Below are 72,089 nucleotides of genomic sequence, written 5' to 3' on the forward strand. Positions count from 1 at the left end.
CGTATAAAACAAACGAAAAAAACCTAGGTTCAAAAAGGGTTCATGACCAGAGCTGCTGGGCGTTAGTACATATTCAGGTATAATTTAAATGCAATATGCTTTCTTTTGCACACCGCGATTTCTGCCTTTATTTGTTCGGATAAGAATATTGAATATAATAATAATGATGATTTTTTATGTTTTGAGTTTAATATATTGCAACATTTCAAGCGATATTTCAATTAAAACCTTAAATAAAAGGAATAGGTCAAGACGATCTTTACGTAAAGCGCATGCCAGTGTACGTATTATCATGAAATATTTGAAAACGTTTTGATACACGTGCGTTAAAAAAAATATAAGTGCTCTAGCCAGATTGAGCGTAACTCACAAAATAACACATAGAAAATCTATAATAAAGTCCATCTCATTTAAAAAAAATATGCAGTTGATCTTACAGACAGTATCATCCAAAGCAAGCACACACATGCTGCTAGCGAAATTATATTTAATTACCAAGTGTCCCAGTTTCTGCCACAGTCTCGGGGATTTTACATCATGATCAACTTCCACCAGCTTGCCTGCGCACTCACAGTTTTTTCATACCTAATACAGGGGCGTTAGAAAAATGTTTGAGACATTGTTTTGGTATGACAATTTTGAGTCATAGAGTGAGATTCTGTGAAGGAGAAGAAATAAACAATCAGAAATTATATTTCCTTACAATTTGGTAGCAAAGATTTAGTTTGTGATGTAGTTATCTAAGCAGGGCTTGAAAATCGTGATATATTTTAGACAAAATGTAAACGAAAATTATTTTATATAAATATTTTTAATGAGATTAACTGGATTGAAATCACTGTAGCAACGCGTCGTTCTCCTTAAAAAGACATTGCAAGGAACAAATGTTTTTGTTTTAAAAGAAACATAAAAAACGCATATTTTTCAACAAAAAATTTCCGCAGAAAAGACAAAATATTGGGCAATAATTATGCCGATGCACGCGATTTAGGAGGAGATCATGGCTTGCTCTAAGTCTCGCCTACAAATCAGTGGCCCAACCCATTACTACTTGCCTGGCTTGGTTGCTTGAGCGAACACGCAAACAAGCGTAGTGTCTCCCTTTCGCAACACCTAGTGCGTCTAGTTTGGAAGTCCAACACCACCTGCATGTCGCGCGAGCAGACGCGCGACAGCCGCCGGCATCGTCTGCTTTTCCACTGCCGTCTTTCGTTGTATGCACTGCCCGTGAGACACGGACACGAAACCTGCGCGTCGGTTTCTGCTATTTCGCCCCCGTCTAAGAACGTTTGTACCAGACGATGCGGCCATGAAAGCAGCGTTCTAGCGTTCCATCATCCACGAGCCACGGTTCAAGACAAGCGTATGTCAGCGTCTGTTGATGTGCGGTAATAAGTGACCGAAAGGAATGAACAATATCAACAAAATAAATATACACTCCTTCCCGCTTTACTGTTCTTGTTATTTTTGACTCATGGTATCCGCGAGCAGGATGGGTGAGTATCATGACTCACAATCAAAACGCGACGTAGAAGTATTGGCTTTAGTAGGCGATGGTGCACTAGAAAACTTGAAATCTTGCATTTCGAGGCGCAATGACGGGAACATACCTAGACAAACTTGATGGGAGCCGAACGCCCGATTGTATCCAACCAAATGGCTCGCAAATTCTTACCTGTATAGGTACCTGCTCGGTATTGGAGCCATGGTCGCAATCACAACGATTGCACAATTCAAAGAGCATCGGGGCCCCTTTTACAGGAGCCAACATCTTTATTCAGCATCAACACACGCAAAGAAATAAATCAACTCAGATCGCTCAAAGGGGTTGATCTGGGATGGTAGGCCTAGGCCAGTCCCGCTACGATAACAAGCATTCGCACATCGCTTCTGAAGGCTCGTTCTTGCGGCAGTTGTTTGTTGAAAACTACGTCGGCTGAGGAGATTGTTCTCTAAACAGCTTCGAGAAATAAAAACCACTCTCGCTCATAAAATTAAAGAGTTCAACGAACTTCGCTCGTTCAGCACTCTGCAGACGCCGCCAGCCATGTTTGTTACCATTTTAAATTAAAGAGGGTAGAACCAATCTCAGAATAAATACACTTGAAATCTATAGTGACTATATCTTGAAATTTCTTTCTGAAACCAAAAGAACTGCCGATTAAAATGCTATTACCGCACAGAGATACAAGATAGATGTAAGCAGCATGGAAGCACAGAGTGGGGCTATGGTGCCTGGAGCGTCTCTTCGACTTGTGTTTTTAGCGTCCTATGCTGCACATACACCGCCAGCTTCAAAATTGATTGCGACCATAGCGTTGTAGGTCGTAAAGACGACGAACACCTACATCGCCAACTTTAAAAACAACAACAACACTAACAACACCACCATCAACCCCAACCACCACCACCACCCAAAACAACAACAAACTAACTAACAACGGGCGCCATTTCCAGTGGAGGAAGAGCCTATAACGGCTACCTCAGTAAAAGAGCCAAGTGAAACCTCGCAGGTCACGTATGTCAATTTTGTTAAATTCTGCTCCTTTTTGGCTCCGCTTCAGCTGTGTGCGTGACTTTGGCGAAAACGAAAGGGCTCGTTTTGACAAAAACCCGGCGGTGTCTATCAGTTTCTCAGCGCCGGCAAGAGAGGGAGAGGTTGTCGCGTGCACATGTCAGCACTTAGGACCAATGGGAGCGTCGCACTGGACAACTGACAAACAAAAAACAGCGCCTGTTTTATTTCTTCAAAAGAAGCGTTTTGATGATAACGCATAAAAAATACCCGCATCACAATAATATTTTACAAAATAGATTATGCTTCTGTTACATGGTATCGTGACCAGCTTTACATCATAAATAATATTGAGTCCAGGCTAAAGGGAGCTGTTCATTTAATTTTCTTTTCCTTCAGATCATTCACCCTTTTCCAGTTTCACAGAATTACAAAATCGTGTCAAGTTGCAAGACTTATCATATCCTCAGAAATTTCCGATTCCAAAACTGTTTCACAAACTACATCATCGTGAATTGCTCCACGGAGATTTTTTCCAGGCACCTCACATTTAATTCTTAGTTCGGGATCGCAATTATCAAGTTAAACGCGTCGCATGGCACTCATCTCTTCACAAACAATCATACTACAAAATTTATAGATTGGTATAAACAGCCAGCCTACATAGTCGCCGACGATTTAACAAACTTCCATGAAATAACGTACAGCGATAATAACATGTAGTTTTTTCTTGAATACTCATGTGAATCTAACTGCTATTTATAACGCCAATCGTCTTTTTTTGCATAATTTGGTTTGTGGTGATGCTTCCATTTTTGTTATTTAATATATATTATGTTTTCCCATCCTATGCAACACCCTCCTGTCACGGTTTACCATAGACGGGTCGCAAGTGAAATGAAGAGGAAACCAAGCGGCACAGAAATTAATAAATTTTATATACAAAGTACAAATACAAACAAATCACAAGCCATTGTCAGGGGAATAAATACAGAGAAAAACTATAAATATGTTTCACAATGTAGTTCAAGGACAAACAAAGAGGTGCGCCTCGGTCCCTCCCATGGAATGTCCCCTGAGAGTTCGTTGCGAGGACGAATCGCGACAAGCTGCAGCTCACCATAGTCACCTAGAAACCTAGACTATTGAAGTAAAAAGAGTTGCCGTTGCAGCTTAAGCATGGCAAGAGTCGGACAAGTCCTGGGTCATAACCATTGACCTTCTTGCGGAGCTCCTGCTCTGACAAAACCTCAGGTTTTGCTGAACTTCATCGCTTCTTTTTCTCTATATAACCCAGCTCTGTCTTTTGCGGTCCACTTCTTTCTTCTCATCATGTCATGGAGCCGCAAAACCATGACACCTTCTTTGGAGGGCCTTTAAGAGTATTTTAAAGAAGCAAATGAAGAAATACATAGGTAGCAAAGTAATTAAATAAATACACTGGTTCACTACCTTTTATACGAGACATTTAGACACTCTTTCGGTAACGGAAGCATGTGCAATTAAGGATATTGCGAATACAGTGCTCGTCGAAACAAAATGGACCGGCGGTGCGTGTGGCTTCGCTGAAGTAACTGCATATGGTCAGCTCTAGTAGCATATATAGTTACTGTAGCGTTTATGGCTACCGTATACAGTTACTATACCTAGGAAAACCATAGAGCTTTGTCATTTAGTTACTCCAGGAATAACTAAGGTAACAGAAATAACCGTATATTCACGAGGTCACACGCTCCGTTGGACCTTTCTTTTTTCGTCGAGCAGTGCGTGTTGTGTTGTCCTCACAATATTTCGTATAAAGTATAGCATCTATTTCCTCTAAAGCCTAGAAAAAACATTACCTTGATGTAGTCGCTAAAGCTACATATTTTATAGCAGCCGTACACCTTTTTACAATCTTCCAAATTTGAGTGTGGTATACATCAAAAATTCGTTGTGACATAGAAAAGGGTATAGTACTGTAAATAAACTTACTCAATTGTCACGCTTAGTCCGAAGAACGAGGATTACAATTGCAGTAAATGTTTTTACACCCTGAATGGCGTAAATTATCTAGTCTGGTTATACTCTTACCGAAATCGGTAAAGACATCATAGCCGACGTGTGATGTGCAAGATAAGTCGACCGTTCCAGGGCACTTTACTTCTCCGCTAGAGTAGCGTACTCCGTGGGGATGCTGAGTGTTATACAAGTATTTCTTTGTACGTTACACTTGTTTCTTTTCAGCCAAAGTGTTTTCTTAAGCTTGCTATTTACTTCCATGGTGCGAAACTATAACGACGAGCTTTATTTTCAAGAAATGTGGTGTAAAAATATTAAAGAACAGGTTTTTAAGCATGGATTTGGGGAAGCTCTATACCTGATTATTTTTGAGAAGCCGCGATCCCCAAAAACCGGAACTAATTCCATTTAATACGTATAACTCCGAAAGTATCGACCACCGATTTATTATCGTTTTCGGTTCACTTATTCGACCAGCCAATAGGCGTCGCTTACGGATAAATGTATGACAGAAGTATCGTTTTCGGTGATAGTGAATCAATTAAAATATAACAAAAGTAACAAACCATTTTCAAACTCTGCATCTGAAGAATTGCGAGCACAGAATGGCGCAGGGAGAAAATAAATAACATTGAAAGCTCGGTTTTATGTTGCACAGCTTTATTCAGAGAATTTCGTGCGCCTCGGAAGTATTCTATCCGCCATCGCGTGCTTCTGGAGGCAGCCGCCGAGAGCTTACTCTGAAAGTAAAACGTTGATTTAGCTTTACAAGATATATATTCCAGCTTCAAACTCGATCAGTCACCAGGTGATAGATTATAATGCCATAATTACGACAATTCCATTTTAACCTGTTTATTGATTAGATGGTCATTAGTGCAAGTAATACATTATTTGTAATTTATGCTAATGATGCTACTCTTTTTTCGGATAATAATATTGATAGGCTAGTTTCTGATGCGAACATTTTTTCAGGAAGGTTTAACAAGTAAACTGCCTTGAATTCTCTTATAATAAATGAAAGTGGTAAAACAAAAGCAATTGTGTCCAGACCAAAATAAAGCGTTTACAATGCCAACACAAAATTAATATTGAACATCTCCGTCTTCAAATTTGCAACCACCTTTAAATCTTTAGGTGTGCACCTTTCCGAACATATGTCCATGGGACCCCATATATTCAAAATATTACTTTCAAACCTGAGAATATCGTAGGTTTTTATAAACAAGCATCGTCATAGTCTGCAAACTAGTGCATATCTTGTATTTAATAACGCTTTATTCAATTCTCGTTTCTCTTTTTGTCACCTCGTTTGGGGAACCACGACGCGTAGCAATCTTAATAAATTTAATTAAGAGATAAACATGTTATAACTAATGTATTTCATAATAAAGCTATAATGAATGTAATAAAGATATATACCTAGTGCAAAATGAGTACTCAAGCATCAAGGAGAATGTAGCAAATGTAGGACTACGCTCTGCACGTGCTCATTTTCCCCGTATAAAAGATTCCAAGGAAATAACTAGAACAAGCCGTTGGCGAACGCGCATGCAAGATAAAATATGCTTTAGCCTTGTGCTTCTGAACAGTTAATTACTTATACTGAAAAGATGCCAGCACGTGCAGCGAGTGTAACTACCCTCGCAACACGTTCCTTGGGGCTTGGATACTTTATCAAAAGGTCTCAGTGGGATGTAGGTATATATGTCGTGTTACGCGTATTCTAATATTAAAACATAAAAAAATTAAAAAATCTTTTATTCTAAGCTTGCAAGAATGTACACGACATAGCTTAGAATTTAAAATTATTCATTAGCGAAAATTGGTAAATTAAACGAAAAATATATTATATTAGGAGCGCAACACCAGATCCTTAAAAGTGCCGCGTCGTCGGAACTAACCAAAAGCTTCGGATAAATCAACACACAATACCACCTGTACTGTATTGAAAAAAAGAAGTTCGTATTAATGAGATAAATATAAAATCAATACACAAAATATTCTCCTCGTAAAAAAAAAAAACCTTTATATATATATATATATATATATATTTTTTTTTTTTTTTAAGTGGGCATTTTTTTTTTTTTTTTGTCGGCTGATGTAGCTATAGCGGGATAGTGGCTTCGTCAAGTTCCAGTTTTGCGGCTTTTCTTACCGTCGTCTATCGCCTATTTGTAGTTTATGATTAAATAAAACAACACTATAAATTGAATTGTGCATTACAATAGTAATAATATCAACCTTTTACAACTAAGGACGTCGAGACAAACGAAGCTAATGCGGTTGACCACTCACGATGCTGCCGTGAACTACTCGTAAGAAAAAAATGTCTGTAGTTGGCGGTAGTCCGCTAACAAAAACTACGCGAAAAGCAACACCAACATGAGCAATAAGTTGGCTGCAATCTTATTGCTCGGTTCCTCAATGTATCTCAGCCATTGCCGTACACCAGAAATGCGGTTCGGGTGCTGCGTGAATCATCAGATCAGGCTCGTGTTCTGACTCTTTGAACTTAGCGGAAATAGCAGTCGTCTTCAACCTGTACCCCGTGCAGACATCCGGTCGGTGATATGCAGTGTCAAAACCAAAACCGTTTTATGCACTAGTTGATATTTTTATTCATTTTTATTTGGTATACATTGTTACGTGAATCGCACAGTCAGCCTAAATTCGTTTTTTTAGGCTAACGGAAGATTTAATGGGGACAGCGTTTTATAGTGGTGCAAGAATAACAGGTACATTAAGAAAATCAACAATGAATTAGCGAAAATAACGGTACTGGCAGAGTAGTATTTACGAAAGCGCTGGGCCTTATTTGTTTTAACACTACATTAGTATACTTCACAATCTCACATTATTGATGTTCTATGTAACCAGCATACCGTATTTTTGGAGTTTCAAGCAAAAATTTGGAGGGTTTTATTTAAGAGGTTATTTTTTGCACAAAATTCGACGTGCTTGCATCGATTATTTTCTGCTGCTGCATTTAGCACTGTCGCCCTTGCCATTGGGAATGCTAACCATCACACGACAAATATCGCAATGAGGTGTTTCCCCAAGAACTGTGGATATATTGAGATAACTAAAGTTCCCGACAGAGTCGTGAGCTGCCATCCCACTCCATTAAAATCTATGGGTTTCTAGTTTTCACTACTATTGAAACACTCCCTCCTCTAAGTGGCACATATAGTATGGTCTAAACTGGAAGTCTCGACAATGAAATTCAACTTGACCCAGAGGCCCTGAATGAATATTGATTAAAGGAGAGGAAAATACTCTTTTTTGAGGAATGAAGGGAAGCTGAAATGGACCCCAGCACAGCATCACTGACTCAGTTCTAAAAAAAATTAAGTGGTCCTTCATTTTTTTTTTTTTTGTCGTGACCTCAAATTTTGGGTTTTTTCGGAGAGATTGGAGCTGAAAAATATTTTACTGGCGATTGCTTTTCTGATTCTATTCTATTTATAAAAAAAAATACAGAACCTGAATTATAACTGATATTTATGAAGGTGTGCGTTACTTCTCTGCGATTATGTTCCTCACTTATATGTGCAGTTTCAAACTTCAAAAATAACAGTAAAAAACAATTCCTCAAAGGTACTGCCCAATACTGATTGCCTAGTGCGTACACCATGTCACACTGCGATGTGTTCTCGGGAATCTTGAGGCCGGAGCTATCATATTACAACTCAGAAGAGTTGAGCCTGCTTTCATTGAACACCAAACAAATGGGTATCCGAAAACCACCGTAGTCTCCTTGGAACTGGAAGGGCGAGCTAGTGTTTTATTTTGTAGTCTAACTGGGTGATGCTGGGCAAATGTCCAAGCCTGGTGGAGGGACCATCGTGACCAAAGCGATTTCCCAGAGTCATACTTCAAAACTCTCGAAAATATTTCAAATTCAAGTTACTTTGTATACAGCCCAGATGTTGAAACACAGCCCAGATGTCGACTATAGTCATAGAGAATGTGAGAACGGCAGAGCAGCTCTTACGAAAGCCCAGCCCCCAGCACGCGCTTATTGCTTTCCGACGTGCTTTTGATCCGCTTGCATGCTCGAGGCGCACGATGTGCCGAAGCATGATCGAAGGTAAGAAGCTCGGGCTGGAGGCTGCTTTCTGCCCCTCTCATTCTCTCCGTGACTATTCCATCAGATTAGAGAATTTTTCAAGTGATAGGCATTTGTTCGTGGCCTTTACTTACTCCTGCCGGGCGGGCTGGTATCTCCTGTGGGAACGCAATAGCACATTACGAGTGAAACTCAGTATAAACAGCTTTTGGTTTAGTTTTCTTTATTAATAGCTTTCTACGAAAAGATAGAATGTGATAATCTGAGTAATATTGATAAATATTCGAGACTTGGTCAAGCTAAATTTGCAATTATTCTTTTGATTTTTATCTTATTTTGGGTTCATGGCGTACCGTCGGCTAACGACTCAGTTCGTACGTTTCCTGCAGGTGATTTTTATTCAATGCGTACCCGACGAGTACATATCAATAAAAAGATATGGCTTGATGAAAGCTGTCCTTCGCGAAGCGTTCAAAAGAAGATTTTCATAAACGGAAAAAGAAATAGAGAAATGCGTACTATTCTAGAGTGGTGCAAACTAATATAAAAGGTTTTCACCCTCGATTCGTATGTTTGAACGCATAAATGGTGTCGACTTTATAAGAATACATCATTTGCGATGGTTTGACTTTTTATAGATTTAGTACTATACTAATTTGCGGCGTTTCAATGGTAAACGACAGAGCAGCTACTAAGCTCCGACTCGAACTTCCACTTTCTTGTAGCACAATGAAGCCAACACGTTATACACTGCTTGAATCTCGGACATCCGCAGGGAGGGGCATAACTACTCACAAATGTTTCAGCTTGATTTCTAGTGTGCAACAAGAAATTTAATATCCGATTACTAGTTAAGCCTATCTGAATCATTCTGCTGAAATATCAGCTCACGAATTGTTGGCTTTGCTATACGCGTTCACAAACTGCCGACAAGGCTGCTAGCATCATTGTCACCTTTCGTTTAGCGCTGGGCATTTATTGGTGAACCTATACTTACTTGTTCCGGGTTGGTTAGGCCCAGAAGGATTGGAGGGTCCTATCGATAAACAGACACACAAACACAGACACACAAAAGGTGAGATCAATGTAAATCTGGCCTTTTATTTGTTTTTTAGTAATGTCTAAGAAATTGAATCGATAATTACTGATATGATTCTAAATATTGGCTATAAATTATTATCTTGACAATAGCCACGTTTGGGGTTGTTTGTCCACCTGACATTCTGCTTATGTTTGTTACAATGACCGGAACCGATAAATATTTGACTGGATTTAGTTTCGGGTCACAAAAAGTTGCTTTATATAAGCCAGTTTTGTATCATTTGGTATTAAATTAACCACATATTGAAGTGGTACGCCGATACAAACAGTTTGCTATAGGAATTTCATGCCCGCTTTGCGTTTCTGCTTTTTTATTACGTCATTTAATATTTAATGTACACTCGCGGGTACAGCACTGAACGAAGTGTGGTTAACCCGAAGTTTGATATAAGGTAAGAATAAAGCACATTAAGTCTACTAATAAGAACAATCAATCGATCAGCAAAAATAGCAAAAACAAAATGCGCATTTTATGGAGCAGTTAAATTTAACATGGTATATTTCAATACTTTATTGATAGGGCTAAAATATTTTCATCGGAGATAAATGAAAACATCTTTGAGATTTTGTGCTATATTAACTTGTTGCCTTTCAAGGGTAACTGTAAGAGTGAAAGGCAGAGTAGCTACAATGCTCTCACTCCAACCTCCTTTCGCATTCGAGTCGCTATGTAATCAAGAGGATACAGATATATAGGGCATTTCCCCAGCTCACAATACTTAAAAAAAGGGCGCCTAAAGTAATGAACTACTTCCTTCAGTATAACGTCCTCTAACACGGTGAACGTCAGGTATAGAGGGTAAAGTGATAACGCAGAAATAATTACCTAAAATCTTCGGATTACTTCAAGGCGTATGAACTGGCAGATTTGAACTTGAAGCTGGCTCCCCTTTGTCAAAATGTACCATACCAGTTGTATAATTCAGAGTACTTAATTTTTGTTCGCGATATTCTCTGGCGAAATTAGGCTGTCTAGACTTTGTCATACCAAAACTAAGGGGCAGAGGGCGCTGAAAGCTGACTGCCTCAGCAAATATCAGTGTATGTTGCTCTTTTTCTACTACGACATGAAGATTATCTACTCTCAGTGACTCGCTAGATAAGCCCACTGCAGAGACTGACGTCGCTTCCGGGTGGAACATGCTTTACGTTCCTGTTGTGTCTAGTTTCGGTATATTGTCTCCTCACGGTTTCATTTTGAAAAAAGAGCAGTGCGAATCAGTAGATACTTGTGGCATATTTTGAAGACGGTCAACACATATTTTACTGGAATGCACCAACAAAAGTGATGAATTAAAAAGTTAGTGAAGCCTAGGTAATTCATTGTATAAATATCGCTTTACACTGGTACCCTGACATCCGCCGTGGTCGAAAACACTATGCCGGAGGAGTCACTTATTTATTTCAAGCGCTCTTTAAAAAATATATTGTTGGTCGTTGGTGACACATTTAGTATATTCTTGGATCTGGGGCATACGCAAAAAAAGTGAGGGGGTTTGCGTATTAAAGGTACAAAATATTTCAGCCCGAATTACATTGTTGATCGATATATTATACGCTTCATTACACTAAAGCCTCAACCTCCAGGGTCGTGTTAGCGTTTTGTATTCCTTCACCCTCTCAGTATGTAGTTTTGAATCTCACCTTCTAGAGCAACGGTAGTGACCAAAACATCCGAATAACATGACAACATCAACGTTTTTAAACATGGCGTCAAAATTAGCTGCTCTGCCTGATATTTGGGTCATAAATCCCCTGCATGACGGCCAATGTCATATAAGATTTTGCCTGGTGTTACACATTTTTGTTCAACGTAGCTCACCTTGCAGACCACCTCCCGATCTGCAATCTTCTCCTGTGGGAATACACAAACAAACATACGAGTGCCAACCAGTATAATATAACGATAGTGTTTTATAGCTAAAAAGTAAAAAAAAATGTGACAATCAGGTGAATATTGATAAATAATAATAAATATATCACGTTTAACTTTGCCATAAAATTTGTTATCATTCCCCAATTTGGGGTTGCGCGTCTCAATGACCTATTTTAACGTCAGCTTACTTTATTATTCCACAGATACTATTGATAAATATGTAAATTGGAATAACCAGAAACCAAAACACGCATCTACTGAAACTGGAGTCACGTACAACTTTTGAAAGAAGCCACTTTTATTATTAGATAAACATTTCCGGCATATTAAAGCTGTAGGCAATCTCAGTTCAGCTGCATCTGCACCGTGGTATAAAAATAAGACACCCGCTTTTTTTTTTCACTTGGTGGTATAAGCATTAACGTTCGAATCCTTATTACACGGATGACATGTGTGTGATTAAAGGCCAAGAGTTTGTAGAAAATACTGAAATACATAGCATTTTAAGCAGGTATTAACACTAACGACATACGTTTGATAGAATAGATAAAATTAGTTTTAAAATAAGGACATCATTCATGATGCATGGATCGAAAGCATGCCCGTAATTTGGTAAGGAAACGTCATTATCTAAACCCGTGATTTCATGTGCAAACTGAAGCAAACTACAGGTCAGGTACAATAGCGCTGCAAGGAAGCATATTATTCCAGAAAGTCGCGAACTTTCAACCGATATATTTTAACATTTAATACAAGTGGTTGAAATAATTGATCTAATTGGTGTTCATATTAAAACATTTTAGATGATTCAGTACTTCGTTAATTTCTGGGGTTTGAAGTGTAATTATATCAGTAAAACATACATCAGCAGCAAAGCTTTGACTGTAATTTACTTCTGTATTTGAGTGGCCTTAGAATACACAGGATACAGATATCCGGGGCATTTCAGCGACTCAGAATACTTAAGAACGGGCACACAAAATAATCATGAGCTTTATTCGGAATAATGGTAGACGTCAGACAGAAAGTGTAACACGTCAATGAATAAATTATTACACAAGAAATACTAATTACCTTCAACACATAAAGTGGCATATTGGAGCGGGTCTGTGTGTTTTTGAGGATTACTTTAAGCAAATCTGCAAGCTATATATTCAGAATTGCTTGAAAGAACCCTCAAGCAAACACGTCTCTGAGCTATAAATGGGTCGATCTGTGACCGACTGTGGTAACGCACCGCAGCTTAGAGCATGTAAACCGAAAGCTCCCCTTGAAGAACCCAGTGGTGCTGGGTGCAATTGCCTCAGCCTTCCCCGCCGCAATTTGGATGAGCAACTTACCGGTGTGGCGTCGTGCATCACTACTGCGTAAGGCACGTTAAAGATCCCAGACTACCAGTGGCAGTGCACCGAACAAATGTCTCATATACAGCATAAACAGTGTGCTCTCACCTTAAACGCCAACTGACTTTAGCTGTTGCCACTTTTGTGTTTACGTTTGTGGCTTTAGCCACAAACGTAAACATGAAATGTAAACATGAAATGTTTACGTTTCATGTTAACATTTCATGTTTACGTTTCATGTTTCATGTTTACGTTTACGTTTACGTTTCATGTTTCATGTAAACATGAAATGTAAACATGAAATGTTTACGTTTGTGGCTTTAGCCACAAACGTAAACATTTCATTTTGTTTGTTTGAGAGATCGAGATGCGAAACTCAGAAGGAAGAAAAAAACACAATGCCCGAAAGCAACAAATGGTAGAAATCGGCAATGAAAAAAATATATCGACAAACCAAAAGCCTTAAGATTGTAAATTGTCGAGGTTAACACGGCTGGCTTGTGGCCACGGAGTGAATATGGTGCGAAAAAAGACCTAACGCCCGGCGTACCGAACACCCGAAGGAGTTCGGTTTGCGTGCGGAGTCAGAAGCGTGACTGTTGCGCCGCTGTAAAAGGCCACGTGCCGCCAGGCTAATTTCGTGATTTGTTTGGCCTTATTAGCTCGATGGAGTCCAGATTTTAGACTAACTCGAACAACTGACCTCAACTTATAGCGAATTCTGCCAGAGTTCGAAGTGCTAGCAGGAAAGAGAAAGCCAAACTAGGAAGAGACGAGCTTCATGAATATATTTTTCGCTATAGGTTTTCAAAGGACATCGAAGATAGATTAGTTTTAATTTCGCCACTTCCGGCTTTTAATGATCTGCCTTTCGACGGAAACATATGAGATTCCAGACTAGCTATAGCATATTATGAATACGTTTTCGAGAGGTGCAACGAAACTTCACACGCTCTACCGTAACGTTCTTTGGCTCGGAAATATTTTCCTACTGCTTAAAACAAATATTTAAAAAAAAAGCACTCTAGGATGACACAATCCCGACGCCACTCCCTTGCACTGCTTACAACTGAGTTTACACTTTTGCGTTTATTGCCGTGTGACTGCCTCCCCGTGAGTTCTAAATTCAAATTTGTATCCGGTGAACCTCTTCGATGGCATAGTTATAATATAGTGGCGTCATCAAATAACTACTCAAGCCACGTGCTGTTTGTGGACACAACAAAGCAAGCATCAGTAGTATTTTAACAAAGACAGCCTGCTTAAACTTGGCGTCAAAATTCGTGCCTTGCCTGATGCTTGGTCATGAAGATCCGATACGGTGGCTAATGTTACATGCAAGTTTTTGTGTAGCGTTAGGCATTTTTTGTTGAACATAACTTACCGGGTGGACCCGGGCAGGGCGTGGAGCTTCCTGCGGGAACACAAACACGCACACACAAAATATATAATAAATATAAAACCACTTAATTTCTTGTTGTTTTCATTTATTAAATATAGAGTTTGATAATCAAAGGAATATTGTTAAATACTTGTTAGGTGAATACGTGTGTTTTTTTACAACCAATATTGTAATGATTTCCTCGCCTAGGGATGCACCACAAGTTAAGCAGGACATGCTGGCGACTTGTGGTTGCTCGCGGAACGAGGAACCGCTAGTCACAAGGAAGTCATGCTAGCGACGATAGCATTACCTCCTTATGTTGGCATATAAATCAGTAGGCTTATATTGTTGCTCCCGATATATATGAATTAAGGCATGACTCGAAATGAACGGAAATTTTAACATTCATGCAACGTGCGCTCGAACAAGATTTTTGCTACAAGACTGTTTTTATTCACCTGTATTTCCAAATGATCAAGAATTACACATTCGCTTTTTGCTAGTACTGTTTTTTTAAGGTGGTTCGAATTCCTAATGCGCGACCCGGGATTACATAAATTAAATATTACGTTTATTTTGTGCTCTCGTCAGGCCCAGGCTCGAATTCGCTTCTGTCGTGTGGAATCATTTAACGGAGACTGAATGTAGACGTATTGAAGCGGTGCAAAGGCGTTTGGTTCGCATAGTCTATGATCGATACTTCCACAGGAAACCTTACTTCGACCACCATTCTCTGCTTAAGATTTTGAATCTCAGCACTTTGGATGACCGAAGGCATTGCCGAGATGCGGCTTTTCTACAAAAGCTTATCCAGGGTGTAATTGACGTACCTGACCTTTTGGGCAGCATAAAGTTACGTGTGCCAACGAAATTCACGCGACAGTGCGACATGTTCTACCCCGACATGCGATTAAAGGAGTCACCAATCTATCGTATTCAGACATCATGCAACCTCCTTGTCCAGCACGATTTTTTTTTCATGCCGTATTTTACCTTTAACACCTGATGTGTATTTCATGTACTTTGTTACGACTGTTTTATTATGCTGACTGTTCTAATATGACTATTGTGGTTTCCATATGTTTGCATGTTTCATAGGAATCTGACTTCTGTGCACCAATGTCAAAACCATTATGGTGTTTTTGGGCACGCAATAAATAAATATAAAAAAATAAAATATCAAAATAAATATTATTAGTGCAAGGTGTTTATTTGGACGCGTAGGAATCAAAATACTAATATCGTAATATTGCACTGCTGATATGATTGGAATTATGAAGAGCGGTTAACTTAAACCTTATATCTTCTAACATTTGATTGATATGTCAACCATGAATGTGATCGGCGTTAGAAGAAAACGTACACATTTGTAGAGCTTTTGTATACTCTAACATATGTCGTTTCAGGGGAACTACTTTATCGCAATGAAAGACACGGGAGCTACGAAGCTATGACCCAAGCGTACTTTCACATTTTGAAGGATCTGGCGATTAAACAAGCCATGCTGTGCTTGAATCCAGGGCGCCCACAGCCTGTAAATTTAACATGTCGAATCAAAATACTTCTGTCTGGTGTGCACTTTTGTGTGAAGAATTAGACGTTCGATGACTGACGCAGCATCTTCGATTCTAGATATTTTACGGGTGTCTTGCTTTCATATAATCGCTTGACATGTTAGTGGAGAGACTCCGGCTGTCTGCATCACTGTAGTGACCAAGACCCCTTATCACGAAGAGAGATTAACATCAGCAGCAACATGTAGTCGCGAATTTTTGGCTTTCCAAAGGCACGTGCGCCAAGAGCCCATATGGAGACTAGTATTACACTAGAGATTTTGTTTAGCGGTATAGATTTCATATTTCGGGAAAAAATATACGTTTGTTGTCCTTAAGGAGATTGTGGAAAAACAAAGTGCAGCAGACTAAGACTACTCATAGCTGATTTGACATAATTAGACAATTTTTTTTGTCTTCGCTCTCTAATGAAATACACATATAGAAAAAAAGAAACTCTGAAGTGCAATGTTATTCCGCGAATTGAAGGCGGTTCATCGCGAGCAAATATATATATTTTTTAAGATCACAAGAAACAAAGTATAACGTTTAAGGGACCAAGGCTCACCATGCGTGTCTCCCATTGAGAACGTTACTGCAGCGAGGAAGCAAATGGCGATGAGCGTTGCCTTCATCTTGGACGGTAGATGTTGACTATGCCGATGAAAATTTTATAGCGGGTTTATATAATGCTCCGCCAGGCAATGGAAGTGTTTGTTTTTCTTATCTTTTTATAGACGCAAATCCGACGACACATACGGGCATTGTCTACAGAATGTGTAAAGAAAAGGGAGAAGACAAATAATTGATTGTTCACCTGGAGAAATGGTGTGGTGAATTATTTCTGCACTGGTCATTGTAAGGATTGTTTGCGGCGAACCAAGAGGACATTGTTCCTTCGCTTCCTGTTTCTGCTATTTTCTTTTCCACACGAAATATTAAGTGCGCCGTCGGAATTTGAAACAGTAAAAGCAGTGAACGCAGTTGTCGTCTCTCGTTTTTATTTTTATTTTTTTACATTTTGAACAATCTGAAATTGAAACCTGAACACAACGATATTATTATTTGAGAACCGCACAATGCATTTAGGCGCGACATATTTTTTTTTTTTTATAAAATACTAGACGGGTGGTTCTCACGTAAAACAATTCCGAGGACACCAAAGCACTCCTTATGAGTTGTGAATGCGAAAGCATTCTCGGCGCCGAGAAGAGCAAAAGCGGCCGCAGCGACGGCAGGAAGTTCAGCGGTGACATCACACTCCCCCCCTCCGAGGCGCGGCGGTACCCGCCGGCTTCACGACGGCTTCATTTGACGAAGCATATCCGTGGCTCTGCTTTTCTTTGTGCTTTATTCATTTCTGAGGCGCATCCGGTTTGACCTCGAGCGGCCTTGCCGGCTTCCATGACGAAGCATCTGATATGACGCGTCGCATCCAATGGGAATGTATCGCTCGTTTCTCTGCTACAGACAACGCCGACTTCGCTCCATGGGACAGGGGAATTCAAGTGCCGTTTCTCGCGGCTTCAACGCAATGGTAACGCGGGTTCGCTCCATGGGGCAGTTAGTACCTTCGTATTAAAAAAAACTTATAGGGTCTGAACCCTAGTCTTTGCGTACACTCCTAGACCTATAAATTTAAATAAAAAAAAAGTTACATATTAAATATTCCGGCGTGTTTGGCCGAGAGGAAACGCTTCTTTGTACTTAGGAAGACTCGCATTTGCTTTTACCTCATGTAATTCGATGTTCCATTCGAATGCTCGAGATACCGAGTGTAAAAGATAAGGAGGCCGACGTTGCCGAGTCAGTCTCCCGAGTCTTGAGTGCTCAAACATTCTGGGGGGAATGTCCGAGATAGCGAGTGTAATAGAGAAGGGGCAGCGTGGCCATGCCGACTCTCTCCTGACGATGAGGGGCTCTCGCACCCTCGCATAGTCGGGTGTGAGACCGACGCCTCGACGCTGACTTCTGCCGCCTTCAGCGCTCCCTGCTGCTTTCTCGAAGCTTGTTTTGTCATTTCTTGCCGGTACAAGTTTGCGATTAAAATTTTATTTTCAGTTCTACGCCTGTCGATTATTTTCCCGTCGTGTTCCTACCCGTCGTATCGTTCCTCGACGCCCTTCCACGAAGAATTTTACGAAGACGTCGACGACTGGATAAAGTTGTGGGAAAGAGTGGCATGTAACAACCGATGGACATGCAAGCAGAGCGTCAAGAATATATATTTCGCACTGGACGAAACGGCCCGCCGGCTCTAGTTGGAAAACTGCAAAACGTCCAACACCTCTTTGAATACGTGCAAAGAGCACCTACCCCATGTCTTTGCGAGCCAGCAGCGTCGGGAACGCGCCGAGGAACTACCCGAGGCCAAAATTCAAGGACCGAGTAAAAGCATCGTCGTCTTCATGGTAGACGCCCTCCGACTACCCAACCGCACAGACCCCAGGTGCCCGAAGCGGAGAAGCTCGAGGTTGTGATGCGAGGAGTAAAAAAAAAGCGCCTTCGGGGGGTCGTACGAATCCAGCCTGCGACCGTCGAGGCATCTGTGACGAAGGCCACAAACATCGAGTGGTCCCTCCAAGTGCGAGCCACCGTCTACCACCGATTGCTCAACGTCGCTGCAGCCACCTTGGCAAGTCTCGACGCTTGCACTCTCCTTCTTTCGGAAGCCTTTTAACCTTTTAGGGTTCTTACCGCTCAGTACTCAAATAAATGTTAAATGCTGGGCAAAACCATTTCTACTCTGTCAACCCTTGTTTTGAACTAACTGGAAAATGAATGTGACAATAATTTTAGTCCCATGACTGCACGGTTTAGTTATTTCGCGTACTTCTGGAAGTTCCAGTTTGAATAATTTCTTAGATTTGGGAAATGTCTAGGTTAGATTTCGCAAAGGTCAAACACACTCTCGTGTTGGGATATCTGAAGTTTGTACCGTCTCATGTGCCATAGAAGCGTGTGTTACTGGGACTGCGACATCAGAGCTGCAGAAGGAAAGTGCTATGGCAACATGTTAAGTGTCACCGACAACAAGACGCTTATTCGCCAGTGCCGCATGCCTTTAAGGTTCTTGCAAGAAGGACAAAAACTGCTACGTTTCCCCGCGAGTGCGTCGTCAATCGTCATATCCCAACAACGCCCTGTAGTTGAGCGTTAGTAGAGTTTAGTGTGGTCGGCATCGGCACTTTCATATCCGACAAACGTGCCCTGGCCAGCAAATTCATGTAGGCAAGGCATATCACAAGGACGTTAGTTTGGAGAGGACGTTCCATTGTCCAGGCCTAACTAATCCCTTGCGTGTCGCAAAAGTCTCAAATTTTCCGGCTAGAACAAGAAGTGAAGCGAATATTTTCTGTAGAGCCTCCTTCCCCCTGATGTGCAAAGCTTCTGGGGCTTCGCTTTTGTGTAAGCATACCGCTTCATCCCACCGATCCCACTCACAAAATGAAGACTGCGCATCTACGCGTCAACATCAATCCGTCAAGAAGTTCCAGCGACGATCACCAAAGATACTTAAACTTGTGCAGTAAATCGAGTAAAGAAAACGAATTACAATGTCTCAAAAAACAGTAGACAAAAGCATTTCAAGTGCACCGCGCCCTCCCCGGACTTCCAAACAGCGCCATTTCAACTTGCGCGTCATTGGCTGTGAAAACCTCTAGCCAGTTGCGGCGGTTCAACAGAAGGTGAAATTAAGTTTAGTGAGGAGGATAGTACGAGGCCAACGTGATCAGTGCTTCGGGCCAATGGCCTGTCAGAGCCGGCTCAATCCCGCTAAGAAGCAGCGCCCGGGACCATCTTTGGTAGACATATACATGTTTCTGTTACAGTGGCCTCGCTTACTTCGGTCATACTTTCTTTCATAGTAAGGAATGGGGATGCCTCCTCCTGTCAAATATCACCTCCTTTAGTCAGGCGCCTCGTGTCCAATGAATGGCGACCTCCAATGTTGCCTAATGACCTCTCTAAGAGAGTTTATTGTGACGAAGCTCGTTCCCACCTTTAGCCCTTTCCTGTAACAGAACGAGCCCACCCCTAAAGTGTACATTTCATTAAGGCTGTCGAAAGTAATGCATGCTATCTCTATGGAACTAGTATGTATGGTGATTCTGATGGCAGTATGTAAAGAACATTTTAGCTATAGGATTCTAAGCAACGACCACGATAGTGACGTTGACCTCAAATAGTTCGGCCCTCAGATGTAGGCAATTGTCGAAGACCAATTTTTTCCCCTTCCCGATAAAGATACCGCTGCCCACTGCGCATGCGCGGCATTACCGTTTTATGGAGAGTTCCATATCCCGTAGCGGGTAGCGGAGACCATTGCAGGAGGGTGGAAACCATTCATGAAACCAGGACACAAATAAATTTACCTTCATATCTCGTATCTTTATATGAATGTTTTTTTTCTCGTTCTGACGGACATAATAAATTGAATATTATAAAGAAGATGTTGATTATATTTTATTGTCCAATTTTTTCATTCCCAGCCGCGTGCTTCCTTCGCGAGAAGAAACTTCAGCCCACCAACCTCTTCAGACGTGCTTCTTATAGAGAGCGCAGCCTCTATAATTGCTCCAGCCTTGTCCGAAATATCTGAGAGCACACACACACGGAAACACGCACACGCAATATGCACATGCGAACGCACAGGCACAGGTACGCAAAACCACTTGTACACAACATAAACACAGACACAAGCACATGAGCACATGAAACTAAAGATCTATAGGTGCTATAGAGACACCTGGATACAATCCTGGTGGCAAGAGTAGCCCTAAGTATGCCCGTCCTTTCACGATATCTATCTCTACATATCTTTGTAAATATCTTACTTTTTCTGAGCAGCATTTGTGTTGTTTTGATGGCTTCATAGCCAGTTTGAGAATAACGTACACAAACGGTTTGCGTTCGCAACAGAATATCTTCGTGGCCATAACCCAATTCAAACGCGGTTTGGGCTCTGCGAGAGCCCAGTTAAAATGATTGTATTTCTTTACATGCGCAAAGCTTTTGCGTACTCCATTCTAAAACTCACTGATGAGTGATTTAGTAATGTATAACGTAACACCCCTTGATGGATTGGCTGAGGCTGTGGGATTCCCTGACTACAAAGTGTAAATTGATCCGTTCGAAATTAGGAGGCGGAAAAAAAAAAAAAAACGACAACGTTTTACAACAATTTGACAGCAGATATGAAAAGTGTGAAAGAAAGATGGCCTTGCGAACACATATTGCATAAACAATTTTTCGTCATTAAATAACAATTCTTAACTGTTTTTGCACTTAGTAACACTAAAGAAGTGCGGAACAAAATAATGCAATAATTTTCTTTATTTTAAAGCTAATCTGTTGCAGATTTTGTTACGCTTTTAAATTGAAATGTGAACATTTTTGATGGACATCCGTCTGGTTAGGAATGATTTCAAACTAAAACTTCAAACTATAACCACGCTTTAATAAAAGCAAAAATCCCGATGGTTCGGGGAATACTCGGCCCCTTGATCACGGGCGACTGTTTCTGTCCCGCGGAACGGCCTGCCCACGAACTCGAACACCCCCGTGTGCTCTCCTGATTATCCCTGTTAACTCTGAGACGTAAACAACCTAATTGTCGTTTCGTTTCAGGGTTAATTCGTAAACAACATAATCCGTAAACAACAATTCGTAAAAAACATAATCAAGCAATTTCGACGCATCCCTTTAAGCCAAGAGGCTGCACCTAGTTCGCCCCCCCCCCCCCCCCCCCCCCTTCCCGGTGTGTGTGTATCCTACATCAAAGGCACAAGCCAGGCTCTTGCCCAAGTAGTACGACAAGGACTGGTTTACAAAATCCCTTGTGGTGACGGCCCCGCGTTGTACGTTCGGGAAATGAAGAACTGTACAGAGCGCCTTCGGCGCCACCGCTACGACATCGTGAAGAAGAATGTGGAGGGGAGCGAACTGGCTGATCACGACGAGAAGACAAACCACTCAATCGACCTCGACAACAGCGTCATCCTAGGAATGGAGAGAAACTGGCGGAAGCGCCTCCTGTTAGAGTCGTTACAATTGCAGTGCACACGTGGCAATGCAAACCGGTCGACGGGACCCTTCCCAGCAGCCAGAGTGTCGAACCGATATTTTTATCGGTTCGGTTCGGGTTCGGGTTCACGGCTTTTGGTTCAGTTCCGGTTCAGTTCTGGGGCGCAAAAAATAACGGTTCAAACCGGTTCGAACCGGTTCGAACCGGTTTGAACCGCTAAATTGAGAATATATTTACCGCGTTGTTCTGTCAATAGGCACTATTTAGGCCGTGAAACTAACTACTGTAAACGATCTGATTTTTGCGAGGAACTATTTTTTTAGAATTTCACGAATCGCCTACAATTCGCGAAAAATGGGTCCCGCGAACAATTTCGCTAAAATGTAAACACATTGGAATTTATATTGAGATTCCACCGCGTCGAGAAAATTACAACCCGCGAATTATTTCAAAACTTCAGCTTTGACCTAAATCGCGAAATATTGAGCCCACGAAAAATAAGTCATTTACAGTATATAGTTTTCTTTTTTTTATCGTTTGTTCAATCCAGTTTTATTTTCAGGTACCAAAATTACAAAATTCTGTTATTTATTCCTACACAACAAGAAAAGAAAATCTACATTAACATACAAAACGTCGTGTTTATACGACTCAACATCCCTTCGTTTACCAGAGTCACATACATTGTACCTGAATCGAAATGTTTTCGGGAAGTGAAGTAGGTCGCCTAAAAAAACCGTGATTGGTACAACTTTGTATCGCAGTATTAGAAGTTAAATCGTTGTTTTGCCCTTAAACTAAGGAATTAATTACAGTGAAGAAAGTCATGAAATGGGCACCTCGTCGCCATATATATCATGATATCTGTTTTACAGAATACGGTGCACAATATATATATATAGTGACGAGACGACTGAGCTTAAGCAATATAATTTTCAAAATGTCACGAAAGTCACGAGACAAGCCCTTCCAGTCTATATTCTATAGATACACTAAGCGACAATCACAATGCTTGTTTTTCTAACCAGCATTGTTTGCTCTCAGCACCATGATGCGGGCGACGAATCATGCAAAAAGGAGTGGCTGAAATTGTTCACTCTAATCTATGAGCACCTTCGTACTGAGATCGAATCTCACCTAAAACAGTGCTTACCCATGTGAACATTTTCTTATATTGGATAAACTGGCATAGCCGGTTGAGGTTTGTTCTTGACAAAATGCCGGTCAATTTAATTTGCAAGTAAGCATCACCCTCGCTAATTGATGATGTTTGTTAAATAGAACAAAGTGGTATGTCATGCTCTACTCAATTTGGAACCTACTTAATTCGACACTTTCTTACAGTTTGCGTGTGTAATCGTCATAGTTCCACCATTCGTCCCAGTGTATTTTGTTTTGGTTCGGCCCACAGACACGTAAAAGTTCTGTTTAACAGATAAAAGACGCGATAATAAACTTCAATATATTTGAGAAGTTTGATATGCGTGAGGAACACATGGTTATTTAAATTAGCTTCAAAATAAAAAAAATAATTAAAGTTTTCCCAAATCACCTATAACGTGTCTATAGAGGATTAAAACGCCGAAAAAGATGTGCAGAACATCTTTCAGATAAATTGAAGGTGCGATATGTGTATCTTTGAAATGAGGATCTTTTATTTATGCTGCCAAATCATCAGACAAGAATTAAGTATATTTTTATTATCATCGATAAATTTGACTTTATGAAGTTCACATAACCGCCTGAGACCGACACGGAAGGACGATACTCAAAAATACGCCAGCTGCATGTTGAGTCTTCGGAAACGTGCTTTTGTTAGCTGTTTTGCAGTGTAAAATACTGGGTTGCAGGGATGCCAAAAAGCACTGTGGTCACATGATATATCGGAAGGCAAATACGTGAAATGTGCAGAAATAAGGAGATGACACGTTATTTTTCTAATTAATCCCTTACACAATGCTTTACTGCAAAAAGAGATGCATAGAAATGCATAAAATGATATTCCTAATTAAACATAAATTGCGCGAAGGGCAAACGAAGATTCTTAGAATCCTAATATAAATCACGTTTGGGCATTAGCTTGCCTCAGCTCGAAACGTCGCGAGATACTGCCTCGGGACGCTAATGTTATCTTAGGTTTTACGTTCACTTGTTTTGGGACCATACTTCACGACTCTGTTCTTTATCAGTCATGTGCTCCAACATTTCATAGGGCTGCCGTATATCATCGCGAGACTGCTATAAATACTACACAACTTTACACCTTGGACGTCTAGTGCTAGTGTTGCGAACGTCGCACTTCACCAGAAAGCTGAAGTATTTAACGTGGTTTGCACGTGACGTAATCGCACTATATACTGGTTGTCATTGCGAGTTGTTGTTGCTGAAAAAATCAAATCCGGTGGGGCAAAATGCACGCTGCAAAAGGTTCGCACTCAGTGCAAGCTATGTATTTGAGAGGCACATATTTTTCTTGTTGGTGCACCGCCGTTAGGCACGACGCGAGTATCTGGCACGACGAAAACGTGTTTTCTGGCAAGAGTGTTTTCACAAATAAAAGTTGTGCCCCCTACCCATCTGTCACTATCGTTTCCAGGCCACGCTTTCTAGTCTGCACCGAAAATGCGAGGCAGAGGATTCTTTACGACACATTATTCTTTAAAACTACACCCCCTCCCCACTCCCTTTTCTTTTTTAGTTGCTCAAGATACTTTTTATTCCTCAGGGATTGCCTGCTCCGTATTGGGTGGTGTTCATTCGACAATTATATTTGTGTCACTTGTTAACAGTAATTCTTCCCTGCTTTTACTTTGCACCAAACTGTGAAGTTTAAACAAAATACAGGGCGGTCGAAACTTGGAGAACTTGAGAACGACACTCCTGTGAGATTAGAGCGGCTGCCAACGTTCGGCTATCCCCCTGAGGCCACTGGGATCTTTCTTTTTAGGTATCCCTCTCGTACACACTAATAGTTCAATGTAATGTCGGACTAATACGTTACATTTAGACCCTTTAACACTTCTATTCCCGGTACAACTTTCTGAGGCCGTTCAGCAACAACGAAAACATGTTTGGGAGCCTCAATGGTGTGCATACATGCAAAATGGATCGTACAGCATTTTTTTTTACCTTAAGTTCAATAAATACCGCTAAGATGTAATCCCTGACGTTGATAACTTGCAAAACAATCCATTAGTTTGCTCCTCTGCGAAATGGTAGACGCAGTCGAAAGAAAGAAATGAAACAGCTTTCCCCTCCTCAACTCGCAATTAGAAGTATCAGCCACGTGATCTGATCCTAATATATACACCGTCAGTGTTTATCATAGTCATACGGAGGGTTGGCAAAGCATAAAGCATGGGCTGATCTTCAGATATAGTTTTAGTTGGGCTATAATGCCCGAGCCCTACTAAAGGGACAAACAAAAACAAACGACAGCGGCAAGCCTTAAACCAGAGTATTTCGCGATTTGACAGGCTTTGTAGAATAAAGAAGGCTATGCTCAAACACGAGCATCATGCACACGAGGGTACCATTTGCAGGCTTGTAAACACTCGTGCTAACTTTACGAGCACCGAACAACTCAAAGCCGTATAAACGTGCCATCGCGAGCATGCTGCATGTGTCTGAGGCTTGTTGCTGTCGTTTTTTTCTGTTTCTAGCTCTAGTGGGACTCGGGCCCATCGTAATCTCTGAGTTGAACACGAGCCATTACCCGAATGTTTGGCGATGCTGGTTTTCATGAACCAGAGCATTCGACTCGGGATCATGACAATCGGGTACATCATGGTGTCACGTGACTCTCAGTGCGAAGTTGTGATGTCATGTGACGTCACGGTATCAACAACGTTAATAGATATAGCGACGTCCTCAATTTGAATCGACTTAACGCGGTGAGTCCCGTGACGTCACGGGGTCACGTGATGTGACATTACTTTACAGCATGTTTTGACATCATGACGTCACGTGACGATGTGACACATGCCTAATCATGGTGCCAATAAGAAAGTGCCGCAAAAACCCAGGATTTATTATACATTGCAATTTTGTATATGACGATTTGATCAATACGTAGAGGAATACACGTGCCACTTTTTTATTCCCAAATATAAAATTTGTAATACTAACAAAAAACAAATACCGTGAACCGTTTTGAACCGGTTACCGTTATATTTTTTTACGGTTCAGTTCCGGTTCAGTTCCAAGATGGCGGCGAAGATTTCGGTTCGGTTCAGTTCCGGTTCGGCTAAAAATAACGGTTCTGTTCCGGTTTTCGGTTCGGTTCGGTTCCGGTTCGACACCCTGCCAGCAGCTACGTTTCAGAGTTAAAATCCGGAGGGCACTCGGGTATTGTTGGGGTTCTTGGGCAGGCCGTTCCGCGGGACAGAAACAGTCGCCTGTTATCAAGGGGCCGAGTTGGCTCCGAAACGTCGTTATCTTTGGTTTTATTAAATCGTGGTAAAGTTTCAAGTTTGAGCTTCTTTAAATGGTTAGTGCAGCAGTCCGCTAAACTTTGAAATGTTTTAAATTGTTTAATTTTATTTCATCTTCTACCCAATAATAATGCTCGCATATATTTTGCCCAAGTCCACCGGAGGAATGAATGTTGCATAAGATTATCTCGCTGTCTCGGTAGCATTGTGAATTATTCTGTTTTCAACTTTTCGGCGAGAAATATAGAATTTTTGTTTTCACCTCCAGGTGCAGTGTGAAGATTCGTGACTGCGTGGGACCTTGCAACGATTGTTTTCGCTTTACGTTAGGCGACATTATCTTTCCGTGTAATTTTTTATGATTTTATTGAAATTTGAATTATCATGAAACAAAAATATATGAATACATAGAGAAGTGTTTTCAGCGATTGTCAAGATTCTTTACACGTTGAACGAATCGTACTTTACTAGAAGAACAATGGCTGTTTTCGCTTGAAAGAGACCCTCAGGCGCACGAGCTTTTACATTACTTACAGTCGCAAGGCTTATTTTACTGGTTTTAACACTATGTTTTTGTTAACATGTATCTTTCCGAAGACAGCAGCACTACGATTTTAAATTTTGTCTCAATAAATAATACTGAAGTCAGTGGATTTCCAGAATATAGCCCCATTTCCTTCTCTGCAGGGTACACGGACACAAACAAATACTAGCAGAAAGACGAAAAAACCGCGCAAGATGATTGGCCGTTGTCAGCTGCCATGGAAAACGCCATTTGGCTTCATTCAAGCCTTCGAAGTCTCAAAAGGCTCATTGTTTACCAGTCCATGATCGCTATGAAGCATCTTAGTACTGAGAACGTTTCTTGACAACATAAGCGTCTTTGGCACTTGCTCATTTCAAAGCGCCGACCAGGGTGTAAGATAGACAGGTGGGGAAACGGCCCATAGAAGCCCGCAGCGCCGTGACCGGATTGTGTACTCGTCTGCTTGCGGGTACCCTCGATTTGCGACAGATGGCGCTGCGGCGAGAGGAAAAAAAATCGGAATCGGATTTGCATAGAAATTTATGGGAGAGTGCGCAAAATAAACCGAGAGCACGACAGTTCTCTATTGAAAATCCACGAGAAACCATCTCCGTCAGTTTAGCCGGTTGCCACCGGTCGCCCACCTGGAGTGGGAGTTCGCGTTGCTCCACATAGATGGCGCCACAGAAAAAGAGAAAGCCGAGGGGGACACAATCCGGTCGCTCATTTGGCTCTCGTTTCCCCACCTGTCTATCTTACACCCTGGCGCCGGCGCCCATTGTGGTTGCGGTACGAAGATGTACGCTTGTTTCGCCGGTGTGTGAACACCTCAATCTCGGTATAAAAAAAAAAAGTCTCTATAAAGCTCCCCGACACCAGTAAATTCCGATAGCCTCACCATGAATGGAGAGGTCAAGGAGGAGCTGCTCAGTCCATGAACGAAAATGGTTACTGTACGGGGGTTTGGCGCTAGTTTTACAGCACCCTGTGACTTTAGCTGTGACAACTGAATCCAACGGACGCACCCCCACGCATGCTTACGCGGGCACACACACGCTCACTGCCGCAGGCACGAACACGCACATACATACGTGAGAACACGCAGACGCACGTGCACGGTCACGCAAGCACACGCCCAAACCCACACACTCAAGCTCAGAGACGTGGGCTGCAGACAGTGGATGCTGCATTACACGTCGCAAGGTTTGTATAGAGCATATATAATTGGGAGATGATGTACGTCTTCACAATGTTGCTTCCATGCCGTGACAAAACCAGTGGTTTTTACAATTTTACTCGTCATAAAATAAAACCTGCTTTAAAAGACTGTTCACAACTCCATCTCGCGCATGAAGGCTTCACGCGCAAAAAAATCACTTTCTACAAAAATAACAATCCCTTTTTTAGCTTTAATGTCCACTCCAGGCGCAGGCACTTTTAAGTGCGAATAGTCGGGAGACATATTTCACTTTGAAAAATATATGCTCTGCCTGAGGTATCGTTTGCACAACAAATGAGGACAGAAATACCCATTTTGGTTTTTGACCCCTTACCTCTGACGGAGATGTGTGCAATGATATTAACTGGTATTAGGAATTGTAGATCTTTAGTTATCATTAAATCTTACGTTTCAAATAGAGCTGACACAACAATTGGAATACTAATTCAATGTGAACAATGCACAGTATTAACATCGGGCATATATATCAACTTGCGGCCACCGATGGCTCTCAACATGTGACGTTCAATTGTCAGCAATAAATGTGCGTGTTTCCGCGGCAATGTAAAACATGTAAAACTTCAGTTTTATGTTTAACCCGAAAGGCCATTCCGAAAGGCAAGCATTGCTAAGCGTAATAAATTAGGAGGTTCGGATGTTTAATACTTTACCGGGATACTTGATTCCCGCAATGAAAATGAACGAGGTCACTTTTACAAACATACAACATACAAAACCTATATGATCTCCCGTTACTAATTAAACCTTTCATGAGTGTATGTACGAAACTGCACCCCGAATTTTGCCAGTGTCAATGGCTGACATCCGTAGCTGCTGCGTGACGTCACAAGACGTAAAGGTTTCTCGGATGGTCGGGATAACAAGCGTTGGTCGATGGATATCTTGTATTTTGTTTCGAATTATATAGTCTCCTAGGCTGTACCCTACATGAATACGTTTCTTTTATCGCAGTTCCCAAGCGTGTGCAAAAAACGTCACGCCTTTTAGCAGGATATTACTCGAAAACAGCCATAAGCTTCGAGCAAACGTATGCCATTTCGCGCATGCACAACTGCCACGGCCACCGATCGAACTAGGTACGCTTGCAAAGCAAAGGATGCAGATTTCGCCACTGAAGCTGCAACTAGGTACACGAAGCGGCATCTGGGTACACATTTCGGCGGATCCAAGGGGTCGGTGATGAGGCTGCGAGTCGTTCCCTCGGAGGCGATGTCCGCGGGTCGAAGACAAACGGCGAATTGTTCAAATGCATGTCGTCACTTGACTTGGACGAGCTTGGTGAATCGTAGCCACGCTCTAATTTCACATGTGGTTCAAACACAATTTGCCAGCTCGCGTACTAAATACAACTTCTGGTATCGTTTCTAGGTGGTCTAGCTCTTGGTTTCAGTTTCGCTGCATAATCAAATTGATTAATCCGATTTTGGACGAGGAGTGGATGGACGTAGTTTAATATCGTTGGTACATCACACCTCAGCTTACGAGCCTTTTGTTTGCTTACACTCTAAGAAAAAAGGGAGGAGAAAGGTAGCAAAAGCGACTGTTCCTCCTTGTCGCGGACAAGTTGCCCAGAGAAGGGAGGAACGGCAGTTAAGATGAAAGGAGGGGGGCGAGTTCCTCCTTGTTCAGTTGGCGCAGGGGTAGAACATCGCGCTACTGACCAAGTGGTCAACGGTTCGATACCCATAAAAGTTTTTTTTTCTTTTTTTGTGAAGTTTTTTTTTCTGTGAAGTTTTTGTTTTGTTTACCAAAACACACATAAACAAACCCAGACCGATGAAAGGAAAATTAAAGTCCTTATTATTCTCCGAGACGTTTTCCTCCTCCCAGCAGACCGGAGAAAGCTTTCGCCCTCCCGACCCATCTTCTTTCGGTTTCGTTTTTCGAGCACATCGCGCACGTTGTTTAATAAATTAATGTTGAGTTGATTGAGCTTCAGCGGCAGCGAAGGCCGCCTGTAACTCCGTCTTCTAGTCCAAACGTGCAGAACATTTCGGTTGCATTGACGTTTTTACCACTAATTTTATCAAACGAGCTAACGAAGCCGCTAGAAACAGCGAAGTTCCGGAGCAGTGCCAGCAGCGCTACATACACTGGGTAAGACGGCCGTCTCCAATTTGCGGGACACACGCGGAACTACAGCAGCGAAACCACGAGGAACTGTGTCGACGTTTTCGACGTTATGGAAATCGCGGGAACTGCGTCCAAGGAAGGCAGGTTTTCCTGCCGGCTGCCTGGGTGCCTTCCGTGCTGAGTTCGGTTCCGTTGTCCCGTGCCGAGTGCCAACCGGCGTTCAACGTGATTCTTCTGCGTGTCAGCAACATCGTCAAAGTGGTTCTGTATTTCTTCGTGTCAGCGACATCGTGATGGCAGTGTTGTGGGTTGTGAACAGAAGTTTGGAATTATCGCCGATGTGACCGTGTGTTCGCGTATCAGTGGTGTAACAACAAGATGAGATGACGTAAACTGTCGGGCATTGATGCCGCTGGTCGGGCCGTTATCGGAGGGGCCGGGGTGTCGCAGGATGACATTCCGCTTTACATTAAAGAGTTTAAAACCACTTGAGGGATTAGGTGCAGTCGATCGACGTGTGGATAGTCATGTTGGAACGCTGGTCTGAAAGGTAAGCTCCTATCGTACAGTGGCCAATGTGACTGTCGGTCCCCGAGAGCGATTGCGCTCTGGGGAAAAGACAACACTACGAAAGTATGACGGAAAGTACGTATATTTATAATGGAAGTTTAGCATTAAAAAAAAAGACAGGCAAAATCGAAAAAAACAAAAACGCTATCCTTTATTTTACTGTTTAAATATATTACGGTTCCTGTAGAAACTGCCCTCTAAGTGGCGCACTGGGATGAGCGCTAGAAGTTTTCGAGCTCGCAACGGCGCAGCTCCGTACACTTAACAGTTGTCGGAAGTCGCGGCTTTGACTGCATTCAAGTTGATCGAAAAGCGATTTCTGTGCCCGTGAAGCATCACTTCCAGCTGAGTGGATATCCGCTCTACAGAGATTAATTCAAGACGGCAATTGCAGCTTTGCGCGAACAGCAGAAATAGAAAAACGAACACTACAATAGAAATACTGGCTACGAAGGGCCATGCGGGAAAACAAACTCATGGCTTGGAACCACATTGGAGCGGCTCGATTTATTGGCTTTCAAATAATTATGGCATGATCGAGCGTCTTCTTTTTAATAAGAGATTCATCCCCTGAGCCATTAAAGATAGCCTCAGATGTATGACATTGCTGGAAAAAAATGAACATGTTCGGAATATTTTTTTTTGCTTAGGGAGTCACCGAAAAATTCCGTACGTTCAAAACGACCACTATAAAAGACGGAAACGCAGGGCTTGGTAGTAGTGATGGGGGTAGTGTGCTGTTGTATTGATGTTTGTATGTGCGCTGCCTGTGTGTGCGTTCAATATATGTTGACCTGGGAGGCTATGTTCGACAAATGTTTCGTTTCTCCTAAAAAGAAACAGAAGTGACGTAAGGGATCCCTACTGAAAAAAACCATTTGAAATTCAAACGGGTGGCAAACTGGTCGCCCGTTTGAATCAAACCTGTCGATCCATTTGGATCAAACGTGATTATGGGATACGGGTACCCGTTTGGAAACGGTACCCGTTCGAAACGGTACCCGTTTGATACAGGTGCCCGTTTGATACGGGTGCCGTATGGTACGAGTACCCGTTCGACATGGCACGTGACCACACGTTTGAACGTGCCCTTCGAAATGGCAAATTATGCGCTAGCCCTAAATGGCTATGGTCTGGGCGGTTGGTAATCTTAAACATATTTAAGACGTCCCGAAATTCATAAACGTATTTATAACATGGAGAAAACACGTAGAACAAATGCACTCGCGTAGGTGCTTGTAAGTGGACAGGAAAACCGACACAAAAGATTGTTTTCAATTCTCCTCGAAGTTTATTACCTCCTCTGTAGACAAGTACAAACGTGCAAGCGATCTGTGAACACTATACAGGTAGACTTTCGGGGAAATTATTCTCCTGGCTGCCGCGCGAATAGGCGCTTCATAATTCTTTAGATAATTTAGAAGAGTACGCGTAGAAGAACGCTCAATCGTTGCCAACACGTGGGTTGCAGTGCACTTACCATAACAATAGCGGACTTGAAAGAGGTAATCCGTGATATTTGTCGACACGGTCAAAGCAGGACAACCACACAAACACAAACGAGTGGGAACGGCTCCTTGGAAGTTTCAACACGATGCGGCGCACAAGCTGTCATTTGCCGAACCCAACCAAACCGCGAGAATTTGCGACTTCTTTGAAGAATCGCTCGTTGCCGATATTGGGCAGGAGATCGAACTATAGAGGGCGCTCTGACCCGTTTGTTTTCTTCACGCTCGGTGTTTACTCAACACAAGGCCTGTGCACATGCCGACAGGCCTTATGGGCATGGCCATGTCATCTTCTACAATAGAGCGCGGGGCACAGTCTAATGTAAAAAATACTAACAATCGACGAAGCGACGTTAAGTGCCGGATCTATTTTCAGAGAATGCGAGCTTGACCCACTTCGGCTTTTGTGCTGAGCTGGGATCGTGCATGCTGCATTGTTCATGCAGGCCGGAGTGGAAACAAAAGAGGCCCTCCTCGTCCTCACCGGAGAACACGAACTCCAGCCGAACGCTGACGCCGCGTTCGGTTATGTCGGCCGAGCGCTGCGTCATTGTATTTGTTGTCCCCATCCGTGTAGTTGTTCAGTTAACCGCTTGGGGCGTCACGGTCTGTCCTCCTCCCCAATACACGTGGGTCTTTTCGAACACTGATAGCTTTGGTGCACATCCGATACGTTGTCGAGAGACATCCCAATAAGACCGCAGGGTTAGGCGACAGATTGAAGCAGGTAGAACGAGCGAACTTCGAGCAGCAACTGACAACAAGCAGACAAAGAAAAAAGCGGCTGCAAGGCGCGCCCTTCCGGATCTCGATGCTTATCAGCGTGTAGCTCGCGCGCTGCTGTGGGTCACGTGACAGGGGTGACAAGAGAGGAGGGAGGGGGCGAGGTCAAGGCGCTGGGACCACCGGGACAGCCCCTCTCCCTCTCCCCAGGCATTCCAGGGAGATGCGTTTTTGTAGTCCCGAAGAACAAACGCGCGCGCGCGCGCTCGAACTTTGGAAATGGCGGCGGGGCTGCCAGAAGCTCGGCTTGCGCCCGAGCGAAGAAAGAACTCAGCGCAAGCTCGTAGTTTGAGTGCTGCAACGGCGGGCGTGCTCTCGCAATGCTCGATGTTCTTGCAGCCGCGTGTACGCGTGCTACCTTCGCTGCGTCTTGAATTAAAGTGAAACGGAGTCTAGACGTACATTCTTTCACGCGGTCGCGTCTTCTGCAAGAGAGATTCGAGCTGAATAAGTAAATTGAGGCAACAAAGATGGACAAAGTATTAAAGGTCTGTCAAAAATATCGGCTCACCAACGTCGCGCGTTTACGTAAAACAAAAAAAAAAAGGTGTTAGTTTTAGTTGCAGTATAATCGAAAATCAGCGCAATTGAAATATAAATATAATTACTTGCATTACGCGGACGATCTGAAATCGATGAACCGGCACTCCCAGCCTTCCGGAAAACATTGGCTGCCACGGCTGAAACGCTAGGCGTGCCCACGCCGCCGATCTGTACGTTCAACATCAAACGGGCTCCGGAGAGCCGTTTGATTAAACTGGTGCAGTTTGCAACATGGTCGCCGGTTTGAGCAAACGTGCGACAACTTTGCCCAAACGAGTCGCCCATTTGCCCAGACGAGCGACCCGCTTGCCAAATAGGTGACCGTTATGGCTCATACGGGGGACCCCTTTGAGCCATACGGGCGACCCCTTTGACAAACTGGTGACCAGTATGGTTAAACGGTTACCGGTATGGACCCGTTTATTTTCATATGGGCGCCAAATGTTTTTTTTCAGTAGGGATGATATCGCGTCTGATTGGCTAGAGGCTCCAATGACGAAAGTTCCCTCTTTCGTCATTTGAGCCTCTAGCCAATCAGACGCGATATAGTCCCTTGCGTCACTTCCGTTTCTTTTTAGGAGAAACGAAACATTTGTCGAACATAGCCCCCCTGATGTTTGTAGTGTGCGCAACGTGTCTACATGTGTTAGAGATTCCGAAGAAAAGGAAACGCAATTGTGGCGTAAGGAAATAAAAATATTTTTTTGTGAAAAAATGAATTGGGCGGTACCTAGCGCCACCTAGCCTAGCTACGTGCGATTACTCTGCTTGACCCTGCCATCTGGTGGCAAGCGATTTAACATCCTTTTACGCTACGCGGCTACGCCATAATTTCGTGTTACCGTGCTGAGTGAGATAAGCCAAGAGGTTGCTTCGGATTTGCTTTTTTTTTTTTTGAGAGCGGCTTTTCGGGCAAATGATTTTCACTCCTTCGTGATGTGCGGTTGACGCAACGGTTGACGAAGGAATTGTGGCTCGAGGAATAGCAAAGGTAGGACATAAAGTGCGCGAACTGAGTGCCGGTTGTCTCCGTTGAACATCGCAGTGCTGACGATGAGAAGACTGAGTGACTGCATGCTTTCGAAACGTAAGTTTCTTTACCTGCAGGGGTAAAGAAACTTCGGAAATAAATACAGTTCGCGGAAAGCTCGTGTTGCGTTTTTATTTCCTGCTCCTCTCGCTTCGTGCAATAGACTTAGTGTTCTCGTTAAGCCTTACCGAGCTCGATTTGCTCGATTCGTGGCCGCCATAATGAGATGCAGTCGACGGAGGAACTTTTCCTCCCCTGCTTAAGGGACGAAAGTTTCTCCCTTTCTGAAGGAACATATGTGTCAAGAGCGTTCCTCCCTTTAGGGAGGACTACACTGACCCTTTTTTCTAAGAGTGTAGAGCTCCGCTCGTAACTCTCTTGTGTGAGATGATTGCTGCATAACCCAGTCCCTACGCACGGCGACGATCCATTTTGCTCGTCACTGCACATCTCGCGGACAAGTGTGGAACGTCATATCTTGGCTCGCATATGCTGCCCGGTGGTTGTATCACCCAACCGCGCAATGAAAATCTAACCCAGCCACGAAATAAGTCGAACACAACAACAAAAACGAAGCACGCTGACGCGTTCACTCGCAGGTAAACAACGAGACGAAAATGATCGCCTTGTGTTGTGTGACATCAGAGCTTCAATGTTGCCACCGAAAGCAGCGTTTACGCTAGAGTGCGATTGCAGCAGTATAAATTCCATTACTCATGCAGAGGGGCATATAAAATTATGATATTGCAAGTACGATGCGTCTCGAGGCAATAACAATGATATTCAATTGTTTTCTCGAATACAAAATTTGACCGGACAATCCCTTTAAAATGTTCAAAGAAGCAGCTCACCGACTTCAATTTTGATTTCGTCGACTAAAAACATTAGGAACAATCAACTTGTCCAATCATTAACATTCCTATAATTCATAAAACTGGAATCTTTATGAATGCCCAGATTAAGAATACAGAAAAGGACTGGTATACTCAACAAAGAAACTTTCTGTGGTATCTTGATACGCTTAACTGATATCCCCTGATCGAACCTTCACGTCAAACGAATATTTGGAGCACACATCCTAACACGGTTCAGGCATATCCCAGAAACAATATCTAAATATACATATAAAATGACCTGTGCACGCCGGAGCACTTTAATATAATTCAGAGGCACTCAAGTATGGGGAACTTTTCGTGGACTTCAAATGCAGAATCATTTTCTTTTTTACAACCTTATTAGGGACAATAAATATGTAAAGAATTACAAATATACCCAATGGCTTTACCAAAATAAAAAAAAGAATGCACATTTTTTTAATAATCTAATAGCGCGCCCTCAAAGCAGACAAAACGGTTATATAAACAATGACAAATAAGAATTACCTTGGCGTATTGAGTTGTGCCTTCCCAAGAATATGTCCTTTACTACTCAGATCCAGTGTATAAAAGAAGTTTCAGAAGAGACAAATAAATTAAAAACGGCATACTAATGTTTATCAAAGCCCCTTGATATATTTGCATTTGTCCTAGAAGAAGAATTATATATGATAATGTTTGAGAACCTTACAGCACGCATCCTTGAGAGTAAATTGCGGCGCAAAACTCGCTTGTGGCTTGTGTGTTGCGGGTTCACACGACAAATGGTCATCGGCATTTCTGAGAAAAGCAAAGAGTTGATTTTATTAAGTGGATTTGATATTTTCAATGGCGGAGCCATAAGTGCCGGGGACAGAGTGAACAACAGTTTAGACTACTCCCAACGAGCAACACCCAAACATTAAATGAACATTGATGGATGCATAAAAGACGCTTTTTTGCATAAAAAGGTAATAAAGTATATCGATTGTTTATGCTCTATAGTATATACAGTGGCGCAGCTGGAAACGTCACCTGCTTCGAACAAGGGGTTTTGTTTTGGTTTTTATTTGGATTTGTTTTCCGTATACGAGGCGAGAACGAATTTTTCGAAGAGAGTGGTTTCTCTCTCGCCCCTTTTTGGTGAATATGCCATCGGCACACCCCCGGGAGTAATTGTGGACGCAACTAATCTTTGGGCTAAACCATAACACCTACTCCGGGCGTATCAATTTCCAAAATGCTAGATAAGCTGTCCTCGAAATGATGGCCGGGAGACTTTCAGGGGGAGGCTAGGGAGCCTCAATGTGTGCTGCGCTTAGGGTGATGCCAACTGCCGTTTCCCTATCTCCCATAGCCATTTTGTTTCCTCCATATTTGGGCTAAACGTACGCAACCTTGACTTTTATTCCCCGCGAAACACCAGCAACGCTGCGAGGCTATGGAGCCCGGAACGCGTCTCCGACTGGTGTGTTTACCGCGTCCCAAAACGTGGTCCCTTGATTTCCGACTGATGACGTCATGGAAGTGTCATGCTGTTGCCGGTCACGACCCTGGTGGTGTCTCAGCAGCTATGTTGGATGTGGCAGACGCCTGTTCTGCTGCAGGTCGCTCTTCACTTCGACAGTCCACGGAAGCTTCGGCAGCAGGAAGCTGGGACGCCTGGGACGCTGTGACCACAGCGACACTCGCGTTGGCTTGTGCTTTTCGCCATCATTTCTACGACCAACCGCCAGTATCGCGACAGGCAACAGCATGACACTCCGGCGTCTGTGACGTCATTTGTTGCCACTTCGGGGCCACTTTTGATGTATGGGCGGGATAGGACGCTAAACACACCAGTCGGAGACGCGCTCCAGGCACCATAGTGAGGCCGCTTCCGTTTCCGTAGCACTTAGCTCCGTCGCCGCGCCGCCGCCGCCGCCGCGAAGGGCGGTGATCCGCGTTTGTCGTCGTGCGCGGTCGAGGTCGAGGTTCTCGCCGTCGTTCACGCTTTGTTTTTTCAGCTGCCTCGCAATCTGATGCTGCTAGCTGAGTGTGGGCCGCTTGCAACGAAATACGAGTGTTATTTTGGGTACTCAACCTTTCTATCTCGGGCGTTTAAATTCGATCATTTGTTACCAACAGCCTTCTCAGTTTTACTGTTTGCCTACAAGTTACCCGGAGCCCGGACGCGAATGTTGCAAATTTTGTGCGTTCTTGTTTACTTTAGGGAGCCATCACGTGCGCTTGCACTCTAGTTTGCTTTATGTCTAATCGACGGCCCAAATTTAGCGAGGGGCTTGATAACGTTGTGCTATAAATTGTAAACAACGGAATTCCATATCAAAGACTAGAAGAGAAAACACTGAGGTTTTTGCAGCAGGTTCAAGAAAAATCTCGATTTCTTTTTGTTTTGCTTTTTGTAGTCTATAACACGTACATTAGATTTTAACACACGTACTGTACAATTCAACAGTGGCATTTCTTTTTTGACGGCGACTTACCAGAAATGCCACCTACCATCCATTTTTATTCAGCTTCTTCGGAAAAAAAAATCTAGCATACCAATATCTTAATGCTTATGTAGATATGACCAAATAGATAGGGTTGAAAAACATCCAGCAAGAGTGTGCGTCATGTTTTCTGCGTCAGCTCTTGCAACGATTGTATGCGGTCTACGTAAACGGCGTTGAATCACATTGTTCATTGTCTATATGTTTTGCAGTTGACTGGTTTTATTTTAAGTTTAAATTTTCACATATGTTCAGGACTTCACGACAAGGAATTGTTTTTACCAAGTGGAAGTTTCCTTCAGTCGAAATACGCGTTTTTTGTTTTGTTTTCGTAGAATGACGTAGAGCGCACGTCATTCTACTTTTTATCATAAAAAAAAATTCAAAAGGCGTTCATACACGTGCATTTACAAAATAAATCAAGTAATCAAGCCACATTGAGCCTAACTCCCGCAAAAACACATAAGAACAAAAAAATAAGGTGCAACTCACTTAAAAAAAAAAGAAAGTTGATCTTACAGACACAGTCATCCAAACCAAGTACACACATGCTGCTAGAGAAATTATTATATTTAAATACATCCGTGAAAGAACAAGTACCTAATACAGTCACGTTAGGGAAAATATGAGGCACTGTTGGGGTATGACGATTTCGAGTCTTTGAGTGTGATTCTGTTAAGAAAGATAAAGCAAGAAAATATCCGAAATTGTGTTTCCTAAAACTTCGGTTGCAAAATTTTAGTTTGTGATGTAGTTTTTTAGAAACAGGGTTACAACAGTCGTGATGTATATAAAACCAAAAGTAAATTAAAATTATTTTATTTAAACAGTTTTTGTTTAAATGAGAATAGTTGGATGGAAATCACTCTGTAGCAACACGTCGTTTCTTCTTAGAAGGACACTGCAAGGAGAAACAAAACGTTTTTCGAAGTGCATAGTTGACACACGTATTTTACAAAAACACATTTTGCGCGAAAGAGAAAAAAGAATCGCGCAATATTTACTCAGGTACACGCAATTTATTTGGAGATCATGGCCCGCTCTAAGTCCAGCCTACTAATCAGCGGCTCAACCAATTACTCCTTGCCTGGCTGAGTTGCTTGAGCGAAGACGTTAAAAAGCGTAGTGTCTCCCTTTCGCAAGACCTGGTGCGTCTAGTTTGGAAGTCTAACACCGCCTGCTAGTTGTGCGAGCAGACGCACGGCAGCCTCCGGCATCGTCTGCTGTTTCACCGCCGAATTATGTTGTATGCAATGGCCGGGAGACGCACCCATACAAAAATGTCCTATGGTCGGCTATAAAAAAATTCTTTGCATGCGGCTTAAGCTATTTGGCCCAATTAGCTAAAGAGTTTTCTATGACTGTCTAGCGTTTCCTATGGTCGCCTTTATGGGCCTCTTTAGCTTTGTCTATGACCCTATCGCTGTCCAGCCATAGCGTTCTTTAGCTTGTCTAATGGTTGGCTAAAGACTTTTCTATGGCTTACCCTATGGCTCTCGCCAGCAAACTCTAAAAAAAAATTTACTTCAAGTCCCCCGACTTCTGAAAGCTACATGGTAGATATACATCATCTTTGAACACACAGAATACACAGAACACAAGCAGAACCTTCCCCACACAACAGCAACAACAGCAACAACGCAGCGACACCGGACCTTTCCCTACATACATATGCTATGTTCGCACTAGCAGTATATATGACAGTCTAATTTTTGAATCCGACTTTGCCGCTGACCCATCATTTGTCGCAAAAACGCGGAGGCGGAGGAAATATTACTCGTACTTAATACATTATTAGAATTCTCTCTTGGAATAGCCCCCATCTCTTAATCCAACACCCTGAAAAAAGCAAATGTAGATCGTTAGGCTATTTAACTAAAATTTATTAATTATCTTTTTAATAAGTTTGATGGATCACGTTGACAATGCGGAGATGCCATGCAGTACATTGGTGCTGAAGATTGCAATCAAGCTATTCCTTGATTGCAGTGCTTGGCGCCATGGAGTGTAATTCATTTTCACTCTTGGAAGGTTGTAATTAATTTTAATTGTTGCACAAGTATTTTAATGGATTTTTCAAACAAACAATATTACTGGTTATCACGACTCGTTGCAACAGGAAAGAACATAATGGAGTCATGGTTTGTCACCGGCATTACAGAAATTTAGTATTGATTCAATTTTCTAACGTGGAGTGTTTTTACTGAAACAGTAAGCGCCGGTAGTTATCTTCTATAGCCGTGGAAAGAAAATTTATTGGTTCTTAGTTTTTAGACTTGGGGCCAAAGATCTTTTTATAGGTGGGTAAAGAACATTTATTGGTTTGCTGTCTTTAGACATGGGGCCATATAATTTTTATGGGCGTCTAAAGAAATTTTACTGGTTCCCTGTCCTTAATTTTAAGGCCATAACATTTTCTATTGACGGCTAAAGACAATTTATTGGTTCCCAGTCTTTAGACTTGTGGCCATAGAATTTTTTAGAGGGGGGTAAGGAAAGTTTATTAATTCCCGGCCTTTAGACAGAGGGCCAAAGATTTTTCTATAGCTGGCTATAGCTGTTTTCATGAATTTCTATGGCCGACCATAGAGGGCGATAGGGTGTGATAGCCTGCCATATAATTTTCCACAGACGACCATAGACCATTTTTGTAAAGGCGGGTACGAAAACTGCGCATCGGTGTCTGTTTTTGCCTCCGTCCTTCTTCTATTCCGCCCCCCGTCTAAGAGCGTCTGTAACAGACGATGCGGCCATGAAAGCGGCGTTCTAGCGTTAAATCATCCACAAACCACGGTTCAATACAAGCGTATGTCAGCAACGGGGCCTTTTTTACGGGAACCAGCATCTTTATTCAGCACCAACATACGCAAAAAAAAAATCAAGCTACATAGATCAAAATAGTTGATCTTTGACGAATGCTTAGGCCAGTCCCGCTACGAGAACAAGCATCCGCACACCGCTTCTGAAGGCGCGTACTTGCAGCAGTTGTTTGTTTAAAACTACGTCGGCTGAGATCTTCCTTAAACAACCTCTATTGTAAAAGAATTTTACCGGAATTTCATTTCCAGTAAAATTACATTTTAGTAAACTATGGGACTCTATTCACTTCCGGTAAAACCGGAATTTACCGGAATGTCACTAAACTTTTTACCGGAATGTCACCGAATTTTTTACCGAAATTTTATTTCCAGAAAACAATCTACTTTACTGGATTATGGGAGTCCTTTCGCTTCCAGTAAAGCCGGAAATTACTGGAAGTCACCGCAGTTAGCGCAATTCACCGAAATGTCGAATTTTTTTTTTCCTTGTTTTTTTTTTTGGACGTCAACGGAACGCACTTAAGAAGAAGCCTGTGAACCGTGAGTGGTGTATGTTTACCAGATGCTGGACGATTCAGAAACAATTAAAACGGTTAGTCCGTATAGATCTAAAAATTCCACGTCTTTATTTCACAAAGCCGACACTAGAGAAACAATTTACACAGCTGTAAATAAATGCAAACGTATCAAATAGGAACAACCGAGTTCTTCGTCGCAAAAAAATATCTTTCAAGGTACTCAAAATGACGCTGGGTAAATTCGTAGATGTACGGTCGTTCAACTATAATAAAACCGAGCAGGTCCACATACACACACACACCATACACACACACCGGCTCGCGCGCGCACACGCACACACACACACTAACACACAGACACACAAGCACACGCACGCGCACGCACTGTTAGTGGCACGTTTAGCGGAAACCACAAACGCGCCGCCAACATCTGGCAACGTTGAGAAATCCGGAGCACAGTCACGGTGTCGTTTCTGATGCCGTCGCCACGGGTGCACCGCACGCACACCTACACACTCTCAGTAGCAGGCTTAGCGGAAACCACGAACGCGCAACCATCATCCGCCACCGTATAGAAATCAAGAGCACAGTCACGGTGTCGTCTTTTTCGCTCGTTGGATGCTTCTGAACATGGACGGACAAAGAGGCGTAAGAAGCAGGTCCTGGGAGATATTTTCTTTTAATTCGCACACCACGCTGCTCTGGAAAATACAGGTCGCACACATAGAACGGAAAGCCGACACTGAGCGTCCGTTCGTTGTCATTGCTCGTCGACGGACAAAGAAACAGGTTTTCTGCAAAACAGTCATCAAAAAAGACCCCCCCCCCCCACACACACACACATTTTCCCCACGAACCTAAAGCGAGGGGGAGAGGGCGCGTGGAAACTCGTCCTTGCTGCGTTTTAGGCCCCCTAATTACACACCCAGTGCCCGGCTCGTCTCGGTGACCCCCCTCCCCCCTCTTGTCGGTTTTCAGTGAAGTTCGGTGAACGGTGAAACGAGTCGCTCGTTTCCGGTAAAATTTTCTAGCAAAGCCTGGTCGTTTGATAAATGGAAGGTGCTCCTGGTGAGTTTCCATCGAAATCTGGTAACCAAGAGTAACGTCCTGCAATATTCCAGCGAAAACTGGTAAAGTGCAGTGGTTTCGGATGAAAACGAGTGAAGCTTGACCAGCTTTCACCGAATATCACAGGAATTTCACCGGATGTCACTGGAAGTTTTCGTCGTATTTTTCAACAGGGCCTCTATGAACTCAAAACCACTCGCACTCATAAATATTGAGGAGCTCAACGAGCTTCGCTCGTTCAGCACTCCGCAGACGCTGTCAACCATGTTCGTTAGCATTTCAAATCAAAGCGGGTAAATACAATCGCAGAACGCCGAGCTCTGATTGGCTATGACTGGAGGCTATTGTGTAGACCTAAAGGCAGCTTGTTTTGAGGTCTACCCACAATCCTTCATTCTGAGCCAATCAGAGCTCGGCGTCTTTCTAATATCACCACAACCTTTGCATAAGAAGCAGACAAATTTCCTCTCCGCATAGTGACTATATCTTGATTATTTCTTTCTCAAACAAAATAAATAGCCAAATAAAATGCTATTATCGCACCGAGATACAAATTCACAACCAACCTTTCAGTGCTTTCACACGTTAATTATATCCCCAGCCACTGGAGCTTGTCTTCGACTGGTGTGTTTAGCGTCCAATGCTGCACATACATCGCCAACCGAGGTCGGACCCACAGGGTTTTTTTCATGGGCTTTTTTTTCTCGGACACGCCCAGGCTTAGCCGCAGTAAAGCCCGCAACATTAAATTTGACCCCCGTAGAGCCGATCTGGGTCCCAAGAGATTTTATATGGGTGGCCCAAGTTGGGTACGCCAACGCTTCGCCGCCGTTTATGGAGCTTACTGCTTTGCTGACTGGCCCCAGCAAAGCCGAATATGCAGCCACGGTATTTTTACATGGGCAGCCCAAGTCGGGCATGTGTACGCTTCGCCAACATACAGCACGTACCATTCCAACTTCGCCTCCGTATAGCCGAAATGGGACCCACTGGGGTTTCGCATTGGCAGCCCAAGTTGGGCATGTCCCCTCTTTGCCGCCATGGAGCCCCCTTATTCGAAAAAGTGGCCCCCTCAGGACCGAGGAGGGACGCACGTGGGTTTTACATGGGCAGCACAAGTTGGGTATACACTCGCTTCGCAGCCGTGAAGCCCACATCATCGCAACTTGGCCCCCGTACGGCCGAAGGAAGAGCTACATGGGCAGCCTAACTTGGGCGTGTTCACGCTTAGTCCGTATCGTCGCTAACACTGCCCCCGCACTGCCGATGTGGGACGAACACCAGTATTTCACGGGCTGCCCGAATTCGGCGTGCACTCGCGTAGACTACATGGGACCCACGAGGGTATCGCATGGGCAGCCCATGCTGTGCCAAAGTTTGCCCTTGCATATTCTACGTGGGACCCACCGCGGCACTGCGTAGGCAAAGCATGCTGGGCATGCCCAAGCTGCGCCCACGTGCGACCAACGGGGGTTTTCACGTGGGCTGCCCCAGCCTCCATTGTCCATGTGGGCCCCACAGGGGCCACACCTCTTGTGCTCATTCTGCAAATATATAGGTGCTAGAGCAGTCACCTCAATGTAATCTTCGAGGATAGAGTAGTCGCAAGTACCCCGGCCTTTTCTAATAATACACTCTTTACTGTTTGAAAAATATCTTTCTCCTCGTCAGCATTTGTGTTCTTTTGATGGTTTAATATCAAGTTTATTAGTAGCGTACTGAAACGGTTCGCATACGCGAAACTTATCTGCGTAGCCATGATCCAAATCAAAACCTGTTGTGGGCTCTGCGCAAGCGCTGTGGCGATAACGCTTTTTCTTTGTGTGCCCAAAGCTTTTACGTACCCTATTCTAACACTCGCTAAAGAGTGGTTTAGTCCTGTATAACGTCGAACCGCTTGATAGATGGACTGAGAATGTAGGTTGTTGTACCTATAGAGTGAGAATTAATCCGTTCAATATTAGGAGGCGGGAAAAAAACGACAATGTTGTACAACGATTTGACTGCAGATTCGCTAATTGTGGAAATAAAAGATGAAATTTCGAACACGTGAAACGTGAAAACAATTCGTCCTTAAAAAAAAATTCTTATCTATGCTGTTTTGCACTTTGGAACGCATAAGCAGAGCAAACTAATTAATGCAATATTTTTGCTTATCTTGAAACTTGTAGGTCCACGATTTTGTTACATATTTTTGGATGGTGTGGGCGGTAGTGTGCTAGAATGAGAAAAGCGTCAAATTGCTTTATTTATTTTCCTCCTAACCAATAATGATGTTCCAAAGAGTTGTTGCAGAAGTTCGCCGTAGAAGTGAATGTTGCATACGATTATTTCACTGTCTGCGTGGCAATGCGAATTATTGTTTCCACCTTTTCGCAAAAAAAAAACAAAAAAACTTTTGTTCAATTCCAGGTGCAGTGTGAAGATGCATGACTGCGTTAAACCTTGCGACGATTGTTTATGTTTTATCTTACTGACGTCGCCCTTTTCACTTGCATTGTTTATTATTTTTATTACTATTCGAATCAGCATGAAACGAATATATGAATACATACAAAAGTGTTTTCAGCGACTGTCAAGTTTCTTTACAGTAAAACGTATTGTATTTTACCATATGAACAATGGCGGTTTTCGCTTGAGAGAGAACCTTAGGTGCACAAACTTTTACATTACTTTGATTCCCTTGGCTCTGTTTTACTGGTTTTACTTTACAGCATGTTTCTGTAAAAATATCTATCTGAAGAGAGGAGCATGGCGATTTTAAACTTTCTCTCTAATTAGGTAATACTTAAGTCAGTGAATCCTGGGAAATATAACCCGATCGCCTTCCCTGCCAGCTACACGGACACAAACAAACACTAACATAAAGACGACAAAACCGCGTAAGGTGATTGGCCGTTCTCAGTTGCCATGGCAGTCGCCATTTGGCTTCATTCAAACCTGCGAAGCTTCGAAAAGCTCGTCTTGAACCAGTCCAATATTATTATGAAGCATCATCTTACTGAAAGCGTTTCAATAGAAGCCTTTTCGGCGCATGCTCATCGCTACAGACCTTTTATAATAATATATGGTTCAAGACAGGAAACTAAATTTTGTTCAATGCCTCCAAGCACCGATTCCGCATGTGGTGGCTGTAGGGAGATGTACGCTGGTTGTGCCGGTGTGTGGATGGCACACTCTCGGTATGAACGAAGCTTCTCTATAAAGCTCCATGTCACCAACGTATTTCGATGGCCCCACCATGGATGGAGAGCTCAAGAGGGAGCTGCCCTTTCTAGGAACCAAAATTATGACCTTACGGGGAGCTTGGCGCTACTTTTCAGGATCCTGTGAATTAGTTACGACAGCTGAATGCAACGGACGCACAGACGCGCATGCTCACGCTTGCACACACGGGCTCACAGACGTAGGCACGCTCATACCCACGCCTGAACGCGCAAACGCACGTGCACGGTCGCGCGTGCGGACGCACGAACACACACACAGAAGCCCAAACCCGCGCACACGTCCACGCACACCTGCTCAGACTCGTGCGCTGCAGACAATGGCTGCTGCATTACACGTGGCAAGGATTGTATGGAGTGCATACAACTGGGAGAGAATATACGTCTCGACAGAGTTAGTACCCTGGTGTAGCAAAACCTGTGGTTTTTAAATTTTTAGTTGTCATGAAATGAAACCTACTTTAAAAAGAATGTTCACAACTGAAGTTCGTGCATGCGGTTTCACGCGCAACATAACTCGCTCTTTTAAAAAAATAACGATCTGTTTCAGCTTAAATTTCCACTCCAAGCTCAGGGACATTTCTATGCCCTACAGTCGCGAGACCTAATTTACTTCGAAGTATATTCGTTCTGTCTGAAGTATCGTTTGTAAAACAAATGTGGACAGAAATGTCAATCTTTTTCTACATATTGCCGCCGACGCGTTTATGTGCAGTAATTTTACTAGTGTTAGGTTTTGTAGCGCTTTATTTATCATTAAAATTACGTTTCAAGTACAGCTGACAGACCATATATAATACAAACTCAGTGTGAACAATGCGGAGTGTTAACCACGAGGCACATTTTCGCTCGTGGCTTGCGATGACCCTCAGTAGGGGATGTCAGCACTAAAATATGTCTGTTTGCGAGGCTCGTGTATGTTACTTGGGTTTTATATGTTTTACCGGAAAGGTCTTTCGAAATGACAGCATTGCTGAATGTCATAAATTAGGAGGCTCGGGTGTTTACCTAATATTTTGCAGGGATACTTGATCCCCGCAATGAAACGCCACGATGTCGCTTTCACAAAGATATGGGAACTATACTTAATATTCAAATTACGAAACCACGCGAAGTCTGTGGAGGTAAAAAAAATATATACGCGCCTCACAGTAGGGTTCAGAGAGGCAGTACGAAATTTCGAGAGGGGTCCCAAAAAGGAACTGAGTAATTCACGAACGAACCTATTTGTTCACGGTCTTGATCGGGACCGGGTGCCTTGTATGCAAAGGCGATGGAGAGGTAACAAGCCTGGGACGATGTTGAGGTCTAGCTGAAGTAAATGTCGCAAGTATAATATGATATCTTCTTCAGCTATATTTTTGAGTTTATATAAAATAAATACCAATTTTAAGTTCGTACATTTTGAAGTATCACATAAAAACATTAACAATAAAACAAAAAAAAATATTTCGCCTGAATGATATATATCTTGAGGGATACAAACCTCTTTCAAGCATTAATAAGGTATAGTTTTCTATTATTTATGCTTTGTTGACTCAAATCGCTTTCTTACTTTGACTCACTAGGCATGGAGAAACCGGAAGACATCGTACGTTAAAATAATAAACGGAGCAGCATACCGATTTAGTTTTTGGTTCCTTCGACTAAAGACATTAGCAACAATCAACCTCTTCTGTCATTAACTTTTCTGTAGTTTATAAAAATGGAATCTCTATGAATTCTCAGATTAAGAGTATTGAAAATGGCTTGTATTCTTGACAAAGAAACTTCCAGTGCTATCTTGATACGCTCCTACGTTGTAAAATACACCCAACTAATTTACGCTGATCGAACCTTCACGTCATACGAATATTTGGAGCACATACCATAATGGGGCTCGGGCATATCCCAGAAACAATGTTTAAATATATATATAACAATCTGTGCAGGCCAGGGTACTGCAATCTACTCAGAGGTGCTCATATTTGGCGAGCTTTTTTGTGAACTTCAGATGCAGACTTCGTTTATCATTGACAACCTTATTAGAGAAAATAAAGTGTGTACCTACATAATTCAAAATATATAACGAGTAGGTATATATTAAAACAAAATAAAAGAAGTCTGAAAATAATTTTTTATATTTGAGAGAGTGCCCTCACAAACAAAAAAACACACAAAAGGTTTATATAAAAAATGACCCATACAAAATAATAACTTGGCGTATTGAGTTTTGCCTTTCCTAGATTATGTCATTTACTGCTCAGATTCAGGAGTACAGAAGAAGCTTCAACATAGACAAAGAAATTCAAAACAGAAAACTAACGTTAATCAAAGCCCCTTGATGTATTTGCATTTGTCCTACAAGAGTAATTAGGTACGATCATATTTGAGAACCTTACAGCACGTGGTCCTTGGAAGTAAATTTCGGCGCAAAACTCGCTTGTAGCATGTGTCTTGCGGATTCACTCGGCAATGGCCATCGTCATTTCCGGGAAACACGTACGGTGGATTTTATTAAGTGGATTTGATATTTCCAATGTCGGAGCGATAACTGTAAGGGACAAAGTGAACAGCCCTTAGTTTCCTCCCAGCAAACACACCCAACCATTAATGAACAGTGATTAATGCACAAAAGAGGCCTTTTTGCACAAATAGGTAACATTCACAAGGGTATCTCATGCTATCCCTAAAACGACTTGAATGCGAAAGCCCAAGCGCCAAAGCATTTAAGACAAAACAGTTGATTTACTCGCTGAGTCGTTCCTCTTAATGTGCCGAGTAATCCCTATTAATCCGCTGAGTCGTCCTTATCAATCTGCTGAGTCATCCACTGAGTAGTCTCGTAAACGTTTTGGCACATTTTGTTGTCGCCGACTTGTTTTCGCTAAAGGTCTTTGAAGGTCGACTGAACGATGAGACATATAAGGATTTCGCCATAGTAAGTTAGGCCAATCGTTTAGGCTGGACACGTTGGCGCGGAGGGAAACGTCACCTGCTATGAACAAGCGGCTTTGCTTTGATTTTGCTTCCCGGATACGAGGCGAGGAAAAATTTCTCGGAGAGGGCGGTGTCTTTCTTGCCCTTTTGGCTGATAGTGCCATAGACACACCCTTGGGAGTGATTGTGGACGCGACCAATATTTGGGCTAAACCATACTACCTGCCCTGGGCATAGCGATTTCCCGAATGGTAGGTAAGCGGTCCTGGAAATGATGGCCGGGAGACTCCCAGGGAGAGGCCCTCGTCATCGGAGCCCTTACTTTCTTCTTGTAGTTTCCCTCTTCCATCGAATCTTCTAGTAGGCAGCGTTGGCCCCATCAGTTGAATCTACCTTATAAGAAAACAACAACCCCTTTAGGCTTTTTTTTCTTTTGGTTGATGGGCAAAGCGTAGTGGCAAAAGCACAATAAACCAGCGTCTCCGAAATCACCATGTTGCAGAGTGGACTCCTCTCCAAAGGAGGCTGCAGCTGCCTTTGCCGACCATACCGTAGCACTCTGCAACATCTAGCTACGAATTGTGTTCTGCTTTGTTGCGTATTTAGGTAGGTGGAATCCCACGCTTTTCACGTGTACTGACGACGGTCACAACTTAAGAAACTGTGGAATACGTGGACTTAGGTTCTGCTTTTTTGTTTTTCTTGTGTTCAAATATTTCTAAACTCCAAAAAAGGGAGTAGTCTTACACCCCTTTCTACATATACTACACACCGAAACTTCAGATCGATGTACAACCCTGACGTTGAACTGACGGCCCAAATCATGAGAGGGGCTTGATAACGTTGCGATATAAATTATTAAACAGCTAAATTCTGCAGAAAAGACTAGAAAACAAACCACTAGGGTTTTGGAGAAAGATCAAGAAAAGTCTGATTTCTTTTTGTTGTTTTTTGTAGTCAGTAACATGTACATTAGCTTTTTTAATAAGTTGTACCATTCACTTATCAAGCCGCCCGTGAATATTTGCACCGTCGGCTCAAAGTAAGTGCGCTGTACGTCAAACAGAAGTTTTGGGGTGGAATATATGTTGCAAAAGGTGTACGACTACAACCTTTTGAGAGTGTATATAAGGCATTAATTGTGTCGTGTCGTCTGTTTTGTCCTCTTGCGTGTTTCTTTCGTTTTAAGTCAAAGTATATAAGGCATTTCACTATTCCTGCTATACAATCAAATAAGATAACTTTTTTTTTCATAAATCTTATGAAGTGGAAACGGCGAAAAAATCTGAAAAATAAATTGAGGGGTATCTGCCTTCCCTAAAAGGCAAAAAAAAAAATCAACTCGGCAAGAAAAGAAACAAAGCCTTTTGGTTTGACACACGTAATGTACAATTCAACAATGACAATCCTTTTTTTACAGCAACCTACCAGATATGCCACCTACTGTATATCAATTTTTATTCAGCTTCTTCAAAAAACAAGATCCAACATAGCAATAGCTTACTGCTTATGTATACATGAAAGAATAGATAGGGTTGAAAAATATCCAGGTAGAATGTGCGTCATGTTTTTTGCGTCAAGTCTTGCAATGATTGTATTCGGTCTACGTGAACGGCGTTGAATCACATTGTTCATTGTCTGTATGTTGTTCAGTCGTCTGGTTTCAACATAAGTTTAAATTTTCACATGTGTTAAGGACTTCACAACAAAGAATTGTTTTTACCAAGTGGAAGCTTCCACCAGTTTGAATGCGCGTTTTTCTTTTAAATAAGATACCTGTTTGCTGAAAAAAAAAAACAAAAAAAAACTTAGGTTTATGAAGGGCTTATGTCCAGAGCTGCTAGCGTAATTTCAGATGGACGTATAATTTAATGCAACACCTTTTTTTATACACTCCGCGATTTCTGCCATTTATTTTTTGGGATATGTATGCTGGATGTAATAATTATGATGATTTCTTGTTTTGAGTTTAAGATATCCCAACAATTTAAGATATATTTTCATTAAAAGCTCAGATACAAGTGATAGTTCAAGATGACCCTTACGCTTGGTGCGCACGTCATTCTACTTATTAGTATAAAATACTTCAAAAGGCGTTGATACACATGCGTTTATAAAACAAAAATAAGTAACCAAGCCAGGTGAAGCCTAACTCACGCTATAACATATAGAAAACATATAAGAAAGTGCAACTCATTTAAAACCATACCGCTGATCTTACAGACACAATCCTTCAAACTAAGCACACACATGATGCTAGCGAAATTATTATATTTAAACACATCCGGGCAAGAACAAGTACCTAATATAGATATCAGGATATCAGGCATTGTTGGGTTATGACAATTTGGAGTCATAGAGTGCGATTCGGTTAATAAAGAAAAAGCTAGAAAAAATCCGAAACTGCATATCCTCGTATGTCAGCGTCTATTGCTTTGCGGTAATAAGTGACCATAAGGAATAAAAAAAAATCAACAAAAAAAATATAGAGTCTTACAGCTTTACTGTTCTGATATATTTTCCAGATGGCATCCGCGAGCAAGGTGGGTGACCATCCCGACTCACAATTGAAACGCGACGTAGAAATATTCACTTTGGTTGGCTTAGTGCACTAGAAGACTTGAAAGCTTGCCTGTTGAGGCGCAATGACGGGGACATACATAGAAAAACTTGATGGAAGCCGAACGCCCGATTGTCTCATACCAAAATGGCTCGCAAATTCTTACCCCTGCAGGTATCTGCTCGATATTGAAACCATGGTCGCAATCACGACGGTTGCATAATTCACAAAGAGGCGGGGCCGGGCCCCTTTTATGGGGACCTACATCTTTATGTACCAGCTACAAGCGCAAAGAAAGAAATCGAGCCAGGTCGATCAAACTAGTTGATCTGGGACGCTAGGCTTACCCAGTCCCGCAACGAGAACAAGCATCCACACAGCGCTTCGGTGGGCGCGCACTTGCTACGCTTGTTCGCTGCAAACTACTTCGGTTAAGGAGATCTTCCTCTAAAAACCTCTATGAACTCAACACTACTCTCACTCATAAATATCGACGATCTCAACATGCTTTGCTCGTTCAGCACTTCGCAGACACGGGCAGCATGTTTGTTAAAGGGATGTCCTGAACCGGAATTTCGAGCTCACAAAACAGGGTTGGAGCGATATGTGGGACGCTGTAAACCCAAGAAACATCACTCATACAGCGATATCTTCAACGGATCGCCGTATTTCTGGAAATGTGTGCGATTGAACACGTCTGACGATGCCGAGGAGTTAATTCACGTCACGATTCTCATTCCTTCTCCTCCTCGCGACGTCCAGTCAAGCTGGTGGACAAGAGCGAGGAGAAAAGAGGAGAGGCAGCGTCCCCTAATTCTTAAATGTTGCATAAGGACAATGACGTCATAGCTCTCGCTTCATCACGTGCTTCTTCTCCAAAAGTAAGGCCACCCGTTTGAGATATCGCTGTAGAGTGATGTTTTGGCGGTCTTAGTGTTGTGTTCAGCACTTCTGCTGCCTTGTTTTGCAAAATCCAAATTTAGGTTCAGTACACCTTTAACGTTTCAAACAAAAGCGGCAGAAGCAATCTCAGGATGCATTTGAAAACTATAACTACCCAATCTTGCTTATTTTCTTGTCAAGTATAAAAACATATTATATTAAAATACTATTACGGCTCAGAGATACAGACTTACAAGCAACCTATCACGGGTCAATCATATCTCCAGCCAATGAGAGATGTAAACATCTTGTAAGCGCAGTGTGCGGCTTAGCGGGCTACAACCTCCACCTTCTGCACCTAAATTTAATCTAACGGCGTAAATATAGCGCAAAAAAATTTTTTTTAGTTCATAATCACACTAAAGCTTGTCTGATTTCAATCATGATTTAAATTGTGCTATACATTGCCGCGCGCCTGGCCGAGCAAGCAGCGCTCGGTCACGGAATTCTAGAAGATTCGCGTTTATTCTTCCTTAGGTTAAAACTATTATTATTTCCTCTTAGTTTCTTGCTCTCGAAAGTGCCTGTTCATTCTCGCCCCGAACGCCCGATACTCGCACCTTCTGGGCAGAAGTTTTGCGACGCCGATGCACACTACATAAAGAGCTGCTCGTGACCTTATCGAGTCAGTCTCGCACTTGCTTGCTGTTACGCCGCCAAATCGCCGCCCGCTTTTCTGCTGCCTCGACGCTCGTTCTTTATTTTGTTTCGCATAAGTTCGCCAATTAAACCTTTATTTTCAGCTAACTGTGCTTCCTCTCGTCGCCTTTATTCGTAACAATATAATCATTTTTATTGTCCACCCCGCCAACTTGAGAGCGGCTGTATGCTCCGTTTTACAGCGACATTTGCTATGAGCTCTTTCCACCCCCGGAAATGTCAACCGTCGTTAATGTTGTACGTGTTGTCGTTCTAGATGTTGGTGTAGTAGGGCGTAGAGTGTCCGTCGTTGATGTAGCCGTGTCTTTCAAAGAGATGCCTCACCGCCCGAGTGGATCGAACCTGGTCCGCTGTGTGCGAGGTGGAAACGTTTAGCAAGAAGCTACGCTTTTTTTTGCAAGAATACGCTACAGCGCTAACAATCCGCTTTAGACTTGTCGTTTGGAGCACCCGAAGCCCAATGCAAGTGATTTCAAAAAAAAAAAAAATGCAAAGAAATATCCGACAACAAAATACCATCGTCGCACTGTCAATTACCAAGAACTCATACCGCGAAGAAGGCTTCCAGGCGCTCCGGAATAAAAAAAGGGTTTGGGACAAATGGTTAAATGTTCATTTTGTTTCGAACGTTTTTGTTCACGCACCTTACGGTGGGTGAACACGACGGCGATGCCCAACGACTTTGCCGAAACGTGTCGCAGCTATCGCCTGTGACTGTACCCTGCATGAACAGAGGACTGCTAATTGCTTGTTTGTTTACGGATGAGCCATACTTGTTACAATACTTATTACAAATTCAACCTTCTTTGAACAGCCTGGAGTCTGTTCATATAAAAATTCAAGTGAGAGTGATAAAGAACACGACAATACATAATTAGTAAACATATTGTGGTTATGCACCTTTTGCAGACATTGTAGGACGCATGCGCGAAATCTGAAAAAGGGGAGGGAAGGTGAAGGCGCCATTTTGCGGGGCTCTCGTCCGCTCAGTCACTCAGACAGTGCTGGTTCGGTTTGACTCCTTCCGCTATTCTCGTGGTTTGGCTTCATGGTCCTTATGCCTGACAACTGTGCTGCTGTTTTTTTTTTGCACAAATAGCAGCACAAATGGTTTAAATGCGAGATTTTATAGACTTCCAGCAGCCTTTTCCGGGTTGTGCACGAAAGCACCAGATGTCAAACACATCGACCTTTTTTGCCCCGCTTTCAAAATACTAGGACGCGAATCCTGCCTGTCAGGTGGTCGTGTCTTTAACGTAACGGTGGGACATTTTACAAAACGTGAGTATTTGTTAGTGTCTTTCGGATTCCAATTGCTTTGTTAAAAGAAATTTGTTTTTCTACTTCTTGGTTTATGCCACCGTGTCCTGAAACATTACCGCCGATTGACACGAAGCGAACATTGATCCAGTTCTATTCCCAAAAGCTACGAAAGCATACATTAGTGAGTGGGTCAAGTATGTACTTTGCGTTTCTCCAGAATATAGACCGTTCCATTAGGGTCATAGCAGAGAGGGTAAAAGAGAAAAAAATGCACTCGCCCTCTCACCCGGCATGCCGTCCGCTCGCCGAGTGGGCTGTAGCTAGCGTCCGGCTGGCGTGCAAACTCTGTTTAAAATCGCGTCATTTTCGAACTTTCAAGCGCACATGCGCAGATTTTGGTATGCCAGTTGTCGTGTTACGCTATGCTAGATAAAAAGACTCACAGCGTCCAATTGCGCTGTTACCTGCGTGCAAATAAAAAAAAAATAGGGAAGACTGTGTCAGATTGGCCGGTCTCTTTGGCGAGAAGTAAATCCGGTTGCTGTACCTTTTTTACTATAAAAAGTTCGTACTGGTGTAAGCCTTTAGCGACCATGAGTGGAAGTCTGAAATAATAAATGAAACGTGCTCTCCTGCCGCAATACACGCAGTAGTTGAGGGCAGTACTGCCGGCTGACTCAACTGCTATTTAAGTAACGGAAAACAAATACGCTAGTTGATCATTTAGCAAAATAGAACAGAGAGCTATACGCTGATTTTGAAGTAGCCACAACTATTCTAAGAACACGAACCACTTCACAACGGCAGCCACGAGCGAGGGTTCGATGTTCGGTAGAGCCCGCCGATACAGCCCAAAGATGGAGAACGGCAACGTCCCGGTTTGTCGTCTGCTAGCGGATCGGGCGCGTGCCCTCTTTCTCGTTTTACCCCGACGAACCCGCTGAACTTCCCGGATGTGTGGAGAGGGCGCTGCGGTCGAACAAAATGGTGCCGACCAGAGAGCGCTAAATGGAATGGTCTATAGGTTAAGCTGTTTCCTCACCAGCTCTCCTGCATACTTTTGATTTTTGCTACGTTTATTTTGTTTTTGATATGCAGATAACACTGAGGTTATATATACTTGCAAAGCAGTTTTTTGTTTGTAAAATAGTTATTGAAGCCGGTTGGGGTTTCAGTATGTGCGTCACTGTGCGGCTACGCTGGTGTTGCGACTTCAGCAAGTATTAGAATTTTCATAGTCGTTAAATATAACCTCGATTAAATCTAGTTGTCTTCGCAACTGTATTATGGGCGTGTATAAATCACGCGTATACCAGATCACTTTTATTAAAACAAAAATGCCTGTTTCAGCTTTGATGTCGATTCCACGTAGATGGAACTTTTCACGCAGAATCTGGAGGCTTCTTTTAGCTTAAAATATATTTTCACTCAAGCATAATTCTTAAAAAATTAAGAATACTGCAACGTCATGTTGTTTTTATTTTACCTCGGACGACTGCATAGAACTATAATATGCAGTTCTATTCACCACTGTCAACTTTTGTGAGTCGAGAGCATTTTCTAGTCCTTTCTATAATACTGCATGTGTGTGAAACGTCAAGGGTGCAAGGTGTCCGCCAGAAGGAGTGGAGTGCTTTTTCAAGCCTTACTCTTTCTCTGGTACCACGACATATTCCATTCATATAAATTTAAGTTATATGATAAGTAAACATCGCGGTTATCTATTCGCATCGATGAAGAGCTATCCGGTCTCAATTGTTTTTATATCTGGACAGACGATAGACGAGACCGATGGACGGTCTGCATTACCAGACTCGGTAAGCATACGATGCAGGCCTGCGTTCGTTGGCAGTTACCTTGACAGAAGCCTTGTACACATTATCAAGTAAAAGTTATAAATTCTAATTATTCTTTGTTAAAATGTATTCAATTGGATTACTTAATTATTTTAGATAAAAAGTAATTTACCTTTACTTGAAAAGGTATCTGTTACTTCTATTACACTTCTATTACTTAAGATTTTAAAGATGGCATTCATTTCTGCCTGTTTGAAAACAAGCCTTTCCTTTAGTACATTATTAGATTAAAATGACCAAATTACAAAAAACTGATCTTCTAAATCCACCATTTTTGGCAAAATGTTTCGGTTTCTGTGACCTGATTTGAGGATTTCTCGGTAGACAAGTTCTGCTGAAAAATATTGGTAACGAATTCAAGTATTTTTATTAATTTCAAATATAATCAGATTCCTGTTTTATTATTATTTATTTATTATTATTTATACAAGCTTCCGGCTGTCATTTCGCAGCCAAGGCAGGAGAGGGCATGGAGAACAGTACACAAGAAGAAATCTTAGTTAAACTCCAGTGAAAGATAAAGCGTCCAGGACTGCACATGTGAGAAATATCGCTGTAATGCTGAAGTAAATTTCTGAACGGACGAAACATTGGTAATGTTGGAAGGAAGACTTTTCCACTCGTTGATGGTTCGCTGGAAAAAGGAATCTTTTAAATGATGGGTGCCGCAGTAAGGTACTACATTGTGTTTGAATGCTTATTTCGTGTGCGACAGGATATGTTAAATTGGATAAATTTGTCGAATGAAAGGCGAGATGAGTCATGTACAATGGTATACAAATGCTTTAAAGGATTTATTTTGCGCGGGTTGAAAGAAGCGCAATTTTTGACGTATTATACAATATAGTGATCGCTCATTCTTCTTTATTCGTTGTAAATGAAACGCAGTGCTTTCTTCTACCTAGTTAGAGTAATCATATAATTTCAGAATTACTTCAAAATGTAATTGATTACAAGTAATTTGGTTGCTTGTAATGCTTGCCGTACAATTCTTAAGAGAAGTAGAGTGAAATTAAGACGACAGTGTCATTACCTAACGTAAAGAGGATACAGATGCGTGGACGTCAGAATAACCACCGCTTTTACTGTATAAAACGTGTATTCAAGAGAGCGCTCAAGACCTTGTGGCGGCGTCTCACAGCGTTCATGCCTCGTTGGAAAACGTTAGCGTTAGTCTCGTACGAGGCGGGTGGCTGGAGGCAAGACCGGAGACACTCCTCTTTAAAGGGATGCTGAAACAGTTTTATATATAAAAAAACAAACAAAAAAACATAGAGGTGAATTTTGGCGTATTTTTATCTTGTGAATTTGAATATCATGTTCCTTTTGCCTGGAGATGTAACTAAACACAATATCACGGAAAACCACCAAGCAGTCGTGACGTCATACATCGTCGGAAAACTAACACAATATTCAAAATTTTTATTCGCTAGATAGCTAGCAGAATGCCTAGTAGGTGCAGGTATGGAAAGTTTTTTTGTAAAAAGTCATCTATTTCTATCAATTTTCTCTTCTGCAAAATTGGACAACTTTTTGATATTCTGTACTACGATCGATAGGACTGTACTTCGATCGATAGGACTGTGAATTATGTCTTGTAATACGCTCGATAGGATTATGTTGCGCAAGTCCACGTAGTTTGCCATTATTTTTGTTTGTTTTGCTGTTTTTGTGCCCCACCACGTCGCATCGAGACGATGCGCTTTTAAAGGGGGGAGTAATGCCACGCGCGTCGGCAAGCAAGCGCGTGCGTGGTCCAGTGGTTACTGCGCTTGACTGTCGCCCGGAAGGTGCAGGTTCGGTTCCAGTCAGGGGACTGTCCTTTTATTTATTCCTTCAACTTGGCCTTCTCGTAAGTTCAAAAACATTCTCGTCTGAACAAGTTCCGAATGTTGTACGCACCGAACGTTCTACACCGAATGATCCAGAAAACTATGAGGGTACATAAGGCGAGCGGAGTCAGTTTCCCCCAGCGTTCGACTCTGCTGTCCCGCCGACTTCGTTATTATCGCCTAATTACTTGTCATTCGTTACAATATGACGCAGAACGAGGCCGCAGAAGCAGATGGGGAGGGCACCAGCGGACCGTGTGACTTTAGCTTGACGGTGAGGGTAGGGACGGGAAAGAAGGACGAAATTGTGGTCGACGAGCCAACCTACGTTTCGGAAATGCTTGAAATACGCCACGTGTCGCTAAAACTGGACCTAAAACGCCGTGGCTTCAAAAATTGGCCTTGAGGTTTCCGAAAACTAGTTCAGTTAGATCTCCGCTTTCATAATCCAGATAGTAAAAAGTTATACCGGGTTTTTCGGTAAAGTTGTGCTCAAGATAGCAGAGAAATACCTAAATATTGGATTCTCTAAATATTGAAAGCTGTTTTTCTCCATATTATCTGACTTGTATCATTTTAACTGATGCGCTCAGATCCGGGCTGCAAGGTATGACAACGGATAGAGATCCGCCGCCAGACGCCGAAAGGGCTATAGAGTTACAAGGGGGTCACTGCACCTATGAAAGATATCATTACGCTCAGGAAACTTGTAAGATTAAACCATGAAGGACACGAAGAGGGAGACACGGACAAAGGGACACGAAGGGAGAGGGCGTGGTGGGCGCTAAATCCCGATAGCCACAGCGAGCAGATAACGGCGATTGAGTGCGGCGTCTGGTTGCTGCGCACATCGGGAGATGGCGCCATAAGATTTTAGAGTCATACACTCTGTCGCCTGCCAACGAGTCCAAAGTTGATAAAAGTCAAGCTTATTGCTCTCTTTTTTACAGCAAAGTAGCTATGCCTTAAAATTCCATAACGTAAATCGCACCTAGTACATTGTACGTTTCGTGAACGGTTAAGACTTCGTATGTGCAGGTGCCCATTCTCCGTCTCGTTTTACTGCGTCAAATTCGTTGAGCCACCATATAATTAACTGCTTCGTCCTGAAAATAACACTCTGGCGTATTGATAATTTTTTTTATATACAGCTGTAGTGCGTGCCACGTGTTTAGAGTAGGAGCCCTAGTCTGAACACTTGGCAACAAAGTCGGCAAAAAATCTGTCGGCCGTGATTGGCCAACGTCGCACTTGACAATTGAGCCGGCAATTCCTAGCCACCAGGTTTCTCGCCGCCTTTTTCACAAGGTGTACAGATTATGGCCCTAGGTTATTCTCATGACCATTGAAGTCGGGCTAATGAAATAAGTGCATTGATAATTTGGAATATTATTAAAGACAATTCTAAAGCCCAGCCTTCCTGGAGGAGATCTTAGACATTGGTAATTTTTTTCTTTGTGCTGTCCAAATATAATTTTCTCCGTCGTACAATTCGCAAACTCTTGTTAAATTTTGTCGCTGTATCTTATACAACGCTATCACTGATGCGTTTTAGAAGTATAAGTAGTGAGGATGCAAATATAGCACGGGGCAAATTTACGTGGTTGAGTTCATACGTACTTATTTCTCGTATAATTGGCTAGCAACAATATTAAAACTAGCTCCCGCTTGAGACTATGTCGCGATCATAATGCGAATATGCGGGTCTATCCATGCACTCTCGTCGACCGGGCAGAGAAGTTCGACTAACACAAAGGTGCGACATATGAACCAGAATATAGTTTGTATATTTTTTCAACCGAAACGTTCTTAGTCATTGCACATGCGTTTTAGGAGTCAACTTAAAGGCAAAGATTCGGACGTGTTGTTCTCATGCAAGCAAAAGCAGACATGTTATCCCATGATCAAGTGCTGCAGTTTTTGTATACCAAAAAACACCTGCCCAAAATTTTTTTCTTATATTCAGACTGCCGACATTTCAATTTACAATAAAACACTATAGCCAACAAGAACACAAAGAAGGCGAGAAAGTTTTGCATTGTACTGCATATAATGCTTTGAGTGTCTTATGCTAGCGAGCTAACACTCAGCGAGGTCTAGGACCTAGAGCTTACAGTGAAGATGCGAAAACAGGCATTGTTATTATCTTGTAAAACAATGCACTTTACGCCTGAGATATTATTTTTATATTCAAATCTTGGAGTTCAACATAAAATTAAAAAAAAAAAAAACACATACAAATAGAATAAACGATACAACGGGACGCGGTAGACTGCATTGACGTCAATGCTTAGAGCAACTTGTTTGCCAAGAGCTTTTCTCTATTTTCTTTTTCTCATGCAATTGTTTTTGCTATAATCATTGCTCGTGTTTCTTGCACTTCATCTATGAGCCTCAACGATGACTTTAAGAGTGTGTTGAAAACGGGAACATTCATGTTTTACTAATAAGGAAGTTCCTTCCGAACCGCCTTTACTAAAATACATCGAAAAGAATCTAGTTGGGAACTTCTGCGAAGCTCGGATGTCGTATATATCGCGTCAAAAACTTAAAAAATAAACGTCGAATGCGTCAGTTTTCGGTTTCAGGGGATATATCTTAACTCCCAATTGCTGAGGAAATTGAACCAATGTTTTTGCACGAGAAGAATATAAGTGAATCATTCAATAGGCCCATTGATTAACAACCCGACAACAGCAGAAGTGACAAAATGAACAGAGAGGCTGGAGGAGATACCTTCAGACTGGAGTAGTTAACCTTGTGCATAAATATACATATAGCAGATTGACACAATCAAACAGCTTATAAGTTATATGTGACTTAATTATCAATACACGGTTTCGTCCTCTTCGTGTACTATGGAGGCTCAATGTTCTCTTAATAGGAGAATGGAAGCGTGTGTGTGTGTGTGTGGGGGGGGGGCAGCTCATAAAAATAGAAGTTAAAAGCTGTCTTGCACTCATAGTGATGTGCAAATACGTTTTCTTTGTGCAGGCACACGTAACAAAATACTTTTGGAGCCCTTATTTTAAGCGTTCAATAATGCTTGCCAAGATGCAAGTTTTCATGTTATACATAACTGAAAGTCGTAAATCATTTTTTCGGTTTTCTCCTCGCAAATGTATGTTCAAAGATATATATCTGCTGTAGAGAGAGAGATCTCTTCCATCAAATTCACTGCGAAATTTCGTTGATTTGAAAGTTTCGTCGACTTGAAAAACTTAATGTAAGAAAATACTTTCCTTACGGGCCAGTTTATGACAGCTTAGACCCTAAAAGAAAGAAATATATATTTGACCTAGATATAACATCATTCACTTAATTCTACAAGTGCGTGACACAAGCGTATAGAATAAAAATAATTTTAAATTTGTAGCAGAAAAAGAGATCTGCGGCGTACAGAAATTTTCATGATTCCTAAATTGTTTGCCCATTACGATAAAAAGAGGGCACTTCATGCCCTTCCAATTTATCACTTTAAAGTGTTATTGTTCAAAGGGAAACTGAAGCGGTTCTGTACTTAAGAGAACACTCTGAAATCATCTTTATTTGGCCTCCGGAATTACAAATGTCGGGATTATTTTTTTTTTCAATTTAGTGCACGCAGGCTGCAGGAAATAATATTCCAAATACAGGTAAAGCCCCGTCTTCCCCGAGCATGATGTCGTATCCAGAGGTTTCAGAATGTCCGCTCTCGAGCATGGGATAACAATGCTCTAGATTTCTCATTTAACACGCTTTTTTGTTTCAAGAAACTCTTCAGCACCCCTTTAATTTCTTGCCGATTCAAGTAGTAAAAAAGGGCATATGTGTATAAACACACCCGTTCGTACAATAATCGTTCTGTTGCTTCATAATAGTGAAACGTCCAAATATGATTTTTATGGCTTAAACTTTCTTCCTAGCAGTAATGCACGATGATGTATAGTGTTTAGTAGTTTCCCTGGTCATACTTAAAATCATGTTTCGCTTCTCGGGACAAAATTGTACTACACTATTAACTAATAATTAGTATAAAAATGAAAGCATTAGGAACTTGAGTGGATTCGAGAATGGTAGCGAAAAGTACGTGAACATCTTAGAATCATTCTCAGGACGCTGCGCAGAAACGACAAATGTGCCACAATCATATCGAATTATGCGAGCGGCTTGCTGCTATCACTCGGACAGGCGGTAAGTGGCATTCAAAAGGTAAGAAATCCTTACTTTGCTCCCCAGGAGGCGCCTCGAGTTGTAACAATTCAGGCCTTTGCGCGCATTACCGCTCCATGGCGTAGATATATCCCAGTGGGACGGGAGAGCCTTTGATCAGGCTGCACAAACAGTCCTGCCTCGGCTTGGGATCTTTTCGGAAATTATGGCATCTTTTCGTGTGTCTGGCAACTTTACAAATTTTGCTCCGCGAGATTCTGGTGGTGGCATAGGGATGGCCTAATTTCTTGTCCCTTGCGCAGTTGCGCGTGCCGTCCAAGGCACCCGAAGAAGCTTATTCAATATTCCTCAATGAACTCCTGATTCCGCTCCTGATACAATATATATCGAATTCCACTTTGATGTGTTGTATCCACCTATTCCAGCATCATCTTCTTTTCTGTAGGAAGCAGTTCGTTGTTTTTTGTTTTTTTTTGCATGTAACAGCGTTGCTGCCCTTATCACGTACCGCCGTTTTATGTTTGCCTCCATTTTCTACTCTCGTTAGCACGCACCGAGCGCTGTTGTGGAAATTGCGGCCACGAAATCGTCTGATAACACTGACATCGCTCTCGGCCCTCGCCGTTCGTTGAATGCTGGAGTCGGGGAGAAAGTTCCGATGGTTTCGCAGAGAACTGAAGTCAGGCTCATGCCCTCCCCGAAATGGATCCCCGTGTGAATAGCCCATTAAAGGGGAGCGTAGATGCACCCCCCGAACTTGTTTTACCCTCTCACTCCTTTAACTCTGTTCTCCTGAGTTTAAAGGATACCATCGTGTTTAATATACGCTAGATTATTTGATCTCTAAAATATTTTACAGGATTTGCACCGTCGGATGGAAGATGAAATGCAATTATTCCAATTCCGTAGTGAGGAGTTCTGTCTTATCCTTATTTCAAATGATTGGAGGCGCCGAAATATGTACTATAACTTAGATCCAAAATTACTCATAGACGTTACATTTATGGGATTTCTGATTTCCAGATCACACCTTGTGTTTTAGAGAGAGGTTTTGCGAACTTAACAGACATTTACCATCACTTCACCCTGGTAGAATTCGAGGGGAAGATCTTGAGACAGAAGAAAGTAGTCTGCATTGGGTCCTATTTAGCCCCTATTCTCAGTGAGGTTAACCTTTCTTTTCTTGACATTTTCATAAATAGAAACTGGAAGCCACTTCTGATGGGTACCAAGTCTTAAGTTTTTTGGGGGATTATTTAGTAATCTATAAAGAATAGGAATTCTCTAAGAGCATTGTTGAAGCCCTCACTTCCTGTACGTCATGGATAACTTTCACAAAAGAAGATTCTTTGCCAGAGGGTTTACAATACCTACAAATCCGCCTCCCTTTCTTCCATAAGGGCTATGCTGTGAATTTCAACAGAGAACAGAACAGTCGGTTTTACCCTCCACAAGTGACAATTCTCAAACTGTTGAACTTGTCACTGTCGAGAGTCTTTTCTCTTGTTCTTTTATAGAATCATGTCCTCAACTTAATGGAAAAAAATGCTTCCATTCGCAACATCAGAGGCTTGTCAAGGCTGGAGAACCAGCGGATCTGCAAAAAGCTACCCTTCCGAGATTCCTTCTTGACCGTCAGACGCAAAGCACTATAAGTAGAAGCAATAAGCTGACTCGTTTTGCCGTTATTCCATACGTTCATAATTCAGCGCAACGTCTAAAAGCCATCTCTTTCAGGTACAGCATCGTTGTAGTGTTTTCCTGCTGGATGCGCCCAAAAAAACGTGGCAAAATAACAGAAAGAAAACACTCTAGCGAGAAACTTCAAGGAGGCACAGTCAGGCAGGCCAATAAGTTCCTGCCATACGAAGAGCAAGCGGCTTATTCGGTTCCTTACGGGTGTGGTAAACAATACATAGGACAAGTGTGCAGGTGCTTAAACCACCGATAACGGGAGCATGACGTGGAAGTTTCAGAAGCTTTCGCAGACTCTTTTCACCCCATTGTCATTCATTCCCGCAGGTGCAGGGGCTGTGTTCTGGGTTTCGAGTAAACGTAGATTTTGGTTGGGCACAATAACTGGTTTTGCAGGGAAATTATATAATCTTTAAGCATGAATTATGTTAATAATTTTATTTCGGCGCCTTCATTTCTTTAGGGAAGGATGAGAAGAGATTCTTAACACCGGACGTGGCATAATTGCATTTCATCTTCCATCTGACAATGCAATAATTTTCTGACACACTTTTTCTCTCTTAGTTTATCTTGTATATACAATATCGCTATATTTTTCTTACTTCTCAGTATGCGTGCGTTCAAGAATATTCTGCTAAGAGATTCCCTGTATCTGTTTTTTTTTTAGTTGAAAGAAGAAGCGGACGTCGTCCCTTTGTTTTAGGTGTGTTGTTCTTCCTTTCGTGTCTGGGTTACAGCACTTTGTATAGAAAGAAAAAGTAAAAAAAAAATATCACTCACGAGCATCAACGGGACACCAAACACCTTCTCAATAATGCGTGTAGACCAACAAGTTAAAGTCATGAGACATTGTTAATATTATGTTGAATGTTTTCCTAAATGTCTCTAATGAACTGGTAGTGTGAGCGAATCCAGCTAGACAGGGTGTCGGTTTAGTACATCCGGAACGAGTTACGCAACCTGTTGCAAGCCATAGACCAGGAAGCTGTTTACAAACAAGCCCGCGTTTGCCCACACCAGATGTGGGCACTGCGCGTGCGCAGAAACCGGGTGAGCGTTAGGTGAAGCTTCTGCGCAGGCGCCGCGGCGACAACAGCGCCACTACAGATGCGTGACGTCAGAGCAGTGTGTTGGTCTATAATCTGCACGAACTTCGCTGTTTACGTAGTGACTGCACCTTGGATTGTAGTTTCCAGGTGTTTCTGCTCTCAAAAATACTCTTATTGAGAAATTTACTCGTGATATGTTTCAAGTTTGTTTCGTTCCGCGGGTTTGCATCCTTGGCAAGCTGTGTTTAGCCGCCACGGTGATTTCGAGTCAAAGCGCCGGCCTACGGATATCCACAGGTGGCGGGTTTGAATCCCGGTCGAAGTCGCCGCAATCTGGCACAACCTTATTGCGGAAAAGGCGCCGTTTCACGGAGTGCCCGGTCTCGTGTAAAAAGGTCTCCAAGTGGTCGAAATTATTTCTCAGTTCTCCGCTGGGGCGTGTCAGATGCCCTTTGTTGGCTTAGGCACGTAAAACCTTCAAAATCGATCTGGAACATCTGTTGATGACCGCTTTAGTGACGACTTTCATGTATAACTACGAAGCTAGTTTCACAATCAATTTGAAGATCAACACGGGATTGTCGACCCCTCCCTACTTTCAGCATCATAAAATGGCAGCGTGAGAATAGGCTTCCAAGCCGATTCTCAAGCCTTGCCATGCTTGGTTTCCAAAGTGCACACGCCGCCAGGGCGACGGGTTCATGACGCTGCCAGAACGAAGCTATCGACCAGCGCACGTTCACATTAACCTATTAACCTACTCATCTCTGTTATGTCATGGCCCGATGGTGGCGCGTCGGTCGCATTTCCGGTCTGGGGCTGTGGGCAGAAGTCCCCATGCCAGACGTGTATTCCTGCGTTGTTTTGAACGGAACCAGACAAAAACCTGCCTTCTCCTCGCAACGCCGCGACTGGGGCCGTACCAAAATGGTCGAGAAAGGTTTGAAGGTTAGCTTTCACGTGCTCGGTTCGTCTGAGAATCTTCGTCTGCTTTTCCCGTGAAAAGGGAAAAGCAGACGCCGTCGGGCAACGATTGCCTGGGCGGGAAGCACTTTGGGTTGAACTCACGGACACTTGTGGTCATCATAGTTATTTGTTTTGTTCCAACATGAACGCCAGAAAACCGTCAAGTTGCGCGGACCACCTGCGGACTACGTTCAGTGCGTCTTCAAGTTCAAACGGCCGCCTGATCGTTCGAACTGTCGTCTGCTCTTTCAAACGTTTCTGCTTGTCGTCTGCTCTCTTAGACGACGCCGGCCCGTAGACCGAATGTTGTTCCGGTACTTGCGATAAGAAGTAAGTGCAGGCCTCAAAAAAATTAAATTTGAAGGTTGGTAAGCAGGCTCGGTGTGAACAGTAGTTACAAGGAGATGTTGATCATTGTTACCAGTGACCATCCCCGACTTGTTATCCCTAATTCACTTGGTCCGATCCTGCTTACGATTTTCAGTATTGACGTCGACCATCTCAGCTACGGCTCACGCTTTTGCAGCCCAAGCGGCGTCGCGACTGAATATTGCGAGCGAAATCGCATCATGCGAATCAGGCTTTAGCATACATACTGTGGCGTCTACGAGGAATGAATCGCCACATGTCACATTATTCACGCGAAGTTTCGCGGTGTAACGAGCCTCGGCAATTTCGCTGACACGCTCGAGTAGTCAGACATCGCCAGGAACACGTAAAATCAACAATTCGAACGAGAAAAAGGGCAGGGGGACCTACACCGACACCGACAACATCGCATTCCAATGGTTTGTTTATGGGCTACGGCGAGCTTCTTGCCTACACCCCCATCGCGCATCCGCGGCGCCGGTGGCGTCCGCTAGGGGCGCTCCGGTTTGTTTGTAAACATGAGTTGGTGTAAACTCGTTTCCACGCTGAGGGTTGGGCAACCGACACTACGCTCCGATGGAGCCAATCAAGCAGCGCCAAAAGTGCATCTTCACGGCGTTCGTCGTTTTTGTGCGCTTGCTGTAGAGCAAGAAAGTGTTCCCAAATGCATATTTGACAAATCGAAACGCAAGGAGATGCACTCCAAATCAAGAGCAACATAAAGAGCGTGGAACACGCGACGCCGTGATTGTTCGAGGTCTGGGGAAACGAAAGCTCACGGATTCATTTGGGGGGTAAACAGACGCAAGACTACGACATGCGCAAGGAGCAGAAGAACTAGAACGCCAAATACCAATCATGAACAGTGAATGTGCCGGCATCCTTCGCAATCTTTTGTGTTCATTCATGTAGTCAATGATAGCAGAATCACAAAAAGACGTTGCTTGATTGAAGGGGTACGTAAACGAAATTACAGCGCTCATTTTCTAGCATAAATATGTTGCATGTTGCAGCAGAACCTCAAAATCACCAGTCTTTCGTTGAAAGGCAGAATGAAGCTAAATTTAAAGCTAAATAAACTATGCTCTAATGTGCACCTGGTGGATGCCTGTGAAGCTTGGTTGGGAGGTAATCTAGCAACATCGGGAATCCCGCTCCGTAGGCCATGGCGTAGCAAGAACCGTTTCGTAGCCGCACTACACATCGGAGCAGTGACGCTCTTTGGTAGTACGCTGAAGTGTTTAAAGCGGTCATGAAACAATTTTTCGACATTTTCCTTCTTAGCTTTCCTGCTCAACTCACAAATCACGAATTGTGCCAAACACTTCAAGAAGAGGGCAAAGAGGGACTCCCCTCCTGCTTGAATCCTGGCATCTGTAGCCCGACACCGCTATTCTCCCCGTAGAAGATGAGCCCGTCGCTCAAAACTCGGACAAAAGTTCCCCGTTCACCCCTAAGCTAACGCTGCTGTGGAAGCTTGGTGCTCGTTGGGCTCGCCACAATTTTGCCACGTGATAACGTTCCCTTGGGCACACCCACGCGGAAAAAATAAGGTCAGGTGATGGATGGGAGGCGGCTGATTGGTCCGGCAAGCGGATAGCTTCCACCGCACTATCAGCTTGGGGGTGGGGAGACAAGTGAGTTGCGGTGTCTTGTGGCTTGCGTGTGGGCCTGGTGACGAACTTTGGGTACCGCGTATGTATCACAGTGAAAAAGTAGAGAGCTTTGGAGCCCCATCTAAATTAATTTTTCCAGCCCAAAATTCTTTTCATGACATCTTTAATTTGAGCGTTCTTCCAATCCCATTTCCGAATTGAATACAGAGGGGGCGATGTCGGTGTCTTCATGCTCAGTTAAGTCGTTCAAGTTTGATTTCCCGTGGAAATCGTCCGTTTTATTACCGAGTGGAATTCACTCCCCGATAGCATCGTAACAATAGAACCCTGCACCCTCCGAGCCGCACTTGTCGCTCTTCACAACATGTGATCGAACCTAAACCGTTTTCATATGTTTTTTGCGAGTTTTGATATGTACTGATATTTGTCCCCCTGATGTAAAGTCTTTAAAGAGCATAAGGGTACAACAAAATGATATGAAACGAAGAGCGTGATCATTGAACATGATCATTGGACTTTCTTTTCAGCTAAGCAGAACGTGTCTCCTACGAACAGTCATGACCCCCGGCGGTTGGATCCAAGACGTAGGATGCATTGTTATTAGTTGGCAAACACAAAGCACGTCTTCCCCCCCCCCCCCCCCTCAAAAAAAAGAACAAAACATATATATATATATATATCTTTTTTTTTAAATTTACGTACGCTTTGATTCAAGTATAACAAAAAAAATGAAAAAAGTGCGGTGTACTGCGGGTAGTCCGGCAAAAACATCTGACGTACCAACGATTGTCACAATCCTCGTAGGGGTAATGAACAAATGTTTTTCTCCCACCTGCACTGCGATCTATTGCTACACAATATTTTACTCTTGCGACAAGCGTGGGTAACAATGCTCGTCAACAGCACTGGAGGTGCGTGGACAGAATAAAACAAAATTAGAATTACCCCTTCCCACTTCAGCGAATTGCTATATAATCCCATGCTAAGCTTCGTAACGACATCTTCAGCATCTAGCGTTCAAGATGAAGGCAACCCTTGCAGTCACCTGCTTTTTCTCGGCCATCCTGCTCATTTCTGCACTCACTGGTGAGTCTGCCTTCTTCAAGTGTCTATTTTGTATTTCTAACGCTTCCAAGTTCCTCCGACCAACCCCGATTAGCATCCCCATTGCTAAATAATAGAAGATAAAGTTTTTATCAAACAATTTAAGACAACTATTTATTTTTAATCGCTTTAAGGTAAATGCTGACTTGTGCGTATAGTAGTACGCATCTCACGACCCATCTAAAGTCAATTTACTGGTCTTCTGATCGCAATATCGCGTAGTATAATATAACGCATAGAACCATAGATAGAGACTTGAACTTCCATGTACGTACACTAGCCGATTCTTTACTTTAAGAAATACCTGGGCGTCTAATCACCCGCAAAACACTCAAAGAGCCAATATCTGTGATCTACGAAATAAGCTCAGCGAATGTTGAGCCGGAACATGTGCTTATACGTCAAAATTAAGTCTGGGCTGTGCCATTACGCAACACAAGCATGGCGCTTTGCACTGCGTAGTGCCACAGCGCAGACTTCATTTTCAGGTCTAAACGGATGTTCCATATCATCATTCGCTCAGCTGATTTCGTAGATCGCAGAGATTGGCTCTTCAAGTGATTAGCGGGTAAGTACACGCACCGGCAATTCGTAGAGTGTTCGATCAGACTTCGACACCAAATGGTAACGAGAAATGCATTTTTTTATAAGACAACATTACTAACGTGTGAATGGCTCGCCATAAAATGACTTTTCTTGCGTTTTTAATTAGCGCAAAAGGAAGAGTTACTTTAATGATATTTTTGGTACGGCTGAGCAGTAATTCATCAGAACACGAAGAAATATCAAGGGAAGACTGTTTATTTAAAAACAAAAATTGTGGTTGAATACTACTTATTCCTAATATAAGATGAAAATAGGATTTTGTTTAATTTCACTGCGACATAATGTTTAAGCTTTCAAGGCTTAAAGGGATGATGAACCGAAATTTGGATTTCAGAAAAAACAATGCAGGAGATGTAGGCGGTACGCTACAGTCCCTACAACACTACTAGTAAGGCGATATCTCAAATGGACGGCCGTATTTTTTATAAAAGAGGTCGAGATTGAACCAGGCCGACGAGGCGCGTGACCGTCAAGATACCTAGTTTCCTCCTCTCTTCGCTTCGCTCCCTCAAGGCGGCGAGGCGGAGAAGACGCGGGGCCGTTCCGTCTCCTTCTCGGGGAAACATGACGTTATGTATTTCTGTCAAATGTGCCTCCTTTTCTTGAAAAATACGCTCATTCGTTCGAGATATTGCTCTATGAGTGATACTTTGGTGTTTGTAGCATCCCGTTACACGCTTTTACCGCGTGTTTTGTGGAGTCCAGATTTCGGTTCAGCATCCCTTCAACACTCTTTTCTTGTCTTAAAGATATCGCCTCTCAGTTAGACGTACAGTGTGCTCAACTGTTAAACATAACGCGGGAGCGGTGGCCGAAGCTGATACCAGAGCTGTCTATCGATTAAATCAATGATGCGGCAGAGAATAAGCCGGCTCTTCTTGGGATTGTCGCCAGTCCCCAATACAATTACCGCACGACCTCCTCGTTCCTTTCTTTATCACCCACGCTTTAAATTTTTACTTGTTTTTTTTTCAGTCTGTTTAGTCACATCTATGCATTTACCATGCCGGGCTACCATATCTCGGTGATCTTCCAGTTTCTCTAATAAAGGCCACCTTCTTTAAACAACAAAAACAATCAAAAAGCGATTTTTTTTTATCGCCGAGTCACGCATCGGTGATTGTTTCGGAGCTGGGAGTGTAACTCCAGAAAACAACAGCGGCATAAGCTTCCAGAGTGAGCCGGTAGCTGGCGCATGCAGTCTCTCCCGCCACCGCTCCCGCGTTATGTTTAACAGTTGAGTACACTGTACGCCAAGTAGCCTACACCTCTGGTTATGGCTTGTCGATCACACGAGACGACAAAGGGGAATTTGCGTAGCAGTAGCTATGACAGTTTCTGATTGTGCGATATTAGCAAATTCATGAACCTGTCATATTAAACATTAACTATTCCTGCAGAAAAGGAGTGTCGAGCACCACATGCTACGCCATCCTGCGCTACCGGTCTTACTCCGCAAACTACGTATTACTTCAACAACCGCACTGACCAATGTGAACCAGAGTGGGGTTGTGCAGGTGGAATAACAGACTTCACGACCTTAGAGGAATGCAGCACAAAATGTCCCTACGGTGAGTTTCGCGTGTGTTCTAATTTGTATTCTGTAACTTTGTGCTTTAACAGCAATTACCCTGTGAACTCCCGCTTTATATGGAGAATTCTGAGAAAATGCATGCCCCAATATACGCGGTGCTTACCCAGATTTTGAACGCAGCTTGACCAAAGAAATAGAAATGTTTGCAATATTCTCTTACATTTCGGACGATACAAAACGGCGGTTCAAGTGGTCGTACCCCTGTTGATACCAAGCGACCAAGACTGGTGACGAGGCCATACTAAACATAAAGGTCATGTGATGTGTCGTCGTAAGGCCCGAAGTGACTTCTTTGCTTTTTTTTTTTCATTAGAAAAGCTGCGGCGCAGGTATCGTATAGAATCAAATGTAATATAAACCTGAGAGTCCCCATGTATCGAGGTTTACAACCAAGGCCCTGAATATGGCTACAGCCGGTGAGAAACAGTTTGGTGTTAGTCTCCTACGGTGGCAACTAGTTCAAAAAGGAATACACCACCGTAGACGACAAAATTAAATCTCCTCCTGAAAGGAGGAGATTCGTCTTTTTCGCACAGCCGTTTTACAGCTCTCTCTCCTGCGGGATGTTGAATTTACCTTTACCCGTCCATCATCCGCACGAGCCGATCACCAAGTTTGAGACGTTCCAATCAAACACACGGAACTAGAAAATCACGGTCAGCTTGTAGACGGAACAACAGCATAAAATTAACACAACAATAAGAGCAGCGTTGGACACAGTTGCCAACGCGTCCGCCCTCCCTTTCACGATGGACGAACTGGAGCGACTTTTTCTTCGCTTTAATCGACTGCAGCGACACCGGACGCTGTCTATACGAGTGGCCGCGAGCCCCCGTTGCAGAGATGCACCGGTATTCAAGCATACTGTAATATAAGCTCGTCGCTGCTTCCGTAATTGCGTCTTTTTTTTTTTTTTTTTTTATAAATCCGGGAATTGCCTACATATTCAAGAATAAAACGTGATTTATGTGGATGTCTGCTTGTGTATGCTTGCAGGAAATCACGCATCGTCAGGCTGATCTGCCAGCAGCTGGTAAGTTAGTCAAATTAACCAGTGTCTTGCAGAAAACTGTAACCCCTTGGCAACACTAGCAACCATGTCAGCCAATGTTTCCATTTTTATTCTCAGTTAATATTTAAAAAAAAGGAAGCCTATGTTTCTAGCAAGTAAATTTTCGGGATGTTTACGCAGACAGATGTCGTTCAACATTTGCATTTGAAGGCTCTCTTCTCTAATGAACCCCCTTCAAATACGCGCGGTGTCAAATAGTTGCTGCGCCAGTTACCCGAGTCCGCCATGGTTTGGGCAAGTGCCCTGAGCCGATATCCGACACTAAGGCTGCGCTTTA

The 72,089-nt window shown here is 42.7% G+C and overlaps 1 protein-coding gene and 1 long non-coding RNA gene across 2 annotated transcripts; one reads left to right on the forward strand and one right to left on the reverse strand.

The window, feature by feature from the left end:
- Window positions 1-5,155: 5,155 nt before the first annotated feature.
- Window positions 5,156-11,545, reverse strand: LOC115328186. The gene is made up of 4 exons (XR_005717104.1): window positions 11,512-11,545; window positions 9,586-9,624; window positions 8,723-8,746; window positions 5,156-5,256 (listed from the first exon to the last, which is right to left on the reverse strand). It is a non-coding gene; the product is annotated as an uncharacterized LOC115328186 (long non-coding RNA).
- A 59,022-nt stretch (window positions 11,546-70,567) lies between these two features.
- LOC120846780 lies at window positions 70,568-71,832 on the forward strand. Its single transcript, XM_040218655.3, has 2 exons — window positions 70,568-70,663; window positions 71,737-71,832. The coding sequence occupies exons 1-2, from the start codon at window positions 70,568-70,570 to the stop codon at window positions 71,830-71,832; spliced, it is 192 nt and encodes a 63-aa protein (XP_040074589.1).
- The last annotated feature ends 257 nt before the right edge of the window (window positions 71,833-72,089 follow it).

Source organism: Ixodes scapularis, unplaced genomic scaffold (assembly GCF_016920785.2).
Source record: "Ixodes scapularis isolate PalLabHiFi unplaced genomic scaffold, ASM1692078v2 PGA_scaffold10__122_contigs__length_95168666, whole genome shotgun sequence".
Classification (NCBI taxonomy): Eukaryota; Metazoa; Arthropoda; class Arachnida; order Ixodida; family Ixodidae; genus Ixodes; species Ixodes scapularis.

Coding starts and splice junctions, on each gene's coding strand:
- LOC120846780 (XM_040218655.3), top strand. CDS start 70,568: ATGCTACGCCATCCTGCGCTACCGGTCTTACTCCGCAAACTACGTATT. Junction 70,664..71,736: donor ACCAGAGTGGGGTTGTGCAG/GTGGAATAACAG, acceptor GTATGCTTGCAG/GAAATCACGCATCGTCAGGC.